At 38.1% G+C, this 72,089-nt stretch overlaps 3 protein-coding genes across 3 annotated transcripts in view; 1 reads left to right on the top strand and 2 right to left on the bottom strand.

Annotated features, from left to right (window-relative positions):
* LOC123563762 (uncharacterized) overlaps positions 1-4,784 on the bottom strand; it is a 21,779-nt gene extending 16,995 nt beyond the window's left edge. Inside the window, exons 1-2 of the mRNA XM_053535615.1 lie at positions 4,565-4,784; positions 3,322-3,438 (exon numbers count right to left, since the gene is read on the bottom strand). Of these exons, the coding sequence (XP_053391590.1) occupies positions 3,322-3,438; positions 4,565-4,586 (139 nt within the window). The 5' untranslated portion in view covers positions 4,587-4,784. The remainder of the gene's footprint in view (positions 1-3,321; positions 3,439-4,564) is intronic.
* A 7,938-nt stretch (positions 4,785-12,722) lies between these two features.
* Positions 12,723-56,202, bottom strand: LOC123563761 (uncharacterized). Its single transcript, XM_045356770.2, has 7 exons — positions 56,157-56,202; positions 31,670-31,853; positions 31,069-31,209; positions 27,957-28,066; positions 26,854-26,919; positions 25,546-25,696; positions 12,723-12,857 (listed from the first exon to the last, which is right to left on the bottom strand). The coding sequence occupies exons 2-7, from the start codon at positions 31,826-31,828 to the stop codon at positions 12,723-12,725; spliced, it is 762 nt and encodes a 253-aa protein (XP_045212705.2). The 5' UTR covers positions 31,829-31,853; positions 56,157-56,202.
* On the top strand, positions 53,003-71,611 carry LOC128549083 (uncharacterized). The gene is made up of 4 exons (XM_053525280.1): positions 53,003-53,119; positions 66,638-66,866; positions 68,467-69,675; positions 71,571-71,611. Exons 1-4 carry the CDS (start codon positions 53,003-53,005, stop codon positions 71,609-71,611), a joined length of 1,596 nt encoding a protein of 531 aa, XP_053381255.1.
* The last annotated feature ends 478 nt before the right edge of the window (positions 71,612-72,089 follow it).

Below are 72,089 nucleotides of genomic sequence, written 5' to 3'. Positions count from 1 at the left end.
TATCATCAAGATGAACATTCTGACCAACTTTCATAAAGATCCCATGAAAAATGTGACCTCTAGAGTGGTCACAAGGTTTTTCTATTTTTAGACCTACTGACCTAGTTTTTGACCACACGTGACCCAGTTTCGAACTTGACCTAGACATCATCAAGATGAACATTCTGACCAACTTTCATGAAGATCCCATGAAAAATGTGACCTCTAGAGTGGTCACAAGGTTTTTCTATTTTTAGACCTACTGACCTAGTTTTTGACCGCACGTGACCCAGTTTCGAACTTGACCTAGATATCATCAAGATGAACATTCTGACCAATTTTCATAAAGATCCCATGAAAAATGTGACCTCTAGAGTGGTCACAAGCAAAAGTTTACGGACGGACGGACGGCCGGACGGACGGACGGACGACGGACACTGCGCGATCACAAAAGCTCACCTTGTCACTTTGTGACAGGTGAGCTAATAAAAAACGAACGCTGAAATATGCTTTATTATTTATTTTCAAACATGACATAGATACGGAAAAAACACAGATAAAACATTAATATAATTATAAGAATTTGGTGAAGACAACATCAAATAGAAAGAGATGAATAGCAAACCTTTTTGAATCATAGTCCAGTACAAATATTATCAAATATATTGCTTTCCAGTAGCCGATTTAGCTATCCCCCCGTATCCGGGTCCTTTACTAAGTTGTTCAGCCATGCTAAAGCAGTATGAAAGTTGACGTCGGATCTTCCATTTTTATGCAGAAATAATAAAGACAGACGTAGTATGTACATTGCTCAATCATTTTAAATAATTTTATTCGTATAAATCAAAGCCCATTAAAGCATTGCAGTAAACGAAAGTCACTTTGTTTAATTTGTTTGTCGTATATAGACGCTAATTACGTAAGCGTGTGAAAATTACGCACGCGCCGGTTAAAGGGGAAGCTTGGTGAATGTCAGGCAGAGGTGTGAAAAACTTTGTAAACACAAGCCATTCCAGCAAAAATTGTCTGTTCGACTGAATAGGTGTAATTATCACTGTAATTAAGCCGAGGGGACCACCAAAAAGTTCGAGAGTTCGAATTATCGAAGTTCGAGCGATCCGAGGTAGAACTATATAGAATAAAGAAGGAATAAATTCGGGACCGGGCGAAGAGTTCGAGCGATCCCGGGTGTTCAAAAGATCCGAGTTCGAGCCATTGAAGTTCAACTGTATTTGTATAGTGGAACCAATAATTAGCACAAGGAGCTACATTTTCAAAACACAAAATCAAGTCTCTAGGTGTATGACCAAAGATGTTATTTTCAGTTTTAATGTGATCATAAGAAGGTCAAGGTCATCTATATATATATAGGTCAGATTTTAGATCTTGCCACAATTTATTTATTTATTTGGGTTTTATGGCGCACCAACACAGTATAGGTTATATGGCGCCAAACAGGACTACAAATTTTGGTTCCACATCTCATTTACATCGAAATAAAAACATGAGGTATGGAATCAAAATTTGCATACCTGCTGGAATCACAGAGTTACAGCAAAACCAAGTGTTAAGACCCTATTAGTTGCCTCTTACGATCATGCAAGGATAAGGCAGTGGTTCCAATTCTTTTCATACACAGATCGTCCCAGAAACACATGGGGCTCAGGTTTTTTGAGTGTAAATATGAACTAAATTGGGTCATTTATGTGGGCTGTAAGGCCAAAAATGTTGTTTACTAAGATATGAAATTTGAAGGTGAAGGTCAAACTCTGTGAAGGTCAAGGTCAGGGCTTCGAAAATTTGCCGGTTTGTCGGTTTTGGACCGATTTTTGACTTTTCAGACCGATTCGTCAAGTGAAAAAACGAAAAAAATCGGTCCCGTAAAAATGGAGAAAAGTATAAATTTCGGTCTGATATCTCAATACACGATCACCTGCCAAGTAGGAAATTGTTGGTCGCACCTTCAGATAATCAATAAACGTGTCAATTGGCCTGATTGTCACTTTGATAATCGGTCCGTAATTAGCGCGTGACGCAATAAGTGCTCGCGCGGCACATCCTTTAATGTTTGGAGACAGCCGACTGCGGTGTATTAAACATTTTTGACTGGTTTCCTAACGTTTCTGACTGGATCCAAATCATTTCGACGGGGATCCACGGATGGTTTATTTCAAAAGGCTATGTTTGATCACGGTAACAAACAAATGGTCGCTGCATTTAATCAAAGAGCTATAATTGTACATTATAGGTCTTTGATTTAATGAGACATCACACGGAAAACCGATAAAAATAATTTTTATAATTACTTGATTTGAAAAAATTACATGATTCATTTGTTGGGGCTCCAGTTGAAACAAATGCAGAAAATCGTCTTTGCAACCCGACTGTACAAAAAAGAAAAAAATGGACGGGCAACCACGAATGATAAAGAAAACCTGAGTGGCACTGTTTATTAAATCGGTCTTTTAAAAAACGTTTCAAAATGAAATTTTGTTTACATCAGAAGAGAACATATAACTTTATAAAATGTAGTTGCTTATTGAAGTACAACGTAAGTGAAATGAAATATCTGTGGCCAACCCGCGTGACGTTTTGGTACTATACATGCGGGAAATTTGATCTCAGCGTTCAAATAACGTACACATTCGGTCCGCGGCAGAGTATTCTTTAAATACTGAAGCTGTTTAGCAGAGAATATGTGTCGTGTAACTCACTTTGACGCATTGTATTTTATAGAATTCCGTCAAAAAAGGAAGAAACATCACAAAGTATCTGCCATGTATACGGTATCGAAGTCACGTGCGTTGGCTTTTAGACTAGTTACCTACACGGTGTCAATGCCTCGTATTATCTCGGAAAAACATCGGAATTTAAACAAAGTAACGATCAAACATAACACTGAATAACTGTCTTCATTGTATGGTAATGCGCGGTGACTGGTAACTCAGTTTTAATGCATGACATGCTTATTTCTTTACCCTATCACGTTTTACAAAATATGTAATATTGGGAATGCGGTGGGTGGGGTAGCGCTGATGTCAGGATTTTCGTTTTGGACTGATTGAGTTATCAAAATTTCCGGAGCCCTGGTCAAGGTCATTCATATATAGGTCAGTTTGTAGGTACTGCTAAAAGGACTGTTGAGTGTGAATATGAAATAAATCTGAGCTCTCCCTACTGAGCCAATCGGGGTAGGATTTTACAAGCATTTATTTGTAACAATTAAACCAGGCTTAGCACACTTCTCACCTTTTAGTACTGACTGCATAATTTATGAAAAATACTGCATTGATATTCACATACAGAACAATTTAAGCAAGAAATATTCAACAAAAAACTCACCTGTACTAACAATATTGCTGAAAATGACATCATACAATTTTCTCAGAGTATTACTGGCATGTATATTACCCCTTTGTATAAATGGCACTTTAATGCAGCTTGCTTCCTCACCATTGTCTGAAATAGAAATGCAATCTTTATATTCCAGTGAAATCTTAGTACATTTAAACTTCCATAAGGCTTTTAATAAACAAGAGATCACAGAGTGATCTTGGCAACAACCAATGAGCAATTTTTGAAAGTTAAAAATTTCAAGACTAGCTCAAGGTCAAAATCAAGGTAAAAGTTCATTTCAGTACACAAAACTGTGCATGTGGTCCATGCATGTGGTCCAAATTTGAAAGCTGTAGCTTGAGAAATGTGAAAGTAGGTCACTAGATCAATTTCAAGGTCAAAGTTCATTTCAGTACTCAAAACTGCATGTGGTTCAAATTTGAAGGCTGTAGCTTGAGAAATGTAAAAGTTGGCCACTAGGTCAATCTCAAGGTCAAAGTTCATTTCGGTACACAAAACTATGCATGCGGTCCAAATTTGAAGGCAGTAGCTTGAGAAATGTGAAAGGACGACGGACCATGGACGCAGAGTGATTTGAATAGCCCACCACCTGATGAGGCCTGTTGGTGGCATGTAATTCTGTCTTTGTGACCAGTGCAGACCAAGATCAGCCTGCACACTCAGTTTGATGGAGTCTGTTCATGATAGGCAGCGGCAGGTGCAACACCAATCATGCCCCCTAGCACTGCCTTAAGCAGAACTCTATTACCGATGAACAGTAAGTGGACACCATGATCCCAAATGACCAGAAAATACAACAAATAAAATCTGTAAAAAGATCCTTTGGAAGCAAAGAATGCAACCAAGAAGAATAATATGAGACTTGGTTTGATCGAGTCTGTTCATGAGGTAATGTAATGTGCAATACGTCTCACACTCCCTAGCACCGGCGTTAGCGGAACTCTATTACACATAATTATGTTAAATGAACTCCATGATACCAAAGGACCAGAAAATATAACAATACTGAACCCAAGTATTTTACAGCCGCCACATGGCACTTGAAGATTGCCATTATGATAGTTAATAAAATCAGATTCTGTAAAAAGATCCTTTGGAAGCAAAGAATGAAACCAAGAATAATAGCAGACTTGGTTTGATCGAGTATGAAAACTCAAACCAAGTCTGCTATCATTATGCTTGGTTGCATTCTTTGCTTCCAACAGATCTTACAGATCTTATTTCTTACCTTGGTCTGAATATAGCAACATCAGCAGTCGTGAATATACAACTGTGGGGTAGAAATTTCTATCCAGACAGGCAAGGCATGAGCGCTCTTGCACATTATCTTGGATTTCTTCAAAACGCAAGAAACATAACTCATGAGCAGTAAAGTCCAGCTGGAAATGGTACTTGTGATTAGTTCCCCTGATATCCAAGTTGAAAACTGAAAAAAATATACATAAATATTTTAGCCCTTTAACTTGTTTAAAAGTTAATCATTTAAATTAAAACTACGAGAATCTTACACAAAAAATTAAAACTGACATTGGGAAAATAACAAATAAAGCTATAACCAAATACAGAGTATTTCTTAAAACCCTGCCTTAAGTGTTAATCTTGTTTGTCATTTCAGATAATGCCTGAGACATTATAGCTCAAGTTTAAGCTTCATTAACCAGAAATGCATTTATTTTTGTGTTCCAATTATTGGAAAATGCTCCCTCTGACAGACTGTACCAAAATATTTCACCTTGAAGCATGCCCTTGTACATTGCTAACAAGACTGGCCAGCACATACATTCTGTTCTGGCCATGATAATTTACTACAGTTAAGCCTGTTTTAGCAGCCACCAGTATTAAACAACCGCTTGCCTAGAGCAGCCAGTCAGTTAACAACCGGAATTGCGATTTTGTTCTAATTTCCACCTGTCTTCAGCAGTTACCTCCCTTAAGCAGCTACACTGAGTCACTCCTTTGACTCGCTGCTTTATACACCGATGTTTGATTGTTCATTTTAATCATTAGCCTGCTAAATTTCTATAATGAACTGGTCCATCATTCAATTTGGGCAATACCATTTATTATTTAAAGGGGTGTTCACTGAAAATTTACTGACTGAATAGTAACTAGTGCAGACCATGATTAGCTTGCTTGGATATGTAGGCTAATCTTGGTTTCCCTGGATGCAAAGGCAGAATAACTTGCCGCCAGCAGGCTAAAGGTTAAACATTGTCAGTTATGTTTTGCACCCTCTAACACTTGTATTCTTCTTCCTAGTTCTCATATTGCATTATGTCCTATCATTTTAACTTTTAATTACTTAACTCAGTATTCTAATGATCAAATTTCAATTATACTAATTTTTTATCTGCCCTGGTTTGTGCAATATGATGTGCAAGTAAAATTAGATTTTTCTTTCTATTTTTTTTTTAAATATATATATTTTGTACTGAAAATAACCAGTTGTTGTGACCATTCTGTACTTTTTTGTTATTTCTTTTCCTTTAAAGTATCGAATAAGTTTTACAAATTATCACAATTTTAAACAAGAGGGCCAAGATGGCCCTAGGTCGCTCACCTGAGAAACACACAATAACAGTGTAAACATGTTTGACCTCGTGATTTCATGGAAAAAATATTCTGACCAATTATCATTAAAATTGGAGCAAACATCTTGAGTATAAACAAGTACTTCCTTTGATTTGACCTAGTGACCTAGCTTTTGACCCCAGATGACCCATATTAGAACTTGACCTAGATTTCATCAAGGCTATCATTATGACCAAATTTCAGGAAGATGATTGAAAAATACAGCCTGTATCGCATACACAAGGTTATTCTTTGATCTGACCAAATTACCTAGTATTTGACCCCAGACTACCCATATTCGAACTTCATCAAGGCAACCGTTACGACAAAATTTTATGAAAATCTAGTGTAAAATGCAGCCCCTGTTGCATACACAAGGTTTTTCCTTGATTTGACCTAGTGACCTAGTTTTTGAACCCAGATGACCCAAACTTGATCTAAATTTCATAAGGGCTATCATTATGTCAAAATTTCATGAAGATCAGTAGAAAAATACAGCCTCTATCGCATATACAAGGTTATCTTTGATTTAACCAAGTGACCTACTTTTTGACCCTAGATGACCCATTTTCAAATTCTACCTAGATTTCATCAAGGAAATTATTCTAACTTAATTTTAGGAAGATCAACTGAAAAATACAGCCTCTATCCCATAAACAAGGTTTTCCTTTGATTTGACCTGATTTTGACCCCAGGTGACCCATATTCAAACTTGACCTAGATTTCATCAAGGCAATCATTCTGACCTAATTTCATGAAATTCCTTGTATTGTCACATTTGTATCGTCAAGAGAAAGTATATGTCAGTATATTGGGATTTTTTAGATATGCTAAATTAATTACACGGCATTACTTCACTACTGTTATTAGTTGCATGATTTGTACATAACCGGATACAGTATAAGTGCCGTCTGCTTATTTTCAACTATAAAAATATTTTAACGAATGACTTTTTCTTTTATATCATCAATACCAAATGCACCAGTTAAGCAGATTGGCTTCTGGTTTTTGATCATAAAAATTGTGATTACTGAAATGTTTTTCAAATTAATAAAGATTGGATAGCATGAACTTGAAGTATATATATATATATATATATATATATATATATATATATATATATATATACACAACGAAAGAAGGGTTAAGTAATTTAACAGCTGCAAAATGACACAATAAAAATAAATACATGACTGTCTTCAGACTGTCCGTGGCTGATTGGTTAGGGTCTCTGACTTCGGATCACTTTCATAAATCAATTATCAAATCAGATTTGCTCATTTGCTCGCAATGCCTTTGTTATTATTTTTCACATCACTTTAACCTTTAGCTTGCTGGTGGCAAGTGATTCTGCCTTTGCGACCAGTGCAGACCAAGATCAGCCTGCACATCCGTGCAGTCAGATCATGGTCTGCACTGTTCGCTATTCAGTCAGTAAATTTTTAATAAACACCCCTTCAAATGATAAATGGTACTGCCCAAATTGGAAGATGGACCAGTCCATTATAGAAATTTAAAATGGTAAGGGTTAAGCGAAAATACATTGCATTTGCCTGTATTGACTTTACTATATACTGAATTTTATCATGCATTGTGTTACAAAATTGTTAACTCTTTTAAGCTAATAAAACAAGTTTGACATTTTTTTAAACATTTTATTGCTCACACACAACACTGATACATTATACAAAACACAAGAAAAAAAAACTGTTTCGCTTTGATTGTAATTATCAACTCATGTTTACATCATAGTTAAAGAAACATTTTTTTAAAGGGAGATTCGAGTCGTAGAGTATACGAGCAATTTAAATCCAGCTAATTTCAAAGAAATACTATTTTTATGTTATATAGCTGGCGCAAATTAGACATTTAGAAGACATGCGTGCGTAGTTGTCGTGGTTTCTCCTAATCCAGTCTAGAATCTTACCTAAACATTGAAATTAAATTATAGATTTTTACAAATTCTTTGAATACGACTTGATGTTGCCACCTACAGAATAACGTAATAAAACTATGGTGATCTGTTTTTTATTGACCAGCTTGTAACATATTTTCCTACTTCACATTTGTATCAGGTAACTGCATTTAACAGTTAGATTTTGTTCATACTGGTAACATTTTCAGCCTCTTTTAATCAAATGAGTACAACAGAATACATAATTGAGCCGTACCATGAGAAAACCAACATAGTGGGTTTGCGACCAGCATGGATCCAGACCAGCCTGCGCATCCACGCAGTCTGGTCAGGATCCATGCTGTTCGCTTTTAAAGCCTTTTGGAATCGGAGAAACTGTTAGCGAACAGCATGGATCCTGACCAGACTGCGCGGATGCGCAGGCTGGTCTGGATCCATGCTGATCGCAAACCCACTATGTTGGTTTTCTCATGGCACGGCTCATATCTCACGGATTTGTCATAGAAATGCTTGTATCTCCCTTTAACTTAGATCGTTTACAATGCACTGTAGTCTGTTTGCATTTCTTTAGAAAACTGGAGCAGACCACTAACATCTTCATGAATTAAATTAATCCTACATTACAAAAACATTTGTGCAAAAAGAAGGTTCTAAAATGATATCAGATAAATGTGTCTGGAACTTGTTTTAAATAATTTCATTATAAGATAACAAACCATTCCGTGTGAGATTCTGACTTGGGTCATCCTAACTGCGTATACTTGTTTTTCAAGTGGCATTCTGGAAATCTACATTAAAATCGCTTTTCAGGATTAAAACTTCACACGGTACAAGAAAAATATTTGCTGGTTTATCAGTGACGCCAGCTGCGATAAAACGTGCAAAAATCATTCTGCACATGCTATCCGCGGTTCAATATTTATTCAACATCATTTGTGAAAAGTATTTATAGCAATGGAACGTTTCAAAATATCTTCATTTTCGGATATATTATTTAAGACTTTTGATTTTCAAAAGGGCCTGGTAGGAAAAGTCCAAATATACAGTGTCCTATCCCAAAATACCTGAACATTCATACATAACAGACATATCTACAAAACTTACACAAAAGGATAATGCAGAATTCCATATACACGCTAAAATACTGTACAAGTGGTTAATCCATATACACGCTAAATAAATACTGTATAAGTGGTTAATTTCGTGGAAATATTAGCCATTTTTGTGAATGGGAATTATTTTGGAAGGCGCAAAAGTTAACATCATGTCTACCTCTAAAATCACTGTTCGTCTGCCGTTTTTGATGATAAATTTTACCATGACATTGACAGATAAAAAATAGATCTGGTTTTATTAGAAAGATGATTTGACCTATTTATTTCATACCATAATTGATTATGCATATACGGAAACAAGGTAATGACTGTTTATCTCGTGAACGTGATATTTTGAAAAACGGCACGTGTGCACATTCTATTTATGTCTGTTTTTTAAACGAAGAAAATCCCAGACTTTTTAGATACATAAATCATCGTCAACAAAACATTTACGCAGTGGTTCAGGTCTACACCATCGGAGGTCATGTGTTCGAGCATCCGGTCCTCCAACTAAATAACTAACATTGGGGCAGGAGTCCCGCGTAAGGGTGTTTTAACACATGTCGCGCTAAAGAACCATGAAAGCTTCTCGAATCAGAGTGTCGTCTGCTTCTTGTTAATGCACTATTACAGAGAATATGTCTTGTTTAACAAGTAAATAAGATATTAATTAATATAACGTGTTAACAGCACATGCACAAGAAAGAAAAAATGGTCTTACAATAACAGTTAGATGTATGATCTGATCAGAGTATTTAACAATCAATGACTGTAGAGTTTATAAACATAAAACATATTCTCTGTACGACCGAGTAATAGTGCATCAACTACTTATCTATCACAGTGCACTTCCAGAAATCATACTTTCACAAATATTTTCGCAAACATAGTCATGATTTTAACATTCGCAAAATATTTGTGGCACAAAATTATCCACTTATACACTGTATTTTAGGCACAATCATTACTGAATCTAAACTTTCATAATGTGAAAATTTAAACAACATTTTTTTTTCAAACAGAATCTTACGTCACAATACTTAGTATATATTCATCGCAAAAATACCTAATAAAATATCCAGATAAGTAGGCCCTACTATATAAATAGATGATATTTATTTTATGCTAACTAATGAAATACTGTATTCTATCAGTTAAATATTTTCATATCTCATCGCTCACACTGTGAAAATATGAAATCTATATTTTCACACTGTGAGAGATATGAGCTCCGCCCCCTCATACATTGTGTATGAATTTTAAATCATTTGCTTAAAACAGGATGAAAATTATAGTCGCACCTTGTTCTTTATAATATATTTCTCGATTCAAATTATTTTACTTAAAGAGAATTTCATACCGTTATGCAGCAAAATATAAAACAAAATTGAACTTTATGTTGCATGCGGCTTTATAACGTCACAGCACGTCTGACGTCATGTCTGTTTACGCGCGTCTGTTTCCCGCGCTGAGATTAAAACAGTTGAAAAATGCATTTACGTAATTGAGCATAAAATAAAAAGAAAATTTGTTTGTTTTTCGTGAATATGGGATATATCTCACCTCAAAGTGAGAAAATTTTCACATTTTCACTCGCGCTACGCGCTCGTGAAAATATTTGAAATTTTCTCACTTCTCAGTGAGATATATTCCATATTCACTCAAAACAAACAAATATCCTCTATTTATTTGTTTTGAGTGAATATGAAATATATCTCACTGAGAAGTGAGAAAATTTCAAATATTGAACATTTTCTCACTTCGAGGTGAGATATATTCCATATTCACTCACAACAAACAAATTTTCTTTTTATTTTATGCTCAATTACGTTGAGATGTGCATTTTACAACAATTTTTAATCTCAGCGCGGGAAACAGACGCGCGTAAACAGACATGACGTCAGACGTGTTGTGACTTATAAAGACGCACACAACATAAAGTTCCATTTTATTTTATTTTTTGCTGCATAACATTATGAAATTCTCATTAAGTAAAATGATGTGAATCGAGAAATATACTATAAAGAACAAAGTGCGACTACAATTTCCATCCTGTTTTAATGTAATAATTTAAAATTCATACACAATGTATGAGGGGGCGGAGCTATATCTCTCACAGTGTGAAAATATAGATTTCATATTTTCACAGTGTGAGTGATGAGATATGAAAATATTTAACTGATAGAATACAGTATTTCATTAGTTAGCATAAAATAAGACGCTCCAATCAGACGTGACAAGCGTCATTTATCATGTTCTGAAGAGCTTGCAAAGTTCGTTGAACAGGCGCATGGCCTGACAGTCACACCTGTCATATACACTAATGTTAGGCTCTAAAATGTTAACTCAGATTCCAAGAGACTAAATGGCGCATGGCCTGACAGTCACACCTGTCATATACACTAAATGTTAACTCAGATTCCAAGAGTCTAAATGAATTTGATAAATTTCCAAATTGCACTACCTTAAAATCATTTAGGAAAGGAATGCTCCATTGTAATTAATATGCATAAAACATCTTTTAGTGAATGAAACACATTTTTAAATATCGCACGGTCAACGTTTACGCAATACTTGAAAACATAGAGTAAAACAGTATGTATTAAAGCATTGATGTTCTAAATGCAAGCACAGCCACACGCGTCATTGACCGAGACAACAAGTCGTACACGCGTCATTGACCGAGACACCAAGTCATACACGCGTCAGTTAACGAGACACCAAGTCATACACGCGTCAGTGACCGAGACACCAAGTTATACACGCGTCTTTGACCGAGACACCAAGTCATACACGTGTCAGTGACCGAGACACCAAGTCGCAAAGCCGATATTGTACTGGAAACATATAACAAATGATGTACTTCAACAACGAAACAATAATAATAATAAAAAATATACGTAATTACAAAGAAATCTATGTAATTATGAAGGTAAAATCTTTAGAAAAACCGCTTGATTCTGATAGAAATACCCAGACAACTTGCCCTGTTTATAATAGCTCGAACGATTTTCTGAAACTAGGACAATTTGAAAATTAAAAAAAAAAAAAAAAAAAAAAAAACTTTTTCCATGTTTTTTTTTAAATGTAAATCTAAATTATGAAAAGGTTTTAATGTCATAAATAAAATACTGAATTGCAAAGCTGCACACCTCAAAATTCGTCATATTCTTAAAACTAACTAGTACTAAAAAAGTAGACAATTTTAAAGTAAGTTTATATCTTCAGAAAACCCTTAAATGAATATTTAGAAACTTTTCAAAAACATTAATAATGCTATTTGAATTTTATGTAAAATAGACATATTCTTGCCGTCACAAGCAGTACGATATCTAATACAAAAAAAAACAACTGGTCTATCATTTTCAACTTCTGATATTTTCGGAATCATGTTTCCGCAATAGACTGATACACGAACATTAAATTTCAACTTGTCATTCTATCAATTTACCGCGAAAAAGTAAAACCTTATCATAACATAATTGGTATAAATGCTGTGCAACCGACAACATGTCGACTAAATTGGCAAATTTTAAAGTCTTAACTTCTACAATTTGTTCTTGTCTGCGAGACGAAGCGAAATAAGAGTTTTTAATGTCAACTTGTTGCTAGAGGATAAGACTTCAGCCGGGCCGTTTATTTGGAAAGTATTTCCTTTACCCGCCATTTTACCGGAGATTTGATGTGACATTATATTCTAACAACAACCAAAATGACATATAATGACATATCTAGAACAAAAGATAAAATAGTCATATGATCTGTATTGTGACTGAATACAGTGTTCACGTTACTATTCTAAGTCAGTTTGCTGTAAATTGGATACGGTGAAGAAAGACATCTGATTTAGTGGGCAACTCGTTAATAGAGATCTGCCTTTTGGTGTCCAGAACACGCTTTGATCTGTACGTGTGGAACACTTCGTCATCAGCTAGTATCTGAAATACACACAGACACACAGACATACACATTTAACTATTAATGCTGTTTATTATGATAAACTTTAAAACAAGTGGTCACCTTATCTGCAATTTTTAAGAAAAGCCCCTTATTACGTTGTATGTATTATTAGGTAAAAATCCGTGTCAAATGTAGAAGGAATGAATATCTGCTTCAGTATTATCAATCTCGAAAACTATTTTTATTATTCTAACACGACCAGCAAATAACACAGGTGCCCGTCCAGTCTTGGTGCCCATATGGGTGCCGCCCCCTCCAAAAAAAAAAAAAATCAAAAACACTGTTTTAAGCCTAAAACGAAAAAAAAAAATTTTTTTTCCCTATATATACTCATAAGGAAAAGGTGCATGTGTTGCCGTAACGCTATGGAGGTTTACTAGGACATGCTGTGGAACAACCAAAATGTCCAGTTCAATACCAATGCAAGCTACCCTGCTGCAATTTACACATCATGCATTTATAAAATAGTAAACAATCCTATTCTACCTAGAAAACAGCCTTAACTAACTTACATTTAAATTCTAAGACGCAAACAACGGAATAGGTTTTCTACTTTCGTTTTGAAACAAAATGGCCGATCGTCACTGTTATTTTGCAAGTGTCTAGACAATTTGGCTTGTTTGAATTTAAATGTAAGTTATTGGGGGACGGGTGAGGAAACAAAATTTCGCATGTTGATTATAAATATTGATGGAAAATTAAAAATGAAAGAAACAAAAAAAAAAAAAAAAAAAAAAAACAAGATGAAGTGTGTGTGGGTGGGGGGGGGGGGGGGGGGCAGAGGATGCATGATCAGTGGTGGGCATGACTGGGTGGAGGAGCGAGCTGGGGGAATGGCACAACTTGCATGTTGATAAATATTCATGGAAGGTTTGAAAAATTCTAAATTAACGAATGAAAAATAATATTTGTTGTTTTTTTCGGGCGGGGCGGGGGCAGGGGGAGTGGGTGTAACAAAGGCAAGTGGGTGACCAGGTGTGGGTGCACAACTTCACATGTTAATAATAAATGTTCATGGAAAAGAATGAAAGAAATTTAATGAAATTCTGCCAAATGGTAAATTTGTTACGTACAAATATGTGGATTTTCAGACAATTAAAGGGCAATAACTCTGAAGTTACAAAAGAAATCCATACGAAATTGTGTGTGCACAACCACATTATAGTGCTCTAAATTCTGTTTAAGTTTCATAGTTCAAGGTCAAATATATCAAAAGTTATGATGCAGAAATTGCCATATCTATAGTACCCTATATAGTTAACACTAGAAACTTCTAAGGGCCATAACTCTGGTGTTACTTAGGCAATCTGACTGAAACTTGATGGGCCCCATAACCTTATAGTGGTGAACATGTATATGAAGTTTGTTTGAAAAAAATCTAAAATAAGGAATTTATTTTTTTTTTGGGGGGGGGGGGGGGGGGGGGGGGGGGGGGGGGGGGGAGGGGGGGGGGGGGGGGGGGGGGGGGGGGAGGGGAAAGGTGTGATCAAGGTAAGGGGGTGAACAGATGGGTACACAACTTCACATGTTTACAATTAATGTTCATGGAAAAGAATGAAAGAAATTTAATGAAATTCTACCAAATGGTAAGTTTCTTATGTACAAATATGTGGTTTTTATACAATTAAAGGGCAATAACTCTTAATTTACAGACTAAATCAGAACGCAAGTGTGTGTACACAACCACATTATGGTGATCTAAATTCTATTTAAGTTTCATAGTTCTAGGTCATATATATCAAAAGATATGATGCAGAAATTGCCATATTTATAGTACTCTATATAGTTAACACTAGAAACTTCTAAGGGCCATAACTCTGGTGTTACTTGGGCAATCTGACTGAAAGTTGGTAAGCCGCAAAAACTCATAGTGGTGAACATGTTTATGAAGTTTAATATAAATATTCCCAACCATTTCCTAGATATGGCTCCGGACGGACGGAAGGACGGACGGACGGACTACGCCAAAACTATATCCCTCCGACTTTCGTAGGGGGATCATAACCCGAGTTTTTCGTTCTTATGCGAAACAATATATCACTCAGGCCTACGGCCTTCGTGATATATTTTTACGCATAAGAACGAAAAACCCGGGTTATACGGCCTTCTTGATATATTCTTACGCATAAGAACGAAAAACTCGGGTTATTCTACGATAAACCACGTTTGGGAACTTGTTATTTTTTAGATAATAATGAGTTGTAATTTTAATGGTTTAACGTTGCTATTTGTTTAAGAATACTTTGTGTTGTACAAATGCATTCACGCCCCTTTAAAGATCATATAATGAAGTATAAGCAAGGGTTCCAACCCCCCCCCCCCCCCCCACGCTTTCATAGCTTTGAGTATTGTGTAATCACCATTTGAATATTATGACTGATTTTTAATTTTGTCTTATAGGTACATGTTGAGTTCTGTTCAACTCGGGGCTACAGAACGTGGACGGAAGCATGCAGGCTCAATCAATATTGCAGCCTCAAACAGAGCCTGCAATATTTTTATTTTTGTCTTGTGGAGCGACCTGTGGAGTTTCCACTTCTTCTATTTTTGGATTAAAAATGCTATTTTAAAAAAGGAACGTTTCATTTTATGAAAACAAGATGCAATAGATATATGTAATTGACTTTACTTTATTTCCTTTTTTTATTTTCTTCTTCTTTTAATGTCTCCACGACATTTTGGTGCCGTGACGAAAAACATTAACAATGGCAACTAAACTACGATCAATACAGAAGGGGCACAAGGGTGCAGTTATACGACTTTTCTCAAAATTCGAGATGATTCAGCAAGAAGCAGTTGATTTGGAAGAGTTGCAGACGATAGAAGATTCCCTGATACAGAAACAGCAGACGATCACCGAGATCCATGAGAAAATCATAGATATCATTCCAGAAGATGACGGGGAACAAATCAAGACGGAGATATTGGATCATAATGAGTACATCTATAATTTACAGACAAAGATACAGAAAGTAGCAAGTTTCAAAAAGGTAACACTTTCTAATTTGAATGTTAATTCTCAGGCTTTCCGTGTGTCTGTTTACGGCGAATCATCACAAACTAACCATGAGAATGTCATCCACAATAATTCTTCGCAAAGAGAACCTAACTTTAACCACACTCACAGCTCTGCATACCATAGACTACCAAAGCTAGATTTACCGCGGTTCGATGGCAACATTCTTGACTGGCAGTCATTCTGGGACTCATACGAGTCGGCTATTCACAGGAACCCTTCACTCAGTGGTGTACAGAAATTCAACTACCTGAAGTCGTCTCTGAGAGGAGAAGCTGGACAAACAATTGCAGGTTTTGCGTTAACTAATGCTAACTATGACAAGGCAGTGTCGTTATTACACGAAAGGTATGGACAGAAAGACAGAATCATACAGACCTTTATGAAAGCTTTGCTTGAGGTTCCCGCTCCCGTGAACACCGTTACCAGTCTGAGAAAGTTCTACGATACTACAGAAACATACAAACGGGGACTTGATTCATTTAACCAGTGTGAGAGCACATATGGATCTCTTCTCACTCCAATCATCCTTCTGAAATTACCACCGGAAGTCAGAACAAACATTACACGTGCGCACGGAACATTATCTTGGTGTTTGAATGAATTAATGAAGTGTCTCTACATGAAATTAATATTATGGACGCCGGAAGTGCATTGAATACCGGGCAAGAATTCATTCCTACAGCAACCTTCCTGACGAAATCGGACACGCGAAAGACAGAGAGAAGAAATATTCATAGACCAACCACACCAAGTGTGAAATCTAAAAGCGTTCAAGTACCAACCAGTGTATATTGTAAGGGAGAGCACTCAAGTACAAACTGTGTAAAAATTAAATATCGTGAACAGAGACTCAATATTGTGAAAGAAAAGCAGTTATGTTTTATCTGTCTACGTAATCACAAGGTTAGCGAGTGTAGATCTAAATTCAGTTGCAGGATATTTTCGCGCCGACACCATACTAGCTTATGTGAGGAAGAATCAAGAACAAAATCTACAGATGAACCCCCTAAAACACATGACGCGAAGGAAACCCAGTCATCCGTGCTTCACTCAGCCCATAATTTCGCACTAGGACCCGTTTTACTGAAGACCGCCATTTCCATGGTTACATCATCTTGCACCTCCACAACCGCGAACATCCTGTTTGATGAAGCTTCCCATAGTTCGTTTATCACTGAACGCCTAGCACAGAAACTGCAGCTACAGCCAACCGGCAGTGAAACGCTATGCTTGTCAGGGTTTGGAGACACAGAGAGACGCGTACGACACCTAGATACAGCCAACAGAATTTAACATCCCAATCAAAGTGCTGATAGTACCTGAAATTTCCGTGCCGCTGAAAACTTACCAGAAATACGTTGGTCATCTTCAGTACCTGAAAGGACTCAAACTTGCTCATCCCATGTCAGAAGAAGATAACTTCGAGATCGAGATATTAGTGGGCGTTGACCATTACTGGGATATAGTGCAAGATACTATCATTAGAGGAGACGGGCCTACATCTATACAATCGAGAATCAGCTATCTTTTGTCCGGGCCTTTGAGTACCGAAAATCAGATACAGCCATCCCCATTTCCCGTGTCTATGTTGAACGTTATGACTACGCACGTGCAGGAAGAAGTCAAGAGAGATTTTGGGAAGCAGAATCATTAGGAGTAGAACAGAAGTCGGTACACCAAGGCTACGAAGAATATACCAAACAGTATCAGAACACAGGCATTTCGTATGAGAATGGAAAGTACATTGCAAAATTACCCTGGAAAGAAAATCATCCATTTCTGCCCAGTAATGAGCTGATAAGCCGACGAAGAACTGTTAGTGTAGTAAACCGCTTTAGAAAAGAACCAGAACTACTTCAGAAGTATGGAGAGATTTTGAGTGAACAGGAGAAGAGAGGCTTCATAGAAAAGATTACAGATGTTAAATCAAGCGAGAATACCAAAGTTCATTATATTCTCCACCATCCCGTAAAGAAAGACTCGGCGACCACACCAATACGTATTGTATACGACTGCAGCTGCAAGTCAACACGAGATTCCCCCACCTAAAATGAGTGATTGATGAATACCCCACCCATCCTTAACGATCTAACAGCTATAATACTACGCTTCCGATACCACGAATTTGCTGTGTCCACAGATATCGAGAAGGCGTTTTTGAACATCGGTCTACATCCAGACGACCGTGACGTCACTACGTTCTTTCGGTTATCAGATCCGAACAACCCAGACAGTCCACTACAGATATATCGCTTCAAGTCAGTGCTCTTTGGAGCTACGTGCTCACCGTTTACATTAAACGCTACCATAACAAAACACCTTGCCTTACACAGATGCGACGATACAGAACGTATTCAACAAGGATTATACGTCGATAACATACTTACCAGCGTACCAGACGAGTCTACACTGCTAGATTTCTACACCAACAGCAGACAACTGTTCCAGAAAGCATCCTTTAATTTGAGATCATGGAGCTCAATCAACCCAGCTCTGCGTGAGAAAATCAAATCCGATGGAGTGAGCGATAAGGATAGAAATACAAAGGTACTGGGCATGCGTTGGGATTCTTCAACAGACGAACTGTCATTTCCACAAAGACTGAAGGCAGCGTCGAATATCTCTCTTCTGACGAAACGTGTGATCCTTCAAGAATCATCTTCCATTTATGATCCACTTGGATTACTTAGCCCGATCACCGTGACAGTCAAGATGTTGATACAGTCGCTATGGAAACGTAAATTTGAGTAGGACGAACCGTTGCCAGATGACATCATTACAGAATGGTGTAAGATCAAAGAAGATACCGCAAAAGCTACCGAAACCAAGTTTAGCATACAATACTTCCAAGGCACAACACCCAGGAAAGTAACTCTTCACGTCTTCTGCGATGCCAGCACCAAAGCTTATGCCTCGTGCGCATATCTTGTTTCCGGTTGTCACAGCACTCTCGTTATGGCGAAGAATAAAATAACTCCCATTAAACAACTTACAGTGCCGAAACTTGAACTGTGTGCAGCACTTATAGGCGCTAAACTTAGTCAACACATTACATCCACCATACATTGTGAGAAAGTATACTTATGGAGCGACAGCCAGATCGTATTGAAGTGGATTTCTACATCAAAACCACAGCCACAATTCATAGCCAGACGTGTAACAGAAATACATGAGTTGACAGACGGCTTCATGTGGCACTATTGCCCAACAGATTCAAACCCAGCAGACCTTCTGTCGAGAGGACTTACCTATGAGAAATTTCACGACAACAGATTATGGATGCATGGTCCTAGCTGGCTGAACGACGAGACAACATTTCCCGGATATGAATTAATGCTGAGTACACACACCGACAGTGAATACGAAGATACCAATTATTCCGCATGTATGACTACATCGCGAGAAATTACACCCGATCCCGGCATTTTAGATGTTATACGCATTAATAGATACGTGTTACAGCATATGTTCTAAGATTTGTGAACAACTGCAGAAATATTGAGAAGATCTACGGACCTCTAGAGTCGCACGAGATCAACGCAGCAGCCAAGCAGCTGATAAAGTACGTACAGTGCCGTCATTTTCCGGATGTGATACAGTACATCTACCAGAATAGAAACGTCCAGATGAAAAGACCCAACCTAGTGAGACAGCTTGATTTGTTTCTTGATGACGACAAATTAATACGTTGTGGCGGCAGATTATCTAAAGCACCATTATTACACAGCACGGGATTTCCCTACCTTTTTCCTTTCAAAGATAACCTTACAAAGCTTATTATTTTGGACGCACACGTTACACATATGCATTCCGCTACTGAGAGCACAGTCACGTATCTTCGCCAGAAATTTTGGATTCCGAGCATTCGCCAGCGTGTTCAGAAAATAGTCCGCTCGTGCGTTACGTGCCGTAAGGTCACAGGAAGAGCATATCAAGTACCTGACCCCCACCGTTACCTAGCAACAGATTGAAGGTTGTGCCACAATTCACAGTAACCGGCATAGACTTTACCGGAGCTTTAACAGTAAAAGCGCCGAGCGGAGAACTACAGAAAGCATACATTTGCCTTTTCACATGTGCCAATACACGAGCTGTCCATCTAGAAATAGTAGCAAACATGACTGTGGACTCATTTATTTTGGCTCTACGACGTTTCTTCAGCAGAAAAACAATACCCAAGGTCATTATGTAGGCATTGTAACTAAAAATACAAACTTCAAGTAGGAGCTATCTATATTAGATGTATGTGTAGTTTACTGCATCAAAATACAAGGACTGAAAAAATTATTAAATAGCATTTCCTGAAAAAGAGTTATTTGAGCTGAAAAAATGATCCCGGGTAAAATATTTGGAAAAAATGGAAACAACTCCGCAACGACTTTATGACAGGCTTAGGTAGCTATTGACCTAGAACCTCGTGCAAACTATGCACTTTTTACATTTAAGCATGGAAAAAGCATGCATACTTGCCAAATGGATTAGCAATCTGAATACAAAACTGTGTAAAGATCAAATAATTGATTGCCCTGGGGAAAGTGGGACATTTTTTGTGGTGAAATTTGTCAACAAACAGACGATTTTTTTTTAAAAGTCAAAACCCACAGAATTTCACAAGGTGAAATATGTTAAAAAGGCTACTGCTGGAAAGAGAACAATCTCAACTACCCATACATATGCGTCAAAATATGGGAAAAATATCTAGAAATATGAAAAAATTGAAGAAATCAATTTCAAGACTGTTAGATGCATAAATGTGTTATCGTGCATGGCATTTAACATAGATAAGTTACTTTATAAACGGATTGTTTCCCTTGTTTAAAGAAGGCTTAGGGTAAGTCTCTACATTATGTCGGACAACGCCCTGACGTACATCGTCACCGCAAAAATTCTGAAGGAAGAGGTCCTTGGAACAAGATGGTCATTTATTCCCCAACACGCGCCATGGTACGGAGGCTGTAGGGAGAGGCCTATTGGCATAACAAAGACATGTATCAGAAAAGTACTCGGGAAGTCGTTGGTTAGCATAGAAGTTCTTCAAACAATTACTTCAGAAGTCGAATGTATCGTAAATGACCGCCCACTCACACACACATCTACAGACCCCTGAATGAGGAACCACTTACCCCTTCCCATCAACTGTTTCGAAGAAGAGTTACCTCCCCTGTTTATCCAGACGACACGGAGACCGCAGCAGACGACCTATCCCATGATTCTACAGACAAACTTAAAGTTTGTTGTTTTAGTGTTGAGGCATGTGGATAATGAACTGAATGTGCACGAGGACTTTATTGGGTTGTACATGGTGGCATCAATAGACGCAAAGACACTGACCAGCGTAATTGAGGACACACTCATACGTATGAATCTTGGAATAAACAATTGCCGTGGCCAATGCTACGATGGTGCGATCAACATGTCTGGCTCGAAAAATGGAGTTGCTACAAATCTCATTCAGAAGGAACCGCGTGCCATATATACACACTGCTACGGACATGCTTTAAATCTTGCCGTTGGTGACACTGTTATGCGATCAAAAGTTATGAGGGATGCCTTAGACACCGTTCATGAAATGTCAACAGGTGGACTGACCGTTGCTATGCCCAACACGGTGGACTGTACGGGCCACTAGCCTAAACAGTGTTCTTGAGAACTATAATCTGTTGCAGACATTGTGGGACAGCAGTTACGATGATGTGAAGGATTCGGAAACACGTACGCGCATCTTGGGTGTGCAGACACAAATGAGTAACTTTGATTTTCTTTTTGGTGTCAGCATGGGATACAAGGTACTGCGCCACACAGACAATCTTAGTAAAACACTACAACACAAGGATATGTCCGCGGCAGAGGGCCAGAAACTCGCGAGGATCGCTACTGAAAAGCTTGAGCGCATGAGAGAAGAGGATAGCCATGATAAATTCTGGGACCAAGTGAATGATCAGCTCAACACACGTGATGTCAATGAACCGACTATGCCGCGCAGACGAAAAATGCCAAAACGATTTGAGACTGGAAGCGCATCCAATGAATATCCTGCCACAGTGAAGGACTTGTACCGTCAAAAGTATTATGAGGCGCTCCACCTAATTATAAACTGTGTTCAGAGCAGGTTCGATCAACTCGGGTACAAGACATACAGACATCTTGAAGACATGCTGATTAAATGCGTGACTGGTGATCTGTCTTTTGTCGATGACATGAACTACGTCGTAGAATTCTACAAGGATGACATCGATCAGACATCTCTACTCACTCAGCTGAAAACGCTTCAAGTGTATGCAGAGAGTGCAATCAGCGACAGAAAGTGCGTTTCCTTACAAAGTGTTGTTGAGCTTATTCAAACCATGAACCCGGTCTCAAGGAATATGTTCTCTGAAATTGTGACTGTGTTAAAACTTGTGCTAGTGATGCCAGCGACGAATGCGACTAGTGAAAGTACCTTCTCGGCTCTACTTAGAGTTAAGACTTATTTGCGTACCAGTATGACACAGAAAAGGTTAAACCATCTCATGACACTCTATGTGCATAGGGAGATGACGGACAAAATTGACATGATGGAAGTAGCAAATGAATTTGTGTGTGGAAATGAAACACGCAAAAGTACATTTGGAAAGTTTGTTTAACTTGGTATCAGCTAGCTATTGGTGCAAATGATGTTCTACATATATGTTTTACATTGTGTGCGATAAATTATGTAATGAAATTAAAATGTATAAACATACGAATATATAATTAGTGCGTATTTCAGATAGAAAACAGTGAATTGCGCATTACCTTTATAATGCCATTTAACGACTAAAATGTCATAAGGATTGGAATACCCCTTTAAGTCAGGGTCTTGTGCTCAATCCCCTACATTACCGTGGTTCTACCCTGGTAAGACATTGTTCATGTCTAACATCGAAACGTCATTACAGTGTTTGAACACGGTAAACTGTAATTAGGGCTGAAAACTCGAAATAAACTAGTATGTTTAACAGCTACTGCATGAGCAGTTCAAGAAGTCGCCAGATTGCACCATTTACTCTAGCTATATGCATAATTTTCCCGGGGGTACCCCGACCCCTCCCCCACCCCCCGCCTTTGCCGCCCCAGTACGAAAATCGTTCCTACGCCCCTGACTTTATAGATTTAAGTCTGCAACACTTGAACACTTCTGGTCGAGATGGAAGCACGAATACCACACATCTCTGCGAGAGTTTCACAGAACATCCGGTAACCATGGAGATGCTGTTACGACTGGTGACGTCGTGCATATACACGACACCAGCTTACTAAGAAATCGCTGGTCCCTTGGCGTGATTGAAGACGTTATCGTTGGAAACGATGGACATATTCGAGCAGCCCGTGTTAGATCAAGACGAGGTGTAACTACCCGACCCATATCAAAACTGTATCCACTCGAGCTGACGTAACCAGATGTGCGTGATTCCTTATAGAACAGTTACCTTGCCCAGTGATTATTACACAGAACTTACTTAGTGATTGTAATAATGAATTTCTAAGAGATCAGACAAACTGTAATACGCGTAATGTGATAAGAGATCGTGTTTTAAGTTATAGTGACCGTAACACTTGTTCAACAATATGTGATTATGCAGAAGTTTAACTGACTTTCTAGTCACCATTATCCGCAGTTCTAAGTGATATAACATATTCTGGAATAAGGAACCAGTCTTTAAAAAAGGTCTCAAATCAAAACCCAGCAACTATCGACCAATTTCTCTGACCTGTATTGCGTCCAAACTTCTTGAGCACATCGTGATTTCAAATCTTATGTCCTTCTTTGATAAACACAATATTATCAGCCAGTTCCAACATGGTTTTAGGTCGGGTCATAGTTGCGAAGCTCAGCTTATTAATTTTACCTAGGAACTTTATAGCAATTTAGAACAAGGCCAACAAACTGACGTCATCGTAATGGATTTTTCTAAGGCATTTGACAAACTCGACCATTTGAGGCTAATTTACAAGTTACAATCCCTATGTGTTAGTCCCCAAATAAATAATTGGGTCAAATCCTTCCTCTCTAATCGTACTCAGAAGGTCGCAGTTGAAGGTCACCTGTCCAGTGAACTTCCGGTCCTGTCTGGAGTTCCACAGGGGTCTGTCCTTGGGCCTTGCCTTTTCCTTGTATATATTAACGACCTGCCAGACTCACTCAAATGTAAAACCTGAATGTTTGTAGATGACGCCATCGTATACCTCACAGTCAAATCAAATAATGATAGCATAGCCCTTCAAGAAGATCTCCATAAATTAGAAACATGGGAAAGAGTCTGGCAAATGGAATTTAACCCTGACAAATGTGAAGTCCTTAGAGTAAGTAGGGAGAGAAATCCCATTATTTATCCTTACATGTTACACAATACAGAGTTAAAGTCCACCTCATCAGCTTAATACCTAGGAATAACTATCTCCAATGATTTGAACTGGTCACAACATATAGAAAACATAACTTCTAAGGCAACCTCTTCCCTTCGGTTTATCCAGAGAAATGTCAAGACAGATAACATAAAGGTTAAAGAAGCTGCATACACCACCTATGTCCGCCCCCAGCTAGAATACTGTTCAACTGTGTGGCATCCCTGGCAGAAATCTCTCACCCATAAACTTGAACGAGTCCAAAGTTCAGCAGCTAGGTATGTTATGAATGACTACAACTATACAAGCAGTGTAACTGAAATGTTGAAATCCCTAGAATGGAACACTCTCCAGTATCGTAGGTTAAACTGTTCATTACTTTTGTTTTACAAAGTAAGGACCCAGACCGTTGCAATTGACCAAGGTTACTTGACCCCTATTAGAATCTGAACTACTTGATCCCTTATTCCAGCACTCAATACTTTGCTAACTCTTATTTCCCTAGAACCATCCGTCTCTGGAACTCCCTCCCCACATCAGTCAAAGCTAGCCCCAGCCTCAGTATCTTTACAGAGAGGCTGGCGGCGGTCACTATGTAATTCTTCCATTCTGTCCTATTTTAACTGTAGCATACTGTCCTTTTATCTTTTACTTTTAATACTGTAATATACTAAATTTCTTTAACAACTGTTTCTCTGACAGCGCCGACCAGTCATAATCGGAAATCGATTGCTTATTGTACTGATGTAAATGTAGATGTAGATGTAGCAAAGACTGTTATTTCTCAGAGAAAGTGATTTACTATGTTTTATATTTTTGTTTGTAATCGTTCACTTAAGTCAAGTGGTACTTTAATTGCCTTGTAAATATTCTAAATAGCATGTTTACGTTTCATTTTCCTATTAAACAAAGAAGGCTGAAAACAGTGAATTATTATACAACAATTCGCTGTTCTGGCGTCACAATCATTACGCCATAGCGTCAAACGGCATAGCGGCGCGCTGGAAAAGAAACCGATTGAAAACGGGCAAATATTTAATGAATGCCGTCAAGGATGTACTTTAAAGTCGTTGGTAACGTGTTAGAATCGAAATAATATATCTCATTTAGTGATTTGCTCTTGAAAATCATTGTTTGTCGTTCAGATGCGTATTATTACATGTATATCATTCCTTCGCATCTGAACTCCAAACAATGATTTATTCAGCGACAGATCACTAAATGAGATATATTATTTCTTAAACAGTTTTGTCTTTTTTTAATGTCTCCACGACAACACTTACCGTAACTGAGTCAGTGTGGGCAAGAAAAGAAATTTTACACATTCCTTTTGCAAGTTTTGATACAGGCCAGATATAGATCTGTCCAAGCGGATCTGCACACAGGTCTCTTTTGGTGTTGTTTTCGGAAAGGTAGGCTGATCTACCTTCAAGTCTGAAAGAAAATAAAAAACTTTTGATCCATCTTTTCTGTATCGAGATTTTCCCCTTTTGTCTTTTTAATTTCATGACCATTCATATGTTGCATCTTAATTCATATGACTCTAAAGCTGGTATTAATAAAACATGTTTGGACTAGTTTTGTACTAATTTTGATTGTAAATTTCAGTCAGTTTTGATATAAAAAATACTTAAAACGGCATTTTTTTCTATTTTACTTCTTGTATTGTTACAAAACTTTCAGGACATTATATATAATAGTAAATTTTGCAAAATTTTCAAAACACATTGCATGTTACCCTTGGAAAATATATCGTAAGATGTCTTCAATCTTTTTATAAAGCTCCAAACCTTTAAGACCTCACGAATAATGAATTAAATATATTGTTATATTTCAAGTGATGTCAAAACATCTTAACAAATAACTTATATTCTTTAACAACCTGTACATACGTTTCGTTTCTGACGATGCTTAATTAATTTTCATACTGCTACATACTATTTATACAACCAAAGAATGCGTTACTTTAATTTATGCCCTATGTTTCATGCCAAGAATAGAGTGTTTTAGTCTTTATATTGGAGGACAATATGTAGACTGGCTATTGCCAAATATGTTTCCTCATTATGTACTTCTTTAACAAATGCTTAATTGTCTAACTGTTTTTAAAATGTTACCAACTTTAAAGGGACGTTACACAAAAGATTTGTTAAAACAATAAATCATGCATTTCAACTTACAATAAATAAAAGTTTTAAAAAGTCTTAAATTGAATCGATTAAAGTAGGACGTCCACTTTCAAGGTTTCTGTCTCATTTTCCTAGTTTTGTAAATTAAAGGTACTATTTCTATTATCTGATATTACCTGGCGAGTATTGTAGGAAATTAAAGGTACTATTTCTATTATCTGATATTACCTGGCGAGTATTGGAGGAAATGTACTATTTCTATTATCTGATATTATCTGACGAGCATTGGAGGAAATTAAAGGTACTATTATCTGATATTACCTGACGAGTATTGGGGGAAATTAAAGGTACTATTTCTATTACCTGATATTACACGCTAATTTGCGTACTAAATTTGTGATTCAATATTTATTGTTGTCATATGTTGTTCAACTTATTGCTCAAAGCTACATTTTTACTTACTTGAACGTCAGTGTGGTACTTTTGTCTGTGAAGTCCCCAATAGTCTCTGTCAGAATAAATACTACCCTGTAATTTTAAACAAAACATGCAATTACATCTTCAGACATTCTACTTTTCGTAATAGTATCACAAGGCGATTGTCAGCAAAGAAAACAATTATAGCAACTTTACTTTTTACGTTTTGTTAAGAGAATGTATTAATCGTTTACATAACTTGAGAAGACGGAGAGCTAAAGTTGAAGTTTAATAGTTCGTTACGAAGAATGATATCAAAACGTGTTTATAAATCGTTTTTTTTTTCAAAATGTTTATACCATAAGGAATAATTTTATATCATTTATGAAATACAGAAAATACTGTTATATTGCTTTTGTTTACACTGTCTTGTGATATTATTGGAACATGGTGGAGTTACAGAGGTCTGGCGCCAGTAAAGTAGTTAATATTCCCAAGTGGTGTTTTAAGGGACATCCGTGGCTGTATGGTACATGTCGCTGACTTCAAACCACATTCCAACACCGATGCGGGCTCGAGCCTCGCTTGAAGCGTGGAATTAATATGTTAGGAAGCCATGCATCTGGCCTTCAGAGAATGATGATTCTACCAAGGTGCCCGCTCGTAATGACATAATGCGCGGCGAGGCACCTGGGATCTTCATTCACCACCAAAAGCTGGAAGCTTGCTATATAACCTACACTTTTGACGGTGTTACGTTAAATCAAACCGATATAAACAGTGTATTTTTGCCATTGACCGTCCAAACGCGGTTCACTTCTGTGTCCTTCATGTGTGTTTGTGTCTGCTTGTTACTTCTATGTTATGGTTGTATTTGTTTGTGTTAATATGTGCATGTGCTCAGTGTGTAAGTGTATGCAGTTACACATGCACATATTTCCGCTGCATTCTTTGAGTATGGATTTTCCTGTTGGACTTTTGTCGATATCAGAAGTTGTCAAGTAGAAGTACGGATAAAACTTTTTATTATTAAATCAAACCGATGTAAGATATATACATATAAGACACACAGTTTCTTACAAGTCTAAAAAAGTCAATATCTATTAATATGTAACGCGATTAGGGAATTAGTCAAACCTAAAACTTACCCTCCGCCGAACGCATCATGACCTGGCAACGAGATAAGCACATCCAATTTTGCTCCAGGACTAAATACACCAGGAATCGTCCATGTTACTGGTTCACATTCAACCTTGAGCTGAATAAATATTGATTTCCGATTACTTATCATTCATATTCGTTCAAGTGGTTATCTAATACTGTAATAATCTCACTGTCTAAACAGTCAAATTTTCAAATATAATCCACAGCGTATGAGAATACAGAACCATTAAAACAATTCAAAATAAAGTTTCAAAAATATTCTTTTTGATTTTCTATTTCATTTTAGGAAACATTCAAAATCACTTAATGAGAATAATTGTGATACATATGAGAAGAGATATGGCTTTTATACCCGGAAGTCTGTTCTGGGAATTTCTTGGTCAATTAAAATCAGATTTTCAGTTCAGCACACCGCTTTAGGATAATAATTACTTGTACCAAATTTACCTAACCTTGACCTTGAAGCTAGGACGGCAGATGTGATGCAACACACCACATGGAGCTGTCGTATATATATGTGCCAAGTTTACTTAACCTTGACCCGAAAGACAGGACGACATGTGATGCATACACCACATGATGCTGTCGTATATATCAGTATCAAGTTTACCTAACCTTGGCCCTAAAGATAGGACGACATGTTATGCAACGAAACACATGATGATGTCGAATATATCAGTACCAAGTTTACCTAACCTTGACCCGAAAGATAGGACGACATGTAATGCAACACACCACATCATGATGTTGTATATATCAGTACCAAGTTTACCTAATCTTGACCGACCCTAAAGACAGGACGACATGTGATGCAACACACCACATCATGATGTCGTAGATATCAGTACCAAGTTTACCTAACCTTGACCCTGAAGATAGGACGACATGTGATGCATACACCACCTGGTGCTGGCGTATATAACAGTGCCAAGTTTATCTAACCTTGACTCTGAAAATAGGAGGACATGTTATGCATACAATGTATGATGCTGTCGTATATAACAGTATCAAGTTTACCTAACCTTGACTCTGAAGATAGGACGGCAAGTGATGCAACAAACCACATCATGATGTCGTATATATCAGTATCAAGTTTACCTAACCTTGACCCTGAAGATAGGACGCAGGTGATGCAACACACGACATCAGGGTGTCGTAAATATCAGTATCAAGTTAACCTAACCTTGACCCTGAAGATAGGACGACATGTGATGCAACACACCACATTATGATGTCGTATATATCAGTATCAAGTTTACCTAACCTTGACCCTGAAGATAGGACGACATGTGATGCAACACACCAGATCATGATGTCGTATATATCAGTATCAAGTTAACCTAACCTTGACCTTAAAGATAGGATGACATGTGATACAACACACCACATGGTGCTGTCGTAAATATAAGTGACAAGTTTACCTAATCTTGACCCTGAAGATAGGACGACATGGGATGCAACACAACACATGATGCTGTCGTATAGATCAGTACCAAGTTACCCTAAGCTTGACCCTAAAGGTAGGACGACATGTGATGCAACACACCACATGGTGCTGCTGTATATATCAGTACCAAGTTTACCTAACCTTGACCCTGTAGATAGGACGACATGTGATGCAACACACCACATGATGCTGTCGTATATATCAGTATCTATTTACCTAACCTTGACCATAGATAGGACGACATGTGATGCAACAAACCACATGATGATGTCGAATATATCAGTACCAAGTTTACCTTACCTTGACTCTGAAGATAGGACGACATGTGATGCAACACACCACATCAAGATGTCGTATATATCAGTATCAAGTTAACCTAACCTTGACCCTGAAGATAGGACGACATGTGATGCAACACACCACATCATGATGTCGTATATATCAGTATCAAGTTAACCTAACCTTGACCCTAAAGATAGGATGACATGTGATGCAACAAACCACATGGTGCTGTCGTATATATCAGTACCAAGTTTACTTAACCTTGACCCGAAAGATAGGACGACATGTGATGCAACACACCACATCATGATGTTGTATATATCAGTACCAAGTTTTACCTAATCTTTACCGACCCTAAAGACAGGACGACATGTGATACAACACACCACATCATGATGTCGTAGATATCACAACCAAGTTTACCTAACCTTGACCCTGAAGATAGGACGACATGTGATGCATACACCACCTGGTGCTGGCGTATATAACATAGCCAAGTTTACCTAACCTTGACTCTGAAGATAGGACGACATGTTATGCATACACTATATGGTGCTGTCGTATATATCAGTATCAAGTTTACCTAACCTTGAACCTGAAGATAGGACGACATGTGATGCAACACACAACATCATGATGTCGTATATAACAGTATCAAGTTAACCTAACCTTGACCCTGAAGATAGAACGACATGTGATACAACACACCACATCATGATGTCGTATAGATCAGTATCAAGTTAACCTAACCTTGACCCTGAAGATAGGACGACATGTGATGCAACACACCACATGATGCTGTCGAATATATCAGTATCTATTTACCTAACCTTGACCCTAAAGATAGGACGACATGTGATGCAACACACCACATGATGCTGTCGTATATATCAGTATCAAGTTTACCTAACCTTGACCCTGTAGATAGGACGGCATGTGATGCAACACACCACATGATGCTGTCGTATATATCAGTACCAAGTTTACTTAACCTTGACCCTGTAGATAGGACGACATGTGATGCAACACACCACATGATGCTGTGCCAAGTTTAGGTCAGTACAGTCCAGGTGGAGTAAGTACACTGATAGAAGGACTTCCTCATGTTAATGACTTCTGTTAACGAGGTTGGGTCTTAATTGTAGAAATGTGTTGTATGAATACTTGAACATTCTTTAATTACGCTACTCAGTTTTGTTAGAATAGGCGAAATGGTTGTACAGGCAAAACTGTTTTTGAGCATACCTTTTCGGGTATTTTTAAATGTATACATTTCTTTTTTTCTATTTATAGACCGGGCAACAATATTTATAAATCGGCCCAAGTATATTAAGTTGCTATAGACAAAACGTTGATTGAAACAGTACCGCTGGTTGAAAGTTTTCCTGGACGAACGTCTTCTTCAAATATGCATATCCACTCTTCATTGTTTGATTCAAACCCCAGGAATATGATAAGCCATGGCATTCACTTGTCAGCTGAGACACACGTCCACCAACATACTCATTCTATGACAAGTTATAAACGGAAATGAAAAAGTTTCAAAATTGTAGACGTATTAGTCTTACAAATTATAAACTAATAATATGGCGCACAGCAACGGTGCATTTCGATTTATTAGCCAATATCAAATATTCTCGTAGCAGGAATTGTTGTCATTTAATGTTACGTTCATGATCAAAAGAACCTGAATGCCTAAGCTTACGCTATGTAATATATGTAACTACCCCATTAAGAAGTTCATTCAAAACAATGATCATCCTAACAATTACGATGGTCGATTTCTAGATTTATAGAATACATCCAATAACACCAAACAGATTCATAACTAAAATGTCGTACAAATATTTCAGATTTGAGCCAGGCGTGTTTATCAATTTAGTACATATTTTATTTACCAATTTACAATGATAATAAAGAAACTTTTAGAAAATGATAACAAAGGCTCAGTAACTTAAATTCTGTTACCTTCTTCATAATGGCATCAGCGCACTTTCTTAAACCCGGATGGTTTTGTTTCTGTAACACTTGAAAATGCCCATATTTTGTGTCAAGGCCAGACTCTGCAGTTGTCAATTGGCTTGAAAAGAGTATTGTTACAAACACTCCACTCAGTGTTATACACATGATTGAGATCAGGGAATGCTTCTCACTGAAATAAATAGGAGGATAAGAATTATAATTGAGCCGTGCCATGGGAAAACCAACATAGTGGCTTTGCGACCAGCATGGATCCAGACCAGCCTGCGCATCCGCGCAGTCTGGTCAGGATCCATGCTGTTTTCTAACGGTTTCTCTAATTGCAGTAGGCTTTAAAAGCGAACAGCATGGCTCCTGACTAGACTGCGCGGATGCGCAGGCTGGTCTGGATCCATGCTGGTCGCAAACCCACTATGTTGGTTTTCTCATGGCACGGCTCATATATGGAATTCTACGGCTTTGATTAAAAAAAAAAGCAATTTGAATTACATAGCTGAAGATTATTAAATTCCACTGATGAAATTTGAAAAAGATCCATCTATTTTCTTCTGTTCGATATTTTTTTTTAAAAAGAACAAAGCTTTTGTTAGTACATTACAAAATATGTGTAAATAGTTTTGGCTTGGAGCTACGGCTTCAAGCCATAATACTGTTTTCGGTTACCTTGCATCCCCGAATGTAGTACAATAAGAAAAGCCTGGAAACAAAATCAAGACAAGGACTCCACCAATTGATATACACTACCTGCTTAGTCAAAGGATGGTTCGCTTTTAACCAAGTTCTGTGAAATATAAAGTCTAAAACAGCACAGTGGGTTTCTTAAATATAGAACGCTGTTTGGTTCCAAGTATAACTGTGCGTCATATTAGTTAAACAAAACAACAATAGCTTCCTGTTTACCATCCGCTTTTTACTGTTCCCAAACTTATTTAGAGTTAGTTTCGGATACTGTACGCTGACTTGTGTTACCAAGACCAGACGACAGTAACGAAGACAATAAGATGTGCATCTTTATTAAAGGTAGAGAAGATTTATATTATAATGAAAGGGAAGCTTTCGATACGGCAAAGCAACAAGATCTACTTATGACTGTTTCCTGATACTAATTAGATATGTTAAGTTTTTGATTAAATTAGTTTTTTCTCTGTGTCTGTCAAATATTGGCTCCTACCATTTAGCCTAAAAAAGAACTTTGATATAATAAAACAATAATTGACTCTTCAGCCATTGAATCTGATGTGATATTCCCTAGAAAACGACAAAAATTGACCGAGGCGATGAAGAACGACACTGTAATTTTGCTGTGCAAATTTCTGTGCTTATGTTGTGGCCGATTGCATGGGTGTTTAAAGTGGTAGCGTTAATTAACAAACAAAAAATCTTTATACAGCTTAAGCAAATAGGTTACAAAAAATTGTATCTTCGGAATACCGTGTACATGTACTACATATTCAAGCACCGACATTAACCTTTACTCTGCTGAATTTCTATAATGAACTTGTCCATCTTTCAATTTGGACAGTATCAATAACTGTTAAAAGGGGTGCTTACCAAAAAGATACTGACTGAATAGCGACCAGTGCAGATCATGATCAGACTGCCCGGATGTGCAGGCTGATCATGATCTACGCTGGTCGCAAAGGCAGAATCCATCGTGTCCAGCATGATAAGGGCTAACTGACGAGAAACAAGTGCATTTTTTGGTATCTGTTTCCTAGCCAAGCCATTTCTTTTTAGAAGATTTTTATTATATATTTTTGATTATTAGCGTCTGAAGAGGTATGTACTGCTAATATCATAACTGCAATGTGTTCTGTTGTTTCTTAAATTGTTGACAATTTAAGTGAAATGGTAACTATTTTCTTGAAACATTTTGATAACAATATTGTATCGATTCTGTTAAAACTCTGGAAGACTTCGAAAATAACATGGATATTCAATTTCCAGTATTTCTACTCAGACATGCATGGTTTTAAACCATGCATAATTTATTGTTAACTGCGATACTGACTGCAACAATGTCGACGACATACCTTGCGCTATTTTCCTGATAGAAATACAAAACGGGACAGGTCGAAAGTTCTTATATAGTTTTTTATAAGATGGCTAATTTCAAAATAACTATTCTTGTGCTCGAAACTAAGTAATTTTATTTCACTGAACAGCAAACTGTATAAGATAAAACATTAGCAATTTCAAATTCATACATGTATCTTGTTTGGAAATTCTAAACAAACCATGAACACATTTATTATCAAACATCACGATAGTGTGTAATGGCGACGGCAAGATTTTTCCAAGCATCAGCTTAATTGTAATATAGATTTATGTGTTTATTTTAATGGTTCAGGTAAGTTCGAAGTTTGAAGCATACTGTTCGTATAAAAATCACGTTTTTTATTACCAGACGCGTAACTGGAGCCAGAGTACGCATGAGGTCATCAAATGGTGCATTTTGTCAAAAATAGTACACGGAGATCTTGTTCTTTCCAGAATAAATTCTACATATAAATATATATGTTACACGATCCATGCGTATATGAAATATACATGTAGCAGATATTTTATAGGTCATGTGTCATTTTTGTAACGGGCATCTTATTTCTCGTAGCATTCACATCTTAAACTGTTAAAACAATCTGTTTTTTCCCGTAGCCTTCACATCTTAAACTGTTAAAACAATCTGTTTTTCCTTTTTTCAAAAACTGACAACAAAGACGTAGTACGACTTTTTTACCATTTAAAAAAAAGATATCTTTACAAAAACGAAAGTAGAAGTTTAAAAATCTATATTTAGCCTGGGTATTTCATATTTACAATTCTTATGGCGACCACATCGCGACTACGCCTTCGTGTTTTGAGAGAAATCATATGTCATGGTACGGACTTGGTCACGTAAGGTGTCAGACAGCCGGTTAGCTCAGTCGGTAGGGCACTCGCCCTGTAAGCGAGAGGTCCCGTGTTCGAGCCCCGGACTGACTGCACATTTATCTCACCCTTTGACGTTCGACGCTATTTTGATGGTTCAGCCATATGCTTGTTGAAACAAGTCGTCTGATTGGTTCAAATAAAAACAGATTTGCGAAAATAGAAATAGCAACATCGGAAATCCAAAATATACAGAAGACGGATGTGAACTGGGTCATTCTCAGATCTTCGTTTAGAAGATCAAGAACTTTAGTCAACTTGATAAGAAATGTACAGTCCATTTAATGCAGCCCGCTGGATTTACTCCTTTGTCTCTTTTCGAGACATAAAATTCTTACGCCACCATCTTGACCTGTCATGCGATAGGACCATGCAATTCCGATAGCATGCCACACATATAGTAAAAGAAAACACGATGCTATTAAGAAAGGGCCCGAGGAAAGGAAGAAAGATAAGACTATTTATAGTTGGACCAGTAGAGCTGCGAAGGACTACATTTGATTTGGTAGTGATCAGCCTTTAATAAGTAAGGTAGGTGTCCGAAATGTGTCCGTTTATAGTTGTAACATACTCTCTTTATTGATTATATGTTAGGACCAGTCTGCATACTTTTAGCACCTCTTGTACAGTCATGACCACGAGATATATGATGGGATCAGTCAGCATACTTTTAACACCCCTTGTACAGTGATGACCGCGAGATATATGATGGGACCAGTCTGCGTACTTTTAAGTAGTAATGGCTGGTGATCTGGTACCGGTACCGGATCACCAAGCTGCTTGTTGCTAGGTACCAGATCACCATCCAGCCCATCCGTTGCTAGGGACCGCCATCCAGGGTACCAGATCACCATCCTGGGTGCCAGATCACCACCCAGGGTGCCATACTACCAGCCAGGGTGCCAGATCACCATTTAGGGTATCATATCACTATCCCTTCCGTTGCTAGGGACGCCATCCAGGGTACCAGATCACCATCCAGGTACCAGATCACCATTTAGGGTGCCAGATCACCATTTAGGGTACCATAATTATTAATAGCAATAGACAATAAGAGAAATGGTACTTTCTTTCTTAAAAGAAATGGAGTGGCCCTGAAAAGGGCCGTTGTGTTTTTTTGAGTAGCATCTCTACTCAGTGGTGCTATCAGCCGGGGCCCTTTGGACATAGGGGTGAACCCTAACAATCCTGACGTAGCGTCGACCCATGTATCGCTCCTCCATTCTTTGCCTTTCTGCCCGTCTCCACTGTTCTCTATTTCTTAAGGATCGGATGATCCTTAACGCCTCATTCGTTCTTCGCTGGGTGTCCCTCTACCTCTCTTCGTCTCTCCTTAGCGTATTGAGGATACTGTTCTGAAGAACAGCAGCTCTGGCTTCAAGTTGCAGCTCCTCAATTTGCTCGGCAATGGACTCCATTTTGAACGAATGATGGACTGTAGGCCAATGTACTTGCTTATATAGGGATCGCGCGGACCGGATAGAGAATCAATATATTAGCCAATGAGATTTGATCTTACATTGAGGACCAACATCTACATGGCTAAGTTGAAAAAAGACCAGGACTACTGGTCTTTTTGAGGGATAGGGTTATGGCACCTTTACTACTACCCCTAGATATGGAAAAAATAACAAAACAAGAATATTTTGTATACACATTTTTTATTGAACAAGTAACTGTATTAACAAAGAACATTAAGGATACAAATAATCATGGTCTAACACATACAATTTAAACAAAGCTAAAGCAAGTTTTTCAGATTGATCTGCTGTACAACACTGACAATGTTCAGGTTTAGTTAGTGATCTAGCTTTTGCATACAAGTGTCCATAGAATTGTTTAAACCAAGTTCCTACATCTTTGTCATTGAGATGCCAATATCTTGGCTCTAAACGAAATTTGATAGTCAATATAGTCTCTAAATCATATCCTCTGGCTAAAGCGTCCAAAGCAAATATGCAGTTAACACCACACATGGCACTATTTCCACTTTGAAGTCGTATGTTGTTCCTAGTCCAGCTTCGGGTATTGTTGTCCAAGAAGGGTCGAATAGCTTCCTCTAAGGGTGGTAATCCATAAGAGTCAAAGTAGATGGCTGTATTTTCTCTGAAGTAAATAGCCACCCAATATTCTCCAGGTTTATCTGAGTCATGTGTATTCACTATGTAAGCTTTCACATGACGGGGTTTCTGCTTCGGTAGATGATCCTTGGGACACACTTCTCCACTGAGTGTTCTTAAACGATTTATCCAAGATGTATTGAAGTTCATGGGTATTCACGATTCCAGGCGTCTTTCACTCGATCTGTCCATATACTCATCCAGCTTTCCCGCGGATCGGATTGATGGCGGGCTAACTTGTCCCTTATATCTACCCACATGTACACCTCCACCCACTCTTCCGTAGATGTGAACAAACACAGTTGATGCTGTAACTGACTAGGATGATCCACAATACATCCATAACAGTTCTTATGAACTGAGTGTTTGAAGTTCTTCCAAAACACATTCGTTTAAGGTGTCTCGCATATTCTTCAGTTTTCTTTTAAATATCGGTTCGTGATATTTCACTTTCTCAGCATCTTCTCTGAGTTGTCTGGCATAGGCATGACCATCCATGTTTAATAATTTGTAACTACTTCTCTCAGCCCGTTGATTTAAATTTGATTGTCAAATTCTGCGTACACTATCACGTTCACGACGCTAGGAAGCTGTTGTGCAAACTGAAGATCTATCCTCAGGTTCCACGTTTTTATAGGGTGAAGTTGACCTTCCTCGCAACCTTGATCTGCGGTGAGATCAAATCCCCAGAGAGTGTAGCCACTTTTATATTCTGTCATAGTCAATCCAATCGACCTGTTGGGTCCAAGAGCTCCTGTTGCCTGGTAGAGTGACATGTAGGATCGCAAACATTCTCCAATTTCAAAATCTGGTTGGAAGGCTTTGTTGTGAATGGTTTTCCCGTCGATACTGATTTCTAGTTTAGACAGATGGAAAATATCTGAAATCAAATGGGTTGGTACGGTGGTCTCCATTCATATCTGTATTTCTTACTATACCAATGATGAGTCGTTTTGGAAGTTGTCCAAGAAACAAGTGATCATCAATTTTAGATCTCTGTCCATCGGGGATCGTAAATGTTTTCACTACAGCGCGTCGTATCGGGATCTTCATGTTATGCTGACTAATGGCCTGATTCAAATCGTTAGCCACCACAGGAAGCAATTCAACCGTCCTCACGTTGAATCCCACTTGCTGAATATCAACTTTTCCTTCGGCTGTGCCCATGAGACAGAAGTTGATGGAGGCTCTGTTCAACTTGAGGCGTATTTCAATTCTATTGGGGAGATATTTCTCTTGTAGGAATAAATCCAGATGTAATCTTCCAATGAGTTCACAGGATTTGCTTTCGGCAATACGAGTTCTGCGACGTTTCCATCCATCATTATTTCCACCTCGTGTATTATCCTACATATGAGTAGCTGTATCTTTATCCCAGAGTTCAAACGCCTGCAGTTGTGTGTCTTTACATTCTTTGTTGTAGGACAGGAGATTTTCAATGTAGACTCTGTACGGATAGGTGTGTGAGTTGCTCGAAATCAGTTTATTGTTCAAATACAGATCAATGCTACTGAACATACTGTTATAAAAAGTTATTGACCACAGAAGTTTCAGTGCCAGCCTCCAGGTCTGTTCCATCAGCCTTGAGCACTTTGAATTTGATGTACAAATAGGACTGATTCGAATCTGTCCATTTTTCCGTTTGTGGAGGAATAATAAATTCGATGGGCGCTGAATTATTCAAAGCCGAAATCGGGTAATGTTCCGTCCATTGTCCATCTTGCATGGCTGACATAGTTGGAGGTACGTTCTGTTTTGCTACACTCGCAAGAACCGTGTTGCATAATATTTTTCAGTCGAAAATATCAAGAGGTCTAGATTTTCTTTGTGAACGTTTATTTCCACGACCACGTTGAGGTATCACCACAACCCTTCTTCCACGATGCCTGAATGAGTACTGACGACGAGACCTTGGTTCTGAACCTTTTAAAGTTTTGATCAAAGAGTCTCCCAAGGATAAAGCTGTTGCTTTTCCAACAGACTTCAGCGCCCTCACTCCACGAGACTTTAACACCTGTTTTGGATTTCTTCCTAACATGATATCCTTGATTGCACACAGACCTTCATGTTTGAGGGCCCTAATTGCTGATCTAACCATGGGTTTCACCAAAGGAGATGTTGTTTTGATAGCTGATTTAAAGATGGACCCAAGTCCACGACCGTATTGGCGAGGAACACGACGATACACGGGATACATTATGATATTATGATCATAAGTTAAGTCGTGATTTCTTTCGAAAATGCAACTTCACCATAGACTTGCCACCAACAAACTGAACGGTTTGTCCAGTGTCACCCCTTATATTTATACCTGTTTCATCAAAACTGGATTTGGAGATGGGGACATAATGCAAATTGACAAATTCTTCGTGAACATGATTTGAATCTTTCTTGCTCTTTTCAAATGGAACCACACGAAGGATTGGTGCCTCAATATCTCCCAGAAAAGTAAAATCTGCCAGATCAAAAATAAATGAATAAATGATTAGTGCCAACATTCAAATCCACACCGTAAGGAAAAGGATTTTCATCCCCTGGATAAACATCTCCCAGATGTTGACTTTCTCCCCCTAGCTTAAGTAATAAACTAGGATGGAAATGTATACCCACATGCTGTGTATCAGTATTGATTTGATACGTCTCCTTGGTTGGGAATAACCTATATGAAACACTATGGACAATTTATGGAAAATGTCTTCAAATTCTTTTTGAATAGCATTGTCGATTTCAGTAATGATATGCTCTGGGGAAGAATACACCCCAGATTTGATACAGCAATGAATCGTGTACTGATCATTGATTTTCTTACACTTGCTGGAAGGAAATTTACTAAATTCCTTGCCTAGTTTGGCATGGGTTGTAACAATATGAAATTGAGATTCCTCCTTTGTCACATTGACAATTTGAGAAGGAATGATGTGTTCGACCAAAGCCATTTCATAATCATCTTTATTGACATGAATGGGTTTGGGTAATTTTGTCCTGAATTCACTCTGGGTATTGTTAGAAAACATGCACAGAGAGCTGTCACTGAGCACCGTTATGTAAAACGAATTCATCGCTGGTGACCAATAGCTAGGTTTTGCAACGTAGGCTGTTTTATGAATTTTTAACCTGGGGTAGGTAAAATGTAACCAAGTGTGCTACTGAGCAGAATTAACCAAATCCTATCTTCTGATTTCAGACAGAGTTGAATGATCACCAGCACAAAATAAATGGCAAAAATCTGTGACATGTAAGTGAGACGATTTTTTGGCTCACGAGTTTTACAAAGCGTCGTAGTATTGTCTGTCACCTCCACACTAGCCGAATCTGACTGAGAAATCCTGTCAAAATGTAGAGTCTTTTATACCTAATATTTTCTGGAATCCAACTGTCAAATTTCTTTGGATAACCTTCCCAGTGAACTTTAATTTCTTTGATCTTTTTTCCACCCACTTTCCTTGTGCGACGAGCAAGGACTGATTCAATTTCGTAAATATCTTTGTCTTTTATAGTCTGAATTTCAGGCAGATAAAATGATCCTTCAATTTTTCCCCACTCAAATCTTCTAACTGAACGGTTGATGGCAAAGAACGGCGAATGTGAATGACCTTGAATAATTCTTTGGTCCAGTTTGGGAGATACCCTTTGTCAAAAGTTCGCTTTGTTTTGTTGATGAGAACTAAATCACCCACTTTGACCGAGATTGGTTTTGATTTTGTTTTTGATCCATACAAGTGTTGTGATACTTCAGGTTCTGTTTTTTCAGTGACCGATGCGGGTGTTGTTTGAATACTCCGATGAAAACTATGATTGTAGGCATGAACCAAATCATCTAAAATATCAATATAACGTCGCGTTTTTTCATGTGTGAAATACTTCCACATGCGACTTTTCAAACTTCTTTGAAATCTTTCAACAATGCTTGCTTTAGTTTCAGGATTTTCTGTAGTGAAAAAATGAATATGTTTGGACTTTAAGAACTTTTGAAAGTCTTTATTTTTGAATTCAGACCCTTTGTCGGTTTGCAAAGACTTTGGGGATCTACCTGAAGTTTTCAAAATAGACTCAAACGCTTGAATCAAAGTTTGACCTGTTTTATTATAAATTGGAACAACCCAAGCGTATTTTGAAAACACATCAATGACACACAACAAATAACGAAACTGATCATTGTCTTTCATTAACCTCTGTAAATCTGCTAAATCCGCCTGCCACTGACTATCAATACCTCCCACCTTTGTTTAACGTCTTTTAAATTTTCGACGAATAGGTTTATGCAACATGTAGGTTTTCTGCTCCTGCAACCATGATCTGACTTGATCTAAAGATAAAGATTTGATCTGTTTTCGAGCTGACCGATACAGATTTTGTACGCCCGAAAATCCTGCAGGATGTTTTGGATCGTAGTAAATTTTATGAAGCACTACTTCCTTTTTACTGTCCATGTTAATAAGCCTCCCACGACTGGGACGTTGAAGCTCTGTGTTCACGTTTTATAGACTTAGATGGTGTAGGTGGTAAGTAGGAACTGGTCTCGAAAAATTCATCCCCATCCTCTTCATCCTCGGACCCGTCTCTCTGCATCCATAACCATCGCTGTCTGTTGCCAACATATTCCTGAGGGACATTAGATTCTCTCAGGCCTCGAGAAAATTCTTGCCATCCTCTTGGGTTGGATCCTTAACGTTGTCTTAGGACATCATTGACTAAATCAATCATATTAGATCCAGAAATAGGTTTTCCGTTGACTTCTAAATTTCCCTGAGCATTCCAACTCATGCTCGGATGGTCTTCCAACATTTGAAAAAGAAGTTTTGCTTTACGACGCATGGTAACTGACACACTATCAATGATACGATCATGGACAGTCTCAGGCTTTTTCTCTGTTTGTACAGTTTGCTGTTGTTTTTGCTGAAATTTTGATGACGGTTGCACTGCCAGTTGAAATTTCTGTAAAGTTTGACCGTATAATTGAGCTTTTTCACTTTCAGACAAATCCTCTCGATGAAGTACAGACCCCATGTCTTTCTGCAGCTCCGATGTTTGTGTGATGTTAGGGTTTTGGTGGTAATCTTGGACGTTGCTGTTGCTCTACTTTCCAGCGATTCATCTCTTCCAGCATTTTAAACGGAACAATGGCCATTTTCTTCATATTTTATCTATCAATTTTCCAAGACTGTTGCTGAGCACAGGTGCTAGGTCAAAAACTAACAGTGGTAAAAATCCTCCTTTCTGATTTAAGATTTGTTTTTTCTTCTGGATGGGAATCTTTTTGTTTGCCAAGTCCCGAAGTTGTTGACTTCTTGGATGCAACTGGCGCTTCTGAGCTTCTGATATAGATACATTCCCTTTTAAAACATTTTGACAGCACTTCCCCACACAGTTGATTAGATCTTTAGGCGCTTCCTTGATTAGTTTTTTCCTAAACTGAGGTTGTGCTTTGCCTAAAGCTAAAATCATTGCTCCATGTTTCTTGATCAACGGTGTTTTACGTTCTGCAGTTCTTTTGCATGCCATCTTCGTGACTGTCCAACAACAAAATGATGTTGTTTCTGTGAATACTTGGGCTTATATAGGCGACATGGCATCAAAGGCTGTTTCTGCAGCATCACTGATCGAACCTGATCTAAGAGTAGATACTTGTCGATTCAGGGCTGAAAATCGGGCTAACATTCCACTTGGGTACCCTGTAAATAAGGAAGAAGGTGAGCTTGCCTAAGATGGAGTTCCAGACGAAGTACTGGACAAAAACGATCTTGGGGTTGAGTTTCGAGTTCCAGACGAAGTACTGGACAAAAACGATCTTGGGGTTGAGTTTCGGGACGGAGACGAGAACGAAGTTTCTCCTGGTGTTAATTTGCTTACAGTCCATTTACCGTTTGGAGTCAAATAGGTTAAACCATCATGTTGATTCACCACCACGTTATTAAATCTTGATTTAGGAGTATTGAGAACAGAGGATGGGGTGGTACTCCTGGATCTCGATTGCATGGGACTTGGAGTTTGAAATCCAGACATGATACTGATAGGTGAGAGAGGAGATCTCACCGGTGTTGTCTGATCAATCATATCAGAGACACGACTGAGTGGTCTCAAAGGCGAGTCTTGTCTTGGTGAAGATTTTCGTCTGACAGTCACAAACCGATAATCGAGTTTCCTTATGGGTGGTGGAAGTGTCCTCCCTGTGGTCTTGCCTGATGATTTCTTGACTTGTATTTTGACTTTCAACGGTGATTTGTGTTTCTTGGCGGGTGTTTTAACAGGTATCTTTTTGACAGATCTCTTTTTGCCTTTCTTGGCAACTGGTATTTTGACAGATCTCTTTTTACCTTTCTTGGCTGATGGCGTTTGGACAATTTTCTCAAAGTCTTTTGTCCGTCCCAACGAAGTAGACTTCGAATCATAACACCTCCAAGAAATCCACTGCCTCCTGGTTTCAGTATCAATTTACGTTTGGTTTCGGGATCCACGTTGGCGTCTGCTAACTGTTGAATCTCTTGTTGATTTCTGTTCATGAAATTCAAAGTCTGTTTAGGCAGTTGAATCTTTTTCTGTATGATGATCTTGGCTGCTAACGTAAACCATTTGATCATTTCATGCAGACCCGCTTGTAATAACTGTTGTCTTTTTTGAAGATTTTTCTCCTGACTGAGCGATTCCAAGGCTCTGATGACAGCTGGTGTGTAATCCATAACGAATTGTCTTGAAGTGAATACCTTCTTCCTATGTCTTTTTCTTTTATACTAGTCCCGTGTAAACAACAGGTCCTCTATTTCCTCCAGTCATCCAACGATGAAAGTTATCTGTTCTAAGTCTGTAAGACTCGGAAGTTCTTGGATGAAAATCAATCACTAAATATCCGTGAGGAACTGAAGTGGCATCTCGATAGGCTTGGAGTAAATGTGGCAATTGAATTTGACTTGCCGATACTTTGATTTGTCCTTTATCTATAGTATTTTAAAACAGAATCATGTAATGCGCATTCAGACTCATTGTTCTGCTTGCTTTGGATTGTTGAAACATGTTCTGTGTGATATAAATCACACTGGCATTACGATGGTGTCCTTTTCTGGTAAACCAAAGTTTGATTTTTTCTTCATCTTTATCGCCGAGCATGTCGTCAAACACCACCAAATGAGGAATACTGGTATCGCTGACAATCTCCTCGTCGTCGTCTGGGATGCCATTGATAAACTTGATATAAGATCCTTCTCCTTCTTGCAACATTGCATAGGTCGACTGCCATTCTCTGTAACACCACACCACTTGTTGTTGTACAGTTTGAAACACATCCGTTTTAAACTCAATCAATTGTTTGACAAATTGTGTCTTACCAGACCAACTTGGTCCAGAAATAAAAATATTGCAAGGATGTTGAAATAGTAAACTACTTTCTTCCATGATGGTTTCAATAATAATGACAACATATTCTTTTTACATGTTTATTAATACGTAACCATGTTCACAAACAAAACAATGTTGACAAAAACAATGTTCACAACAAAAACAATAGTTAACAATTATTTAACAAATAAATGTCTTCTATCTTGTCATTTATATACCACTCCAATTTAATGTTTTCAATGTCACAGTTATAAAGTTCACATAACCAGTTTAAACTGTCAAGATCTTTCATCATACGCACAGTCATCAATATCATAAGTGCCATTTTTTCCTGTTTGCTTGATGCTTTATCCATTAATCTCTTCCAGTTGATGACATGAGCGATTGTTTCTGCAGGTGTAAAGATTTTCTCCTCTTTACTGTCTGACATGTCTGGACACACTTCCTTGAGTTCAGCAGCGAAGGAATTCATCATGTTCTCGAATACCCCGAGCTATTTTCCATCTTGAAGTCAAAAATATAACACAACCTCTTCTGTTTGATAATTTTATGTATGACGTGTTGGTTACAATGCTGAAGTCAGTTCTGATTCATTCAAAAATGTACGTCCGACTCACTTGATGTCATGTTTAAGACTGAACATATCCGTAAGGCACGGTCTTATATTGATCGACCCTGACACGTTTGGTATACACTGAACGGAAAGTCTTGGTCTGGAGTTCACTGGTGACCTTTTTTCTTCTTCTCTTTACTGTCTGACATGTTGTTGTTGTAATCTGCACTGTTCATTCAGGAACAGCAATTCTGATGCTACCATATAATGCATCCACAAAAGTGACTTGATCTTTGGTAAATGTTCCAATATTTGATTCACTTGGTGAAGGAGATCGTTTTTTTCACCTTCCGTAAGGTTGTTCAAACCCTCTATGACTGCTCCTTGCCGAAGTGGTAGCGGTAATAGTCCCGACCCGTCAACAAATAAGTATTTCTTGACAATCTGTATGACACCATGCATGACCTGGTGATGTCTGAATTCTTTATTTACCCTGGCTTGGCAAAACAACCATTTCATCACATACTGATATAATGTACCACGAGCTTGCTTTGGCATCAACGCTATGTCCAATGTTTTATCATGATGCTTAGGAGTAATGTCACCCCCATGCAATTCCATCAACTCTTTGAGTTTGAGAGACAACACAGCTGCCTTGTTTGACATCATGTTTACGAATGATGCTTTGTCTGTTGTGAGGCTACTATTTACCATTGTCGATCTGCATGGTGATCACATAACATAGTCAGAATGTTGACGTAGACTTTATCATCTCCATCCTTCATTTTGGGTTCCGCCGTGATGTCACACTCACAAAACGAATTTGGTTGCAAACTGTGTTCACACCACTCAAGTTCGATGTCAGAATGATATTTACTCATGTATTTTCGGAGCATGGACATCCATGTAGAGAAACTAATATCCAAGTCTGTCCTTACTTTTGTTATGTCCTTGTACTTGACGTAGAGACACTTCTTTGCTTGCAGAAAATCGCACAATGCAATTTCTATATCTACCAAAAAATCCTCTGGCAAATTCTCCCACATGTCAAAATAAGAATCACCATTGTGGACGATGGAGAAGTCTACTTTTAAATCCCTCCTGTTTCTTACATAGGCTGTGAATAATTCTACAAAAGTGTCTGCCGAAAAGCCAAGATGTACGTTACTGTAATGTGCTTCATACGCCCATACTTTGTGATGTACTCGACACACTTCCTTGAGTTCATCAGTGAAGGAATTCATCATGTTTTCGAATACTCCCGAGCTATTCTCCATCTTGAAGCCAAGAATATAACACAACTTCTTCTGTTTTTGTTAATTTTATTCAACACACTTTTATGTATGACTTGTTGGTTACAATGCTGAAGTCAGTTCTGATTCATTCAAAAATGTCAAACGTTTTTCTTGTGAAAAAGTACCGCCCCTTCTCCAGTCGTCTATATGTTAAAGTACTCTTTCACTCTCAGTAACGAAAATTTTCCAGTCAGTGCTGTTAATAGCTTCCAGGTTAAATTTCGCTTCTCCTTATTCTACTGCTTTTGTTACAATAGTTTTAAAACGTTGAAATGTGTCAGGTTCGTTCAACCATGCACGTATCTGACGGTTTGACCCAGTCCTTTCTTCTTCACAATGGATGTGAAATAAAACCACAGCATACAGTTCAAAATCTAGAATATGATATAACAAAATCCAGGGTGTTTCTACAAAATCTCGATAAATCCGCTGACAGATATCTGGAGAAAGCATGTCCGACTCATTTGATGTCATGTCTACGACTGAACATATCCGTAAGGCACGGTCTTATATTGATCCAACACGACACGTTTGGTATACACCGAACGGAAAGTCTTGGTCTGGAGTTCACTGTTGACCTTTCTATCTCTGTGTCTTTTGATACGGTATGGATATTCAACGAGTTCTGAAAAAGATTCCCTGTTTTGGACAGCGTGTATTATACTGTTGAAATTGACTTTTTGGGTGGTATTGTAATCCAGGGTAATGCCTTTGACCTTACACGCTGTGTGGCGTTCCCCATTGACAATGTACTCGTACCCGTAGTTTTTAGGACCCAGGGCAACATACTTGACAATTCTTCCATTGGGTACTTCATCAGTCCACTTGCCCAATCGACTGTCTGTAATGGGAATGTTGTATTTATCAGGGTCGTAAATGTACATACAACTGTCTGTGTCGAAGTACAAGACCCGATCCCCTAAAAGTTCCAGGACTGAGTACAGTTCTAACCTAGCATAGGCAGTGACAAACGCTGCAACTACCACACTGGCTGCAGCATGGGGTTCTGACATATCCGTGTAATCGAAATAATTGATCAGAGAAAACTCGTCATGTTTAAAGAAGTCAAAGTAGTGTACTTTTTTGTGAGGGTCAGCCATGATCTCGTATAGCCTGGCTGGCTTCTCAATGTATTCAGACTTGGGCAAGACATTGTTTTGGGCATTCTTTCCCCAGAAACAATTGAGCACGGTTTTGGCCACGGCCATTTTGCCTGGATTCTTCTCCACATCTTCAAGGATGACACCTTCGGCCTGGAAATAGTCGCTTTTGAACTTATCTTTATCTGCCTGAGTCTTGACCCAGCTGGGATAACCACTGGCCTCCTGTTTCCTTTTCAAGTACTTATTGATGTATTCCTTATAGACAGTGTCGCTCCATTCCTTGAAGTGCCAGATTTGATACACTTCTAGGCTCTGGTAACCTAGATCTAAAGCCTTATTCAATTCCACTGAAGTCCAAACCCCGACCAAGACCCTTTCCTCCTCTGAATGAGTACAGACCTGAAGTTCTTTCTCTGCACATGTACGGCACAAGATGTACACCATTTTCTTGTTGCAATGCATGGGTAGGACGGGTTACCATAAATCTTGAGGAGGGAGCACCTTACACTTGACCAAACCCCTGTATTGCTTAAGGTTTGTCATATCAATTTCCTCCTGACTTAGAATGACAGGGTGATGGAGGGGATATTCTTTGTATTTGTTCACATAGGGATACAGTGAACAAATATCAGCGTACTTGATCTCTTGATTGGTGCTTTCGTCTACTTCATGGTATAGAGTGACTGCATTGGTACGCCCACCAAACAGGGCATCACGATGTTTGATCGGTTCCATATGGGGATAGAACCGATCAATCAAACTCTTGTACTCTGGGTCTTCATTGCACTTTTGGTCAAATTTACATTCCTAAATGTATTCAATGTGGTACCCTTGGTTTTGCAAATTTTCAAATCTTGAAAAGGTCTCTACGTACAATGTATTCATGGTTTTTAACGAGTAAGGATTCTTGACCTCACGCTTTGGATAGCATGTTTCACACCCAATAGTCCAGCACCCTAGAAACTCATACACCGTATTGGTCTCTGCATTGTACCCATCAACAGAATAAGGACCTATACGGACTTCCCCACCGTTCAGTGCATGACGAATGGATTTTCCTGTGATAGTTGCCTCGGCCTGTAACCATCGTACACCTTTAATAGAAAAGGGGTTTGTTTGGATATCCTGCATCTGAAATGATAACTCTTTTCTGGTAATGTGTTTTTGCGATTGGCACAATAACAGACTTGAGCCAAGGTGACACATTCGGTAAAAGGATTCATGCCGTCACTGGCCATTAGCTGATGTTGAAATTCACCACAACCCCTCCTCAAAAGATCTACATCTGATCGACAATATTTTTCCATCTCCTTTTGAAAATCAAAGATGGAATGTGTGTTGACCTTTTCCTGATGCCATTCTAAAAAGGCTTCACGGGCTTCGGGTTTCATACCGCCAGGATGATAGTACTCTCAATCTAAGTAATGTCCCACATAGTTCTGGAATTCAGCTTTGTTGGCCCAATGTGGAAAATACCCTTTAGCCATTTCAGTAAGACCAAACGTTTTGGGAAAAGCTTACAATGGCATACTGAGAAAGCTCAAGGAATCAATCATTCTCAATCCATGACATTTCAGGGAAATGAGTTTGCTTCCATTCATGATGACCTCGGGTTTGGTTATGGTATGACTGACAATATACCGCAAGATAAACTGACCATCATACCCTTGAAAATTGTGTGCTATGACCGTGGATCCTTTGTGGGTGGGTTTAAATAACCAAATACAAAATTCAGCCACGGTATTATCACCCTTAAACAACATTTCCCTGGGTTCAGGTAGTGTCGCAGTGGTCGCACGGTTCAGTGATGTCCTTAGTGATACATTCATCGCAAAAGCGTTGAGCACAACAAAAATTTGGTATGTGCTCGCTTGTATCGAACCGGCTCTCAAAATCAAAAAAGATGTAATCTGAAGGACTTTCAGATTCAGGCGAAACATATTTTGGTATATGACATTCATGGTTTGGTCCAACAATGTCCTTACAATACCTACATTTCTTTGACCCTGAACAAACATGATTCCTCTTCCTACCTACAACAATGCTATGACATGTTTGACATTGCCATACAGATTCGCAAATACTTTTCTTTTTGTGTCCTGTGATTTGCTTATGCTTTTGATAACATTCAACACTTTTAAAAGTAATCATACATGTAACCTGTCTGCCAGGTTCACAGAGTTCCGTTGAATAACACCGACAAATGTTTTCACACTTGTGCTGTTCTAGATTGTTATAGCCAATGTCACAGTATTCACAATAATAACTATATCCATAGAATCCCTTGATCGAAATGATGGTGTCATAATGTCCTCCATGGTGGTATACGTGTATCACTTTACTCCCTTTCCTCATGGTGGGTGGGGTAAATAAAGGTTCACCTTTACCATGTTGAGTGTGAACCTTGATAATGTAGTCTGGGTAGAGTTTGGTCTGGATTTTCTGGTACTCCTCTATTCCGCACGGCTGATCGAATCCGATTCCAACACTGTCCAATAACGTTTGAGTTTCCTTCTGTTGTAAAGATTTCTTGGATTGTCGAATCATATTCCATGGTTTTTTCCATTCCTCGGTATTAGATTTTTGTGCATGGCATATACCTACAACAATGGATCGTGCTAAGCACATGCTGTCATAAGAATTGTCAATTTGTATGACACTTTGTTTGAGTTTTGTTATATTCTCTATACTGACATTCGATCCATGATGCATATTTCGTCTGGCTTTGCCGGATCCTTCGGGCATGGAAATATGAGTAATTTCTGCATGCAGTTGACCATCATGAATCTTGAAATCTTCATTGCTTTGCATGACATTTTCAGTTTCTTGAAGCAAAGTTTCCCCTGTCACTGCTGACGCATTGTCAAATGGGACGTGTATTCCAAGTTTCAAACCGGGATTATCAATTGAGACTCAAACTTTATCTCTTGGCTTGGTCTGGCACTCCTCTTTCATCTTGTCTACCATGACATTGAATAGTTCATGGGTAAAGTCATAGGGTTTGAATGTAACATCGTACACTTTATTTTGCGTCTTGAATTTTCTTGATTTTCGCTCCATTCTAGGTGTAATGTTAAAGTAGTTGCTTGCCAGGTCGTGTCGCTTCTCATTATGTTGATCTTGCCTTGCTTGTTTACGTTTTCCTTCTAAACCCTCACGCCGTTCTTTTCTACTAGCTAAGATTTGTTTCTTTTTAGTTAATGATAAACGATGCTTCTTTAGTTCTTCTTCTTCATCTTCACTGCTACTCAAAGTATCTGAGTAAGGTGCTAATTTACGTGGTGCTACCATGTTTGCTCAGACAGAAATGATGCAAATCCTTAATGATTTTCCTTTTATACTGACAGAAAAACCGAGCTGGTATGATGGCCTTGAAAAATCCTTTAAATACGGGGACTGTCAGCACGTCGACATCAGTTGATCTCTGAAATCTGAAGAGACAAGATGGAAAGCAAAACTTATGCACCTGTAGAGAAAGTTGATGGGGCTGATACCATGTACTATCAACAACCAAGGGATGTGTTGTTGGAGAAATTAAAGAAGCATATCACAGCTATGAACTGGTTGATCTACAACAAAGGAAAGGACGTTTGTTATAATTGCAAGGAGGAAGGACATTTTGCTAGTCAATGTCCCAACGATCAAAGCTACACGAAGAATCTGAGATGTTACAACTGTAACGAATTAGGTCATTTTGCTAACAAATGTCCCACTCGACAAGCAGACGATAGCAAGAACACACAGACGACTTTAACCCGTAGAACATTATTTCCGCCTGTCGATACTGCAGCGCTGAAGGAAAACAGCGTAAACTTTGGTTTTGGCTCTGTACCCTCTGTTGATCCGCGACAAGGTTTTGTTCCACAGAAGCCAACTGCTAGTGTACAAGGTATTAAGAAAACAAAAACACCTAGAGCATATGGTACATTCGATCTGATCATACCAACAGTGCCTCAGGGGAATACGGTAGAGAATCAGGATACCCCACCACAAACCGAGGAACAGGAGACTAAGAAGGAGGATAAGAAGCGTTCCATTCCCAAACGGAAAGCTAGTAGTAAGAAGAGCCAGGGAGAACCCAAGCAGAAGCAGCCAAAGTTATAAAAAAAAACAGTGACATTGACTTTTAACATAGTTGTGTGTGTTTTCTTTAAGGTTGTATCTTGAATAAAATAGTTTAGAAAAAGATAAGTGTTTGCTGTTTTTTTTCAATTGACAATATACAAGGTATTTTCTACTCTAAAATAGTTGGTTGGTCCTTAAAAGGACCTTTTTTAAAAAGTCAAACTTAATAAAACTCAGACAAGTCTGGGTATAAATTATTAAGCTTGACAGGCTTAGTCTTAAACTCAGTCAAGTCCGGGTACAGGTTGTTAAGTTTAACTCTGTACCGCGGACGAGGCCACTCCACCCCACGTCTTGCAAAGAAGGCTTTCAGGCCTGCCTGCATCTGTCTCTTCTCAATCTCTTCGTACACCCAGTCAGGGGTCCGATCCTTCTTGATCAACCGGCGTATCAAACGAAGAAGTTTTCGTAGACCCATAGTGAATGGTATACCCTATACCTTTAGCAACTTTGTATATAAAGTAAAGGCACGAACTGGATAGAGAAACAACGGACTATTCAGAAACAAGTTTACATATTTAATTTTAACCAATGCTTTCTCTGCAGGCGCTCAACCTCAGCCTCCTGGATGGCCTGTCGGAGTAACGAGATATCCATCCCTAACCTGTCGTAGCTCCTCTCAATGTAAGAAAGTCTGTCTTCAAGCTCCATTGTATAGGTTACTGCCAGAAAGTGCAATGAAGCCTATGGAGCACTGCGCTATATAAATATAAGACGCGCGAACCTAATAGAGAGCACTATAAATGACGTCATCGATACATTTTCTGTACGACTAAATGTAACGTTAAAATGGCTTATTTGTGTTTCTTGACGCTACGTTTTTTCTTGACTGCTCATTGATTAGTCGTCCGATTTTAATGAATAGACCCTTGTTAGAAAGGTCTAGTCCTAGGCTATACAATGCTAATATGTAATGATGGAAATGTTGACTACGAAAAAGATTCTAGGAGAAAATGGAAAAAATTACGTGGATCTAAGCTCATGTTAACACTTTTTCTTGATCAGCCAATGAAAACACGTGTTACATCTGCATCATGGCTCTATGCAGGGTATATAAAGGCGGTGCATCTTACGTCCAGGTCACTTTTTGAAGGATGGAGGATATCTTACCTTCTACCAAATCTATACTTGAAGAAGTCATGGAGGCAACAAATATCATTGAACCGTATACACAAACAGTACCACAGATGAATACCTATACACCGAATCATCAACCTGTGTATACATCGGTACCTCAAAATACCATTCAGAATGGGGTAGATTCATATTATACCTCACCACAGGCGAATTTTACACAACAGTATCAACAGTATCAACAGCAGCCACAACAACAAGCTCAGCAACAGTCACAAAACCAGCAGGTACATATGGCGTACCTCAGTAAAGTTGGAACATCTATACTGGAAGAGATCAAGACTGTCAACATTAATCTGGTCAAACTCAACTCTACTATCAAGGAGAGTAGAAGACATTATCGGACGGAATGTGATGTGAAATTCAAGGCAGATCAACTTACGGTACCTATCCTTTTCACTTCTCCAACAACGACAAGTACGACTCAGCAGAAAAACAGTAAGGGTGAAGGGCAGGATGTCAGTACACAGTCGAACAAAAGACCTCTATCGGATGATCAGGATGATACAGTGCCAAACAAACGAGTTGGCTCAATAGGAAGAGGTGCACACATGGAATCTATCAACAACCACAAGAAGGCCAAGAAGTAAACAGTTCAAAAAACACAACGGCCCTTTTCAGGGCCACTCCATTTCTTTTACGAAAGAAAGTACCTTTTCTCTTATTGTCTACTGGTAAAGCATATAGTACCCTAAATGGTGATCTGGCACCCTAAATGGTGATCTGGTACCTGGATGGTGATCCGGTACCGGTGGATGGTGATCTGGTACCCTGGGATGGTGTCCCTAGCAACGGGTGGGCTGGATGGTGATCTGGTACCTAGCAACAAGCAGCTTGGTGATCCGGTACCGGTACCAGATCACCAGCCTATACTACTCTTTTAGCACCCCTTGTACAGTCATGAGCGCCAGTATATAATCGGACCAGTCAGATTACTTTTGACACCCCTTGTACAGTCATGGCCGCCAGTATATGATGGGACCAGTCTGCGTACTTTTAACACCCCTTGTACAGTGATGACCGCGAGATATACGATGGGACCAGTCTGCGTACTTTTAACACCCCTTGTACAGTGATGACCGCGAGATATACGATGGGACCAGTCTGCGTACTTTGAACACCCCTTGTACAGTGATGACCGCCAGTATATGATGGGACCAGTCTGCGTACTTTTTAAACTCCTTGTACATTCATGACCGCCAGTGTATGATGGGACAAGTCTCCGTACTTTTAACACCCCTTGTACAGTGATGACCGCCAGATATATGATGAGACCAGTCTGCGTATTTTTAACATCCCTTGTAAAGTCATGACGCCAGTATACGATGAGACCAGTCAGCGTACTTTTAACACCTCTTGTGCAGTGATAACCGCCAGTATATGATGGGACCAGTCAGCGTACTTTTAACACCCCTTGTACATAAAAAAAACAGAAATGTAGACAACTGTGCTAAATGCTGTACGTTCATGCATATAATTATTTGATAGCTGTGTTTCTATAGTTTTTTATGTAGAACATGTCAAATAACATTTCTGTTCACGAGATTTATGTATTACCTACAGCAAGTTAAAATATTTATTTCGTTTTTCATACTGTGATGCTTATAATTTATGTTCATATTTTAATCACTAATGACTACGCCTGTGTTCGGACGTCGCTGAGTTGGACGTAATATCAGACTGAAATGAAATTAAAGTGATAATTACGTCACGAGTTGGACTAACCAAGGGGAGACAACTTTGCACCATTTAGTTCACGGATAGCATGTTTCTGTGCAAGTGGTATACTTTATTTAATACCTCACGTAATTCTAGATCTATTTCATACGATCTTGGGAGATGATAGCTAAAATTACTGTTCTTGAAATTGTGTTTCTGCTTACCGAATTGTCAAGTGATATGCAAAAACATGCTTAATGTCATGTTATCAAATTACGAGAAATAAAGAATATCGTTTAAAAAAAACTTGAATGCATGCTTTTGATAGTGTTATTGTTTCATGCGTTCCGGTTATATATCTTTAAAGTTTAAATCATGTTGACGTTTCCAACAACACCAGAATGGCAATTAAATATTGTACCGGAATCTTGAAGTCGTCACCTATGAAAATACACATAGTCTTCTTGTAATGTCTATACGCAAGAATAGCGACAACACACGTTTGCAAAAAGATGTCTATTAATGTCTGAAGAAGTCCTTGGGATATATTGATCCTTCGGGCTTCTGCAGACGTTAATACACCAAAAACATGAATTATCCCTATTTTTTTTCTTGGTAAATCCACTTTACCGGTCATGTACATGTACGTGTATTGAAGAAAACAGGCTTTCTTCCAATGTCGCAATTGATTTTGAACAATACATGCGACCTGCTTTGTTGTTTAAATGCATAATAGATGGAGAAGTGTCTTTTCTGCAAAAGAGCTAATAAAATATTTAAAGCATATGTTCACGTTAAATAAGTCCATTTGACTGTTCCTTTTGTCATACTGGTCAAATATTGAAGAACTGGTTTTGCTGACCAGATTCTTTGATCAGCTCTAGACATAACAGTTTTAAGTTCATGTCTGATAGAAGTTCTTACGTGTTGTGCTCAGAGGAGCTACCAAGTGTGATTCAGAATTAAAAAAACAACAAATCGTCACCTCAACGCAACAAAGTCGTATCTTCTTATAAATTTATATTAAGATACGACTTTGTTACGTTGAGGTGACGAAATGTATCAATTACAGACAACAGTAAACTGGGGGGTGGAAAGTATCGACCACAACAAGCATGTTTACAGATCATTGGTCTTAGAAATAATTATTATCTTTTGTATGGTAATTTCATATTCAAGTAAATTGTTTCTGAAATATTTAAACGATATAAACAAAATTGTACAAGCACGTGAAAATGATCACCAGACTTCAGTACATTTTGGCACATTTTAATGAAGTTTATACTACAGAATGAAAATGTCAATTTTACGTTTCTCGTATTTGTTTGAAAACATTGGTCAAATATTAAATCGATATCTGTATGCACAACGTTACAAATTGGTCATTAAGCTATGATAAGATTAAAAAAAATCCAAAATTCAGAAGGGGGCTCATAGAATTGATTCAGGATTTACTGGCACACACTGTTAGTGACAGTTACAAGATAAAGACAACATATTTCGTCAAACAGATCTGTCCTATAAAATCCACCGAAAGAAACATAATAAACATTTGTTAAAATAGCACTTTGTTTGCAAAATATACTTCTAAGCTGCATAAGGTGACAAATAGCAAAGTAATATAAATCAACTATGCAAAAAACTTTGGAATCTTAATTATTTAAATTTATAGAATTGTGACAGTCATCTGGATAAAATAAAATGACTACTTTTCAAATATTTCACGTTAAAATTTTGAATCACTATTCCTTTTGTAAGTTATGCCAAAAGGGGTACAAATAAATATTGAAAATATCATTCAAAATTGCTCATAATACATGGTAATGTATTGCTGCTTTAAATCGAACTGCTATAAAAGTTCCTAATTTAAAATAAAATTCAAACGTTTTAACATTGTTAAAGAAATGATCAGTGACAAATCTTGAATTCATATTGTATTCTGATATAACAAGACACATTAGTTAAAGGAAAAGTACACATTTTTATGGAATATAGCTGCAATAAGTTTACATTGACTTAATTTAAAAAGAGTAAAAGATAAGTAAAAAATTGCTGAAATAAGTTGACATAATTATAAACATAGACCTTATCATTCTATTCAATTAGAAGCTACCTTCAGATTAAATCATAAAAATTATAAAGTATAACACCATTCAAATTTTTATTGTTTTACAATAATGTTTTTTATTAAAACACAAATATTTTATATGCAATAGGAAATAAACTTACCCTACTCAAACTACACAGCTTCTACCCGATCCAGCTTATTCCAAACTGCGACAAATCCCAATAGTTGATCACGTGATTTTAGTAAGTTACCTTTTAATATCATATTCCTTTTATGTCACTGAAATCGTGCAAACAAAAGGATCATTTTGCAGGTATAAAACAAATTGTGTTTGTTTGTTTTGGGTTTACGCTGTTTTTCAACAGTATTTCAGTCATGTAACGGCAGGCAGTTAACGTAACCAGTGTTCCTGGATTCTGTACCAGTAAAACCTTTTCTCCGCAAGTAACTTCCAACTTCCCCGCATGAATCAGAGGTGGAGGACGAATGATTTCAGACACAATGTCTTTTATCAAATTGTCACGAAGAATATACGCCCCGCCCGAGTATCAAACTCATGATCCCGCGATCCGTCGATCTGCGCTCTCTCTATTGAGCTAAGCGGGCGAGTGAAAATAAATTATGAGTGGACGGATAGCTCAGTGGTTTGCACACTGGCCTTCCAATCCTGAGGTCGGGGGTTCGATCCCCGACAGCTACTCGGGAATTTTCAGAAACGCTTTTCAGTGTTTCCAAACCAACTAGAGGTGTACTGGTCAGGAACCCAGGCAATCCTTGCGTGTATCAGTGCTATACACTGGGCACGTTAAAGAACCAAGCTGTCTATTCGCAACGAGCTAGGCTAAGTTAGCCGGACAAGCCTGTATCTGATTTCTGATCTCTCTGTCGTGGGGGCTTTGTCTCACTCTGTCCCTCTGGTCAGATCGCTCTGTGTCTGTACTAGTAGAGGATGAATTATGCGCCCTGTGTGGCTGCATTTGAACTATGTGAAGCGCCTTTGAACGTGAAATTGATCATGAAAAGGGCGCTATATAAATCTTGTATGATAATAATAAGAAGAAGAAGAAGCTACCTGATGTCGAGCTCAATCTCGGGCTGGGGTAATGGTATGTGGTTTTAACTACTAGTAAGACAAAAAGTTGTAGTTAGTTAGAGAGCAATGACAATTGATACCATAAACACTGGTAATGAAATCGACCTAATTATTTATCAAGCGGCTCAATCTTACGTGGGAAATAATGTTGTTAATTGATAAAAGTTTAGTATTTTTAAACGGGTACCTTTTTAGAAACTATGTGTCTCTCAAACTTTTACATTTATTGATACATTGTGTACTAGAAGCATTTCTTAGAAATAACTCATTTGAAACATGACTTCAAAATTACAAATTTCTAATTACAAAAGTTTATTTTACAAAGATTGTGTTTACAGCAGGCGTCATTATGAGGGTTTGAGTGTTCAAAAAATGGATTTAAATTGAAAATATTCGGAAAGAGCTTTTTACACGAACACATTGTCCCATTTAAAGGATGCTTGGCCCTCCAAATTTCTTACTTATTTAAACGTACTACTGGATGAATTTCATATCATTATGTTAGCAAAAAAGGAAAACATTAATAAAATATAATCCCTACATACATTTTAAGAAAATCTTGTTTGTGAAAAGAGTCATTCAACTGAGTCGGCTTTGAATGACCAAACAGTCCTCGTGCTACTCGATCTGCCTGCAGCTTTCGGCACGATTGACCACCAGACACTGTTACACCAGCCCGAGACTCATTTTGGAGGCATAAACAAAGCATTTGCATGGATGTCACTGTATCTTAGTGACCGCTATCAAACTGTATGCTTTGATGATGAGTTGTCGACGCTTATGTTGATGAAATACAGTGTGCCCAAGGAATGAGTACTTGGTCCAAAGCCGTTGGAGCCATATGCAGACGTCATGAACTTCCTTATCTTTTATACGCCGATGACTTTCATTTTTACTTGTCCTTTAAGCCGATAGAAGCTGTGGCAAGAAGTGAGACTTTGCGTCGCAATAAGAGTTTTCTGGTTGAAATTGTCTCGTGGATCCTTTGCAACTTGCTGAAGCTCAATGCTGATAAAACAGAGGTAATGTTATTCACATCAAAGTATAACTCCAAGTACACTGGGGACGTCTCGATGAAGGTCGGTGACTCTGTGTTAAAATCCACAAAATGTGTTAGGAATCTTGGTGCAATATTTGACAACAGTTCGGATATGGAACAACAAGTCAACTCGGGCTGGATTCCAAACAGAACACTTAACAAGCTGCAACATGTCCAGAACACGGCAGCTCGCGTTAACACTATGACGCCCCGTTGCCATCGTAAAACACCGGTTCTAAAGGAGCTCCATTGGTTGTCTGTGAAATACAGGGTGCAATACAAGATTCTGACCCACATCTTTAAGGCTCTACACAATCAGTCCTCTACCTAAGATCACAAGATACGCTGTCACTGGTTATGCCAAAAACTAAAAGAGTGATGTATGGCAATCGCAGTGTTTTATTCACTGCCCCCCCCCCCCCCCCCCCTACATTTTTTCCCTTTTCATAACAGTGTAGAACATTTTTTATCCCGCGGTCACTTAAATACTTTTAAATATGTTGTATGAATTTTCTGTGTTTAATGCGTATTTGTTTATATTGTTTGCAATTTATTTTTAAAGCACTTTTGAACGTGTACATGTGCATGAAAAGAGTGCTGTATAAATGTGGTATAATGGTAATTATGATAAACAGGACGGCCATGATGGCCGTATATCGCTCACGTGAGTGAAGTTGTTTGATTAAACAAATTCAAAAACAAAAAACTTGGTGAGTATTTATTTTTTTGTATGAAAGTAAAAACAGAACAACAAAAATAATAGACATAATGTGTTATGAACTAACCAAAACTGTATAGGAGCTCAATACATTTATAAATTATTATGTTCAAGGGTAGAACGTTTTATACATATATTAGTACCCGGTACAGGCCCACTCTCTCAGCAGAAAAACTTTTTTTAGCCTTCACCAAGAGATTACGCGGGACTTTTATAACATTCTATGCTTATGTATAGGGCGGCTTGACACATAAAGTATGTGCTCTTCACCACTGTACCTATGAGTCGTGCAACATCAAGTTGTAATAATGAAATGAATGAACTAGCACGCAGAAAAGTGCCATTCAAATAGTCCACATGAAAATGCAAACACAACTAGCCGTGTCCAACTGTATAAGAACATTTTTGTTAATTCCGACTAGATACTGAAATAGTTTAATACAATAATTTAGCACAACCATTCTAAAGCATCAAATACCACCACAATCCGATAATGTTACAATATGTAATTAATTCAGAATTAACAGTTCTATCAATTCAGTATTCAATATAATATTCAAAATTTATAAAATTATAAAGGTGGGGGTTTACCTACAGCGATCTGCATATATTTAAAGTATTGAAATTAATATTTAAAGTAGCAGTCCTAAGGCAGTGAGTTTCATATATTTTTAAAGTATTAATTGAATAGGAAACAAAAATAAAGCAAAATAAGGTGTCATGCATCCTCAGCCAGCACTACAGATACTATCTTTCGGTTCAGCCTGTGCTGGAAAAAAGACCCAAGAATATATGACATTATACATTCCTTGTGAAAATGTAGTGGTGCCTTAAACATGTTTTACTCAGCTGAAACACTCTGCACTCTAATGCTGTGGCTTCAGAAACAAGAACGTAGGTAAGTAGGTCAAGAATAATAAAGATGAATATTGAAATCTGTATCAAAAGTTATACACGTGGTCCAAATTTCTATGCTGAAACTTTAAAGAAAAGAAAGTAGGTCAGTAGATCATGATTAAGACTATTCAAGATGAATATTGAAATCTGTATAAAAAATTTACAGGTGGTCGACATGTCTATGCTGAAAGTTTAAAAGCAAGAAAGTAGGTCAGTACGTCACGATTAAGGCTGCTCAAAATGAGTATTGAAATCTGTATCAAACATTATACATGTGGTCCAAATTTCTTTGCTGTCACTTCAAAAAAAATGAAGTAGGTCAGTAGGTCACGATTAAGACTATTCAAGATGAGTATTAAAATTTGTATCAAAATAGAAAAAGTGGAAACTCCACAGGTCGCTCCACACAACAAAAACGAAAATGTTGCATGCCCGATTTCATTGAGCCTGTTCATGGACGGTAGTGGAAATCCATGCTACCGTCCACAGCAGAACTCAGCATTTACACATGCTAAAAGTACAAAAAAAACAACAATTTAGAGACATCCGCAGGTGTGTTCATACGGCGGTGCACACCCCAGTTTGAAATAATGGGTTTACCCTAAACGGAAAAAAAAATCGGCAGAATTAAACAAACTGGAATTTAGAAAGGGGATCTGAGGCTATGGAGCCTGCATATCACAGGAACTGCCAAAAGACAAAATTAAAAAGCAGGCACCATATCCAAAGGGTGATTATACAATACCCAAAGCTATGAAAGCGGGAAATATTGGAACCACCAAGGCCGAAATGTTCATGCTGAGAAACTAAACAGCACCAGTAACACGACATAAAAGTCGCGCTGAACGATCTGGGAAGATCGAAATATAACAGCCCTGATTGAATGTTCGGGGAGACATTTTACGGCCATTATACAGGTGGTCAAATCGCTTTGTTTACCTTCAAAAACAAGAAAGTAGGTCAGTGGGTCAGGGCTAAGAATATTTAATATGATTATTGAAAACGAACGTTTTTTTTTAAAAAAAACGTACGAGTCCACCAATTTTAGAATACTTACGGTCTCTGTACAAGCGTAGCGTCTAGTCACAGTACCTACGGGCCCCGTACGATTTTTAGAGGATGCGATCGTAGGATATCAGTACGGACATCGCAGACAAGTCGTGCGGAGCTCGCAAGGAGCCCGGCATTTCCTCGTACAATGATCGTGGGTTCGGCAAACATCGCAGTTTTCCAAATCCGCTTTATCGTGTTCACATGAAATCGTAAACGGACGGACAATGCACGAAGGGCGATCACAATGGTTAAAGAGCCCAGTCAAATAATGACAAAATTATTTATATGCAATAGGGTGCTGGTCTAGACTAAACTGGTCCGACCCGGTGAGAAGCGAGGATTGTTCCGATGATGTCATTGGACTCAGCAGCGAAGATAGTACCGTAACTTAAAACAACACAAAAAATGTATGATTGCTCAGAAAATTTTCATATTTTAAAACTATTACCGAACTTACAACCATGACTTTGGACCCAAGCCATTAGGGTTCGAACCCGTTTTAACCTGTTTCCTCAAGGTATTTGCTTGTCCTTTCCATTAAGATATCAGTCTTTAAAATCAGACATCAGGTTATGATGACCTCTCAGACAAGATCCACCCCTGTTTTTAATACATTAATTAATAAGCTTAGTTCCCCTAGCTAAACCGTCAGCGGCAAAAATATAATGATTACATATTTGTTTAGAGAACGTGTCGACTTAATTTGTAAATTTAGTTTAATAGTGTTATTAACATTCTACAATGATTTGAAATTACGGAAAAACGCAAATTATTTAAAATGAAAATTGCACATAAAAGAATATAAGAATCTTTTACTGGTTGAAGATGATTGGAAATATCTGACAGGCAAGGTAACTTTAAGGCGATAAAGATGCTCCGATGGGGTTTCCAACACGAGCCTAAACCCCTGAAAATCCTTTCTGTTATTCAAGAATACTTTGCCTTTTTGATGTGAATTTGACAAAATAGCCTTAGAAATATTTCGAAGCAGTTACGAATGAAATGTTGCGCAGTGATACAGAATGTAAATTTAAACAGATCAAGTTGACCATAGTGTAAAGAAACGAACAAGAGGCTTTACCAAAACTGTGCCAATCTGGCCATATTAAAATAAAGAAAGCAAATGAACGTAGAAGCTTAATTGACAGTCAAATAGAACAAAAAGTAAAGATTTAGTTGAAGAAAAGTCTCTGGAATAGTTTCAATGGCTCGTCGACTTCGAATCACTTGCTCCTCGCCACTGTGTTTTTGAGACTATTTCAGAATGATAAATTAGTCTAACTTAGATCTTATCATCTGACCTAACTGTGCCGGTTTGACATACAGTCAGACAAACGAAGATAATGCAAAGGTAAATACGTTAAAGTTACCTTTTTACACATTTTTGTTGAAAAGAATTTTCTCTCAAAAATCCTTAAAAAGTGGTTACTCGGCCGACGGAACAATTTTATTGCCATATGAGTTTTGCACGATATTCTACAAATATATTGTACAAAATAGAGTACACCATTGTAACGCCTTTCAAATAATAGTGAAAATCAACATTTTTCTTTACCAATATCTAACTTTTTTTCACATTTGCAACGTCAATGACATGGCGGACACAAATGTACCAGACTGAAAATATTTCAGCTCTGACCAGTAATCGACCCCGCGACCTTTCACACCTAAGGCGGACACTCTACCACGTCGCTATAAAAGCTATCTAAAAAGCAAGGAAGTATAAGTGCACCCTTACACTCTACCCTTCTACAAACACCCCATCCCTCAATTTTAGAATTCGACCTCGAATTCCAGAAGTTTGAACCTCTGTGGGACTTTCTAAGGTGTCCATCTATATCTTCTTGTGAGTTAATTACGTTAGGCGCAAAATGTAACAGACTGAAAATATTTCAGCTCTGACCGGGAATCGAATGTGGGACCTCTCACACCTAAAGCGGACTCTCTACTACGTCGCTATGAAAGCTAGCATAATGGCAAAGAAGTACAAGTGCACCCTTATACTTTAACCTACTACACAAATAGGTTTAAAAATGTCACCCCTACTGTGGGCGAGTAGCTTTAAATGATATCTTTTAAGAATAAACATAATACATGTACCTATAATATACTGCTGACGAATATGAAATTGAGCTGTTTAAACAAATCTGTAAAGAGTTGTAGATATAAGCTAATAAATAGCATAAAGCTATTCACCCAAACAGCCCAAGCACATCAGTGGCAGGGGCCAGTTTCGCATTTGGCCCGGGTATGTTTTTTAAATAAAATAGACATATGTACTTTACAGGCATATATATTCAACTGGTTATTTATGATGTTTATAGAACTAAGGATTCCTGCGTACGAGTGATTATTGTGTAAAATAAATATGTGCATGTATCGATTTTCCTAGCTCCATGTAGACGGCCGGGTCTAAAACTTTACCTGAGGTAACGGAAGTCAAACGAATTGGAAACGGTCATCCATCCATCCAGCTTTAGCTCAAATTTGCGGAAAAAGTAAACGGTTCTGAGACACTTTTCTTCCCACCATTATTTTCGTCTGGCCACATGCTTTAAAAATATGCATGTGTTTCAGGTCAATCATTTGCAGATAATACGGTACAGGTCGCGCAAAGTGTGCATTTTTGGGCCATTTTTGTCTAAAAATTTAGTGTCCTGAAACCTGCGTTTTACTCGTTTTTATCACAGAAGCAACAAAATCGGCAGACTGAAAATGTCACATAATGAAGTGCTATGTCTATGCAAGACATTCGCTCAAAAATTGCCTTGAAATTGTCGAAATTGGATTTTTAATGATTTTTTTCGCACTGGTATCAGCGCAGAGTTGTGGAGTTTTCAAATTTACTGTCCCTTGTCCCCATATTCCACTACCACATCCCCATTTTTGTATCTTGTATATAATTAAAAAGTACTAGTATATGTCTTGTTGTTTGGAGTTTCATATCAACCTATAAGATATATCTTTCCACTACAGTTTCTGTTACATTGCGGTGTAAGGTTCTGACTGTGTTTGTTGTACTCTGTGCTTCTGCGAAATAAAAGATAAGAGATCAGTGGGTAGTTCTATGATTTTAAAAACGGTGCATTGATTTTGTTAAATTGTTATTATGGGAGCTGTTATGGTGTTGTTCGATGTCCTTTGTTGCAGGGTCGTACCTGGTCCAAACCCCAAGTATCTGCGATTCGTGCTAATCACTCAGTGTTACATGGTCTAATGTTTTAAAGGGACACAACTCCAGCATCCTTATGATTATGTTCTTCATACTAGATTACTTTTACTCCATATATATATTGCATGCCTCTAAGATTCAGTTAAGCTTATATACTTCAATAAACATGTATAAGTAACATATTTGGTGTTCATCTCTTTATACCAACAAAATATAACATGGTGTCAGAGTCAGTAAAGGACTAATTAACTAACATGCTCACTGTGGACTAAGTTTTACATTTCCAGTGGAACACTAACTTGCATTTGTGGCATTTTTATCAATTTGTTAATTTGTGCAACGTTTTGCTGAGGATTAATTGGATAGCCATTGTACAAAATGGAATAGCCAAACTCCAAAAATGAACTGGCAGTCAAAGGACTTACCAAGTGCTTTCAAAGCGTTCAGAGTTTATGTTCGGAGGACCTTTGAAAAAGAAAATGAAGCTGAAAATTGCAATTTTTGTCTCATGGCAGACAGTTATATTCCACGTGGAAAATGACTGATGAGGAAAGGAATTCGCTGGAGACATATTTCAATAATTTTGAACATTACTATCAAAATCAAACAGAATTTAAGCACGGTATCGCTTCAGATCCAGACCCCAGCAGGAGGGAGAAACGTTCAAACAGTATGAGACTAACCTGAAAGTTTTAGTTAGGGACTGTGGCTATGCAGTCGAAATGAACGAAGACCTTGTTCGTGACCAGATAGTTTTCGGGATACGATCACAGACAATTAGTGAGAAACTGATAAACGAGGCCTCAGACTTGACACTATAGAAAGCGCTGGATATTGCCAGAACTGTAGAGATGAGTCAAGTTCAGTGTCAGTCAATGACAAAACAGAACATTGATGCTGTCAAGTTGAAAACAAAAGCGTAATAACCCAAATCCTTTCAGAGGAAAAAAGAAGCAGCAAGTGTGCAGATCAAAAAAGAATATCAGTGAACTGCAAGTAAGTGGTGTACTTCCAGATCTAGAAAACAACTTTATCATAGATACCATTTCCTTTGACCAGACCCAAAATCAAGCCTTCATTACAACTGAAGTAGGGCCAAAGTACAAGGATGTCAAATTTAAGCTTGATACAGGCTCACAGGTCAATATCATCCCAAGGTCAATCTTGAATTGTCTTGGAATACACGATCCCTTGAGACCCACAGACAGAAAACTTACTGCTTATGATGGTTCTTACCTCAAAGTTGATTGTCAAGCAAACTTAAAGGTCACACCTAAAGATACAGCCATAGTCGATCTTAAAGAATTTTACATTGTGAACACTAGTTCCACTCCACTTCTAGGTTTAAAAACATGCATTTTCATGAATCTGATCATATTGACAACTTAGATATTGCTTTGAATAAGGAAGATGTCCTCTCTAGGTACCCTGATATATTTCAAGGTATTGGTCAATTGCCTGGTGAATGTGAGATACATTTAAAGCAGGTGCTATTCCTGTGATACAACCCCCTAGGAGAGTACCAATAGCGGTACATGATAAGCTCAAGGCTGAATTCCAAATGATGCTAGAAAAGAGGGTCATTCAAAAAGTATCAGAGCCAACAGTTTAGTGACTGTAGAAAAGGGGAACGGTAAATTGAGAAATTGCCTAGATCCAAAGGATCCAAAGGATCCAAAGGATCTTAACAGTGTCATTAAGAGACCCCATAATCCATCTACAACTCTAGATGAAATATTGCTTGATCTAGCTGGTTCTTCTGTTTTCTCTAATCTAGACGCGAGAAGCGGATCTTGGTCGATCAAACTGACAGAAAAGTCATCTTATCTGACGACTTTCAATTCTCCATTTGGGAGATTTCGGTTCCTTAGGCTACCGTTTGGTCTTTTATGTAGCCAGGACATGTTTCAGCAGAAAATGTACGAATGTCTAGAAGGACTTCAAGGTATCAAGACAATTGTAGACGAAATTTGATAAGGACAGGACTGAACATGACCGGAATTTTGACAGACTTATGACCAGATGTTGTGAAAAAGGTGTCAGACTAAATCCAGAGTAAATGGAGACCGGAAAATCTTAGCTATCATTCTTTGGACATTTGCTTACTGCTGATGGTCTTAAGATGGATCCTTCCAAGGTCAGAGCAATCAAGGAGATGCCACCTCCTACTTGTAAGTCTGAACTTGAAACTGTATTAGGTATGGTGACCTATTTGCAGAAATTTGCTCCAAATCTTGCCGAGCTATCTAGCCCTTAAGAGCTTTACTTTCCAAAGACGTGGGATTCTCCTGGGATAAGCCCCAAATTGAAGCATTTCAGAAAATCAAAGAGGTTATCACACAGAACCCTGGTCCGGTTTTGGTCTATTTTGGTCATAATAAGGAAATAACACTCCAAGTAGATGCCTCGAAGAATGGCCTAGGTGCTGTACTTCTGCAAGAATGAAGGCCAGTGTGCTTTGCATCTAAGTCTCTTACCCAAAGTGAGAGAAACTATGCCCAAATAGAAAAGGAACTCGATAGTATAGATTTTACATGCAAGAGATACCATAATTACTTGTATGGTAGACATGTGAATGTCCGATCCGACCACAAGCCCCTGGAGGTCATATTTAAGAAACCCTTGCACAGTGCAACCCCACGTTTGCAGCGTATGCTATTGCAATTACAGAAATACGACCTAGAAGTCAAACACATCAACGGTCGTGACCTTCCAGTTGCGGATACTTTGTCAAGAAATTTCTTACTAGACACCGATACAGATTTATGTCCAGACATGGATATACATGTACATGTTGTTATGTCCAATTTCCCAGCCAGTGATCATAAAATGAGACAGATCAGAGATGTTACTGAGACAGACCCACAGTCACGTACCCTAAAACAAACAATTATTGAAGGTTGGACTGGATCTATCACAGAATTTTGTAATTTTAGGGACGAAATGTCTGTTGTAGAAGACATTATTCTAAAAGGGTCACAAATCTACATACCATTGAGAAATGTACACAAAAAGCCAAGGAGATACTCTTTTGACCAAAAATGTTCAATGACATAAAAGAGAGAGTTATGGAATGTCCAGTATGTCTTGAACATCGGTCAGAAAATGTAAAAGAACCTATGATTCAATTCCATTACCTGATAGGCCATGGTAGACCCTTGCAACCGACATATATTTATATGGCAAGGTAACGATTTCACTGTTCTAGTTGATTACTACAGCAGGTACTTTGAGCTTAGTCAGTTAACAAGCACAAGAGCTCAAAATATTATTCAGAAATTGAAAAGCTACTTCAGTAGACATGGAATCCTTGAAACCCTGATAAGTGACACTGCTAGCTATTACACCTGTCAAAGCTTTGCTGATTTTGCCAGAGAATGAGATTTTACCCACATAACGTCACGTCGAACATACAGCCAAAGTAACGGCATTGCAGAAAAATGTGTTTTGTTTGTAAAGTTCAAACAAGCTAGTACGGATCCCTACATAGCACTGTGTAGGTATTAGGATAAGACAAGGTAAAACTTGGCAACACAGCTACTCCACCAACTCCACCCCTGAAGTTACAAACTCCACAACTTTCATGACCTAAAATTTCTCCAGATCCAATTAAGCAGGAAAATGTTACAAGTTATAATCTAGCTCAGATTCACCTGCCCTTCATCAAACTAGATCTGGAAGAAATGTGCCACCACCAGAAAGATTAAATTTATGAAATATAATAAGTTGAACAGTGCTTTGAGATTTTTACTCAGTCTAAATAGCTGTGGAAATACCGAGACAAAAACACTTACTAGGAAATTACTAAGCTGGAAATTGTTGTGACCTTTTGATAACTTGAAACTCGGATATATTTTGTGTTATCTGTACTTTATTACATTTATCTAGAATGGAATGTAACATACCCACCTTGTCGTGTGAAACTGAATTTGCCACACACTACTTTTCAAGTACAGTGCTGAGATTATGATCTTCATAATACTAGATTACTGTTACTCCATATATGTATACATTACATGCCTCTACGATTCAAGATAATTGTGTTGTTAAGCTTACTTCAATAAACATGTATTAGTAACGATTTTGGTGTTCATCTCTTTATACCAACACAATATAACACGCTGTTGTAGTGTTGTTCGATGTCCTTTGTTAAATTTGGCCAAATTTTAGACTAGAGCAGGGTCGTATATCTTACCCATATGGATATTGAGTATATATATATATATATATATATATATATATATTGTATGTTATTTATACAAAAAATAAAAGATGAACAGAGCAGTTTCGTTTCTTATCTTTTTTACTGCTCCCAATATTTGAAATGGAGGTCAATCGTACCAACGTGACGTAATTGAGTTCCACCCCGAACTTTGACTGCACCCAATCCACGTCATTGATTCCCATCCCGAAAATTGACTGCATACAATCCAAGATGGCGGCTTTATATAGCCAAAGAACAAAAAATGTGGTCTAGAGTCACGTCCTCCACTACTTAGAAGAGCTTGGTTACACCTACGTATCTATCTGGGAGTCTGAATTTGAAAAAGAATTAAAAGAAAACAATGCAATGAGGACATTTATAGAACAGCTTGATATGGTATCACCCTTACAACCTAGAGAAGCTTTTTTCGGGGGTCGAACAGAAGCATTTACACTTTACAAAGAAGCAAATGATGAAGAAACTATCGACTATTATGATGTAACATCCCTCTACCCTTTTATCAGTAAGACAGGAAAAATTCCACTGGTTCACCCGAGAATAATTACAGAAAATTTCGCGGAGATTGACAAATATGAAGGGTTAATGAAGTGTAAAGTTATCCCACCGAGAGACTTATTTATACCTGTCCTGCCTTGTAAAATGAACGGAAAGTTGCTATTCTCTTTGTGCAAAATATGCGCCGAATCGTATCAACAGACTAAATGTCTGCAAACGAACGAAGAAAGAGCTTTTATAGGTACCTGGGTAACAGACGAAGTTAAAAAGGCCATTGATAAGGGATACACTTTGGATTGCATTTATGAAGTCTGGCATTTCGAAAACATCTCTCAATATGATCCTGTTGCTAAAGAAGGGGGTCTCTTCACTGAATATGTAAACACATTTCTTAAAATCAAACAGGAGAAAAGTGGTTGGCCAAAATGGTGTAAGACGGAAGAGCAAAAACAAACGTATATTGATCAATATTATGAAAAAGAGGGGATCCTACTTGATTATAGTAATATAGAGAAAAACCCGGGAATGCGCGCTTTAGCTAAACTTATGCTCAATTCTTTCTGGGGAAAATTTGGTCAGAAATTAAACAAAAATCAAGTGGAGTTCATTGATGAACCAGCCCTATACTTTGAAAAACTAACAAGTGATAGAGAAGAAGTAACGGCTGTAAACTTTGTGTCTTATGAAATGGTAGAGATTCGTTGGAAATATAAGGCTGAATTTGTAGAGCCCACTGGGAAAACCAACGTGGTCATGGCAGCCTATACAACAGCTCAAGCTAGACTCAAATTATACTCTTACTTAGAAAAGCTAGGACCCCGAGCGTTGTACGCGGATACCGATTCGTCAAAAGTAGGAGAGTGGATGCCTTCCTTAGGCGATTATTTAGGTGATCTTACGGATGAAATACAAGGAAACCATATCAAAACATTTGTGGCTAGTGGACCAAAAAGTTATGGGTATCAATTACAAAATCCTGATGAGTCTGGTAAACAAACACACTGCAAAATAAAAGGCATCACTCTGAATTTTTAAAAATCAAATGTCAATAAATTTTGAAACAATTAAGGACATGATTATTGGACCATCAAACCGAGTCGTAACTGTGACAGATTCTCAAAAAATATGCCGAGACCGTGACCAAGCTAGACTTTTAACGGTGACGCAAAAGAAAAAAACATAGGATTGTGTTTGATAAGAGAGTGAGAGATGGATGTATATCTTACCCGTATGGACATTGAGTATATATATTGTAATGTAGTTTAGAATGTTATTTGTACAAAAATAAAAGATAAACAGAGTAGTATTATCTTTTCATTAATTTCCAATATCTACATAAAACTAAAATAGCGGTGACGTCATTTCGTTCAAATGAGCCCCATCCCGAAAATTGACTCCTCCCAATCCAAGATGGCGGCTTTATATAGCCAAAGAACAAAAAATGTGGTCTAGAGTCATGTCCTCCACTACTTTAGACTGAAAATACCCGCGATCGTGCGGTAACACCTCGAGCGCTACATGGCGCTCTGGGAGTGTCGATTCGCACGAGCACGATTATTTTCAATTCATGAAAACCTCCTAATCGGTTAGTAGCCTACACAGATCTAATACCAAATACCAGAACTCTACCGCGATACATCGTCAAAATTGACTAGTAATAATGTGTATACAATAAAATCGGTATACTTCAAGCATATAATCACTGCTTGCTTCTAAATTAAATTTTCTTAGATTTAATGTGTATACTATAATTTGAGTTTACTGCAAGTAGAATTGATACATGTACAAACCTCCAACAGTGTATCGTACATGTCAGGCGTGACGGCTATGATTTCTTCAAATTTTTACCCAGATAAGGGAAGTAATTGAATAACAATGTAGTTATACCAATTTTATTCAACGTAAACTGGGTGAGATTAACCAATGGGGGTAACCTCAAACTGGGCACGGGCCTTTGCGAGGCATTCGGAACCAACCGCTCTATTGTATCACAAAGTAGGCCCACAACAAAAAAAAAAAGCTGTAACGGAAACATATTGTAGACGGGTAGCTTCAAAATCCACCAAGTGCATTTTAAATATATGCAAAATACAGAGAAATGGGGGTAGGGGTGGATAGGGGTAGATGAAAGGGTCGGTGTAGGGGAAAGTGGAGCAAGGATGAATATTTAACAGGGAAAGCCAGGTTCCTTAAACGCAGTATTCCTACAAGGTAAACCGCAGCCGGGCAAACACGCACTTACAAAATACAAACACACACACAAACACACACAACTAACATACACATATAAACAAACAGACAAGTAAGAAAAAACAACACTGTGGGGCACCGCCCAGGACAAACACATAAGTAAACTTGCAATTATTTCATTGATAATGGATAGGTACCCGCATGTGTCTCTAGACTATAGTAGTTTATCATTGACTTTTGCATTTCTCAACAAGTCTTCCGTTTAAGAGAACATTCGTGCATTATGGAAACACTTCCCCATCCACCACACCGTATTGTATCGCATAAAACGAGTTTTCATACATTTCTAACGGATCAAAGTCTTGACAGGCGTTCTGTGATAGCAAACAGAGGTCAGTGATATCTTGATTAATTATCGGAATGTAAACTTTCCAAGAAATCAGTAAACTAAAATTTCGCAGTTGAATTGATGCACTTCCCAACTCACCAATTTCCAGCATGGCTAAAATCAGGATTGATCATATAAATGTGATCACGCTTGCCTGAACGTTCTGTTATTGTAATGCACTAGATGGTCCGTAAACTTCATTTAAGCATTTTAAGATATTATTGAAAGAACGAGGCACATCTTGAACATGTGTTGTATACTTTTAACGTGCGTATGTCTACATTTCCTTATATTTATCATTTTAGGTGAATTAAAGATTGAAAATGAGACGGAACGTCTAGTCTAAACCAATCGAATAGTCAACATATGTTAAAAAGTCTTACTGAGTGATTGGCACGAATCACAGATACTTGGGGGTTTGGACCAGCTACGACCCTGCTCTAGTCTAAAATTTGGCCAAATTTAACAAAGGACATCGAACAACACTACAACAGCGTGTTATATTGTGTTGGTATAAAAAGATGAACACCAAAATCGTTACTAATACATGTTTATTGAAGTAAGCTTAACAACACAATTATCTTGAATCGTAGAGGCATGTAATGTATATGAGCCGTGCCATGAGAAAACCAACATAGTGGGTTTGTGACCAGCATGAATCCAGACCAGCCTGCGCATCCGTGCAGTCTGGTCAGGATCCATGCTGTTCGCTTTTAAAGCCTATTGGGGTTGGAGAAACTGTAAGCGAACAGCATGGATCCTGACCAGACTGCGCGGATGCGCAGGCTGGTCTGGATCCATGCTGGTCGCAAACCCATTATGTT

The sequence above is a fragment of the Mercenaria mercenaria genome, chromosome 2 (assembly GCF_021730395.1).
Source record: "Mercenaria mercenaria strain notata chromosome 2, MADL_Memer_1, whole genome shotgun sequence".
In the NCBI taxonomy this organism is placed as follows: Eukaryota; Metazoa; Mollusca; class Bivalvia; order Venerida; family Veneridae; genus Mercenaria; species Mercenaria mercenaria.
Note: the sequence above shows the minus strand (reverse complement) of the source record. Positions and strands in the feature narration are given on the sequence as shown.

Bases quoted from the DNA above. Each gene is read 5' to 3' on its own strand.
- LOC123563761 (XM_045356770.2), bottom strand. From the start codon at position 31,828: ATGTGTATAACACTGAGTGGAGTGTTTGTAACAATACTCTTTTCAAGC. The intron at 31,210-31,669 runs GTAACAGAATTT...AACTTGTCATAG, and splicing joins CTGATGCCATTATGAAGAAG to AATGAGTATGTTGGTGGACG. The intron at 25,697-26,853 runs GTAAGTAAAAAT...ATTTTCTTTCAG, and splicing joins AGTACCACACTGACGTTCAA to ACTTGAAGGTAGATCAGCCT.
- LOC128549083 (XM_053525280.1), top strand. From the start codon at position 53,003: ATGGTGATCCGGTACCGGTGGATGGTGATCTGGTACCCTGGGATGGTG. The intron at 66,867-68,466 runs GTTGGACTGGAT...TCCACTACTTAG, and splicing joins AAAACAAACAATTATTGAAG to AAGAGCTTGGTTACACCTAC. The intron at 69,676-71,570 runs GTAAACAAACAC...TTATCATTTTAG, and splicing joins ACAAAATCCTGATGAGTCTG to GTGAATTAAAGATTGAAAAT.